At 43.4% G+C, this 72089-nt stretch overlaps 1 protein-coding gene across 1 annotated transcript; it reads right to left on the reverse strand.

The window, feature by feature from the left end:
* Positions 1 to 18224: 18224 nt before the first annotated feature.
* On the reverse strand, positions 18225 to 55321 carry LOC121834025 (SEC14-like protein 2). Its single transcript, XM_042287756.1, has 12 exons — positions 55126 to 55321; positions 47640 to 47709; positions 47300 to 47343; positions 44373 to 44435; positions 43409 to 43502; positions 42192 to 42286; positions 36234 to 36312; positions 36084 to 36164; positions 32017 to 32103; positions 30950 to 31056; positions 21600 to 21903; positions 18225 to 18861 (listed from the first exon to the last, which is right to left on the reverse strand). Exons 1-12 carry the CDS (start codon positions 55177 to 55179, stop codon positions 18758 to 18760), a joined length of 1182 nt encoding a protein of 393 aa, XP_042143690.1. The 5' UTR covers positions 55180 to 55321; the 3' UTR covers positions 18225 to 18757.
* Positions 55322 to 72089: the final 16768 nt, after the last annotated feature.

Below are 72089 nucleotides of genomic sequence, written 5' to 3' on the forward strand. Positions count from 1 at the left end.
GCTACTCTCAAGGATCGAATATGCTCTAGAGCAGGGATGGCCAGGCTGACCCGGCGTAAGAGCCGCAAACAAACCCACGAAACTTCCAAGAGCCACGGGGGGGGGGAGGGGGGGGGGGGCAAACTATTGTTTAGAGCAATAAATGAAACTCGAACTACTTTAAATCTATCCAAGCCAAAAGCAGTCCAACTGTAGGTAAGGTAGCAGTAGCACAAGACTCAAACCGCAACCTGTCTTTCCATTTAAAACGCGTTCCATTTTTTTTGGGGGGGAAAGGGGGGGTGAGAGGAAGGGCAGAGCCGTAAATGTAGAAAGTTTGGCCATTCGTTGGGAAGTATAGGAGACAAATGAGGAGGCGCCATTGGCCGAAAGCGGGCTGGGCGTGTTCCAGGGTGTCTTCAGAAATTTGAATGTGACCAACCAGAAGCCGGAAATAATACCCTGGCGGTGGTCGCGAGAAACAAACTTGATAACTGCATTGGAGTAACTCTCAATGGCTGAAAATATGGTACACGTGATGTTTCAATCACGCTAATCCAAAATGATGGTGGAAGAGTGCGACTAGCGGAACAATCGACATGATCCATACGCCAAGCGCCCAGGGCCGGGAATCTGCCGTCGGAACGGTCACACTCTGTCCGCGCAAAACAGAGTTGCGCGGCGTATTCGTTTCTTACATCTTTCTGCATGATCATGATCAAAACAACACGTGCACCCTATTTTCAACCACGAAAAGTTACTACACTTCACTCTTAAGCGCTTATTAAAACCATAAACGAACAGAGACTTTTGATCAGAACTGTTTGCCGCTACTACCACTAGGGAATTCTTTTCGGCTTCTGGTTGGTCAAGAGAGCATGTCAAACTCTCTACATATACGGCTCTGGGGAGGGGATGAGGTTGGGGAGGGAACCGCGAGCCGGCACTTTAACATGCAAAGAGCAACATGCGGCTCGCGAGCCGCAGCTTGGCCACCCCTGCTCTAGACCATGCTTTAGTTTTCAGATTGTATTATGTGTAACAGACCTATTTTGTGCACAAATATTAAAGAATTGACGATATCGCAGCTTCCCAGTCCCTATGCATTTGCAATGGTTTAGTTCTAATTCACCTGCAATATCCTCTTAAGAGACTTAGGAGCGGTTGAGAAGTTACGTTGAATAAACCTTAGTCCACCACTATCGTTGTTGAATAATTCATGTGCTTTTTCAGCACTACAAAAAGTGAAAATAGGCACGTAAATGATTTTAATTATATGAATGAGTGACCAAATAACCTGATAGTTTGTATTCTGATAACTCTCGTTTAGGCTTTTGAGCAAGCAGATAAAGGAAAATTTGTTTTAAAAATCTAAACTCATCTTCCTTCTACCACAAAACGGCAATAGAGAGACCAGGTCATGCTGTAGGGAACGAACATCAAAACAATTTGAACGCATCTATCAATTATGCAATCTTCTGTGTATAGGGTTTTATGCTGGGTGATGCGCGTGATGGTGCGCCGTTTATGTAAAAACCGACCCTTGAGGGACGCCTGAAACGGCGTGGAGTCCAGGCACGTAGCCAGGATTTTGGTTCCGGGGGGCCTGCCCATGACAAAATGCTGTATGAGGGGGAGGGGGGAGAGGAGGTTCCAGCAAAATGAAAGATTTCGGGGAGGGGGGGGGGGGGAGCCCGGGCCTCATGGGTCTCCCCCCTGGCTACGTGCCTGGTTTGGCATAACTATAGCTAAACCTTTCATAACAATACAGTTATTTTCTATTAGACAACTAATCCCTCAGCCAACCAACAACATTACTTAGTAACTCCAAAGACTTTTTTTTATAAAAAGAAAGGACAAGTGGTACCGTGTGGAAGGCTTTGGGGACATCTAAAACCGATAATCGACTTGTAGACTTTTGTGGTATAACGGTTACAATTTAGTAAGGAAAGTTATTCAACTGTACAGAATAAACCATCTCTAAAGCCCTTTTGGTGCGCATGATTCGGGTGCTTGAGAAAGAAGGGTGTTTTGACAGACAATACCAGCTAAGTGGTCGAGCAGATCATTAGCCCAACCCGTTGCGTGCCCAACAATTGACAATCTACGATATCAGCGACTAAAAACAATGAAGCCTTATCTTGCACAAACAAGATCTCCCTGAAGTAACACTGATGATTATGCATAGGGTGGGTATAAATCTTGCGTGTGAATTTCTAAGATAACTGTGTTGAAGCCGAAGCGAGTTTACCTGAGCATCTCAACGTTGATTGGCGTACCGCATTCAGCTTGCTGAGCGGTGTCTACTATGAATTAACCGAAGGTTTCGGAACGATCCCTCAAATAGTGTCAAGTAGAGCCCAGGGGAAGACTCCCGCAGACCATATCAAATGAGTATAGCTGAAGAGAGAAGCCGTCTATGAGGAATTCTGCTGCATCGGATAGGATCTAGTGAGAAATTTCTGAACGTAAGAAACTCTAGCTGGTTGCTTCTTGTCAATACAATTAAGCTTCTAAAAAGTGGACAAATGTGAAAAACTTCAAGATCGAGAGCCCTTCTTCACTCTGAGCTCTTTAGTCAAACCTTTTATTTCTTAAAAGTCACGATTTTATTGAAAAATATTTGATACTTTCGAAGCGCGGAATGCTCTTACTGCAATAAATAAATATTATCTCCATACAAAACTCAGAAATAAAGAAAGCTAGAAACACCCCGTCAGTTTCTTTTAGCCTGAAAGCATATGTATAGAGTGTTTAAATTGAACGTGTTAGAAATGGCGAGGCAAGGTTTTCAGTTTTTCTGCGTTTTGTTTTTCATTAGATTAGCTTTGCACGGCACATTTTACCCAAACAAGGTATCAGGCCATTTTCAGTCTTTATTCCTTCAGGTTGGCCATCTAGCATAAGATTTCATGGCTAAGAGTACAGCCCCACCATATATATTCAGCTAGCCTAACAGTTAATTTTGATAAGGGGATTGCCTCACAGATCTGTATTCCTGCACGTGTTCATAAAAAGAAATTCAGTTTGAATTTTTATCAAATAAAAGAGATAGTATCTAGAATACGCCTAAATGTGTCCTATCTGGACTGAATTTGTAAGTTTATTCTATGCATCGTCTTTGTCGAAAATAACCCCAATTTTTTCGGCATTTCACTAAACAAGTTAATAATAAATAAATCAGTCAATTATTCAATCAACCAATGAATCAATCAATGAAACAACCAATCAGTCCATCAATGAAGTTAATCTCGCCCTTATCTCCAATATTGTGATGTAAAATGTTTTGGCATCCTGACTGTCTTCTAGTGATTCCATTCAAATTGTTAGGTAAAATTCCATCTAAATCTTCAGCATGTGATGCGAGTGCATTCCTTGACTTGTTTATATAGTTAAAAAATAAAAAAAAAAACATTACTCACTTGTAAGGTCCGGATGGGTCTAAATCACCGTATATTACCTCCCGAGTTGCATTGACGGTTTTGCAACATACAGTGCTGTAAACCTGGCATGGAGTAAACAGATGAACAAAGATTCATTCTTTTAATGTGTTTGTACAGTCAAAGCTATTAAGCATCCGTGCTCCTGTGGGGACGGCAAATAAAGTTAGCACGTGAGTTTTTTTACGACAAAATTTTATATAATTGAATGAGTGATTACATGGACACTTTTATAGCAGCAGCATGACCACACCCCCTCAAAGATGATTTTGAATTATCTTCTTATTGTAAATATTTTCAGGCGCCATTTGTAATCTTAACCAGGAACTACTCACTACTTATGATTCTGGTACGAATACTAAACTAGTAAACTAGTTAACTTCGGAACGCTTTAGAACCTTTTAATGATCGTCACAGCTGGCTGACAGTTTTTATAACCTTAGTTGTTGTCTTATTTAACATCCAGTAAAACTGTGAGGACTACTATTTTTATATATGATGCAAACATGATGCTATTGTGAGTACAAGAAGGTTAGATTTACAAACGTGACGTTATTGTGAGTACAAGTTAGCCCATTCGTTTATTCTATGTCAAAGCAAAAAACTCCAAAACTTTGTTTCAGTGAAAAGAGTAACAAATTTAGCCACACCTTAATTTCGTTCAGCAAACTAGAGTCTAGCGTACAAAATACTTTAGAGTGTCTCTAGAACATTAGGTAAAGTGTCATCAATACGTAAAAACAAAATTATTGACAAGAACTGTAAAATTCTTGATAAACACGTCGCATTTCTTTTTTTCAAAACCCTTCTGGTGATATTTTCTTACGTCTATTTGTTTACAGATGAACATGTGAAACAGCGCTGCAACCCATGAAGGTGACCGGGATACGGCACTTCGGATGAAGATTTTTATTGATAGACATAAAAGCCCTTAATTGACGTATTTTCCGAAATTTAGTAACAATTCAATATTACCTCGAATAACAAGTAACACTGCTAGTATCACAGTATCTTAACCAGGTAATGTGTTCATAAAATATGTTTACTTGTTAAAACATAACATTTATTTCGTTCCCGTTATGAAGCATCACTGCATGCACCGTATATATAAGGGCTTAGTATATCGCATTTGTAATCTTATATTCATGTATGCTGCCATCTATACATGGGACTCCACCCCACAATGATTGTACAATTAAGTTTGTTTTGGCCTTGATATTATTTGGGAGATGAAAAATCTACCACAGGTTTGTCTTGAGATTATTTTCTGGATTCCTTATTTTTCGGACTTTTTTTACAGGTGGTAACCAAATGTTATGGACATATCCTTTTTATATGAGAGACTCTGTGGAATAAAGTGGTTAGTTTTACCAAACATGTAACGTGCGTATTTCAGCATACTATTTCCACCAAACCTGTGCCTAGGATATAAGGAGGATATAACAAGCTACCCCGCGATTTGAAGGCTTCCGTAAAAAACGAGCAAACAGTATACCACCTCAGTAGAAGCAGTCATGCATATTAAAAGGAAACTAAGAGATTACAGAAGTTTAAGATATATAACAGTTTACACGTTGAAGACTTTAAGCGTAAGATCTCTTCCCACAAGGTATTGCTAATTATAGTTACAAAAGTGAAGTAACTTACGAAGCATAGGCTCTGTAAGAAAGAATAACAACACGTAAACACACATTGATATATAAGCATTCATACAACGATGTAGACTTAGAAAGTTACCAAATCAAAACATGTATAGTAAGGGGTAAATATCTCATTCACTTGAAGTGGGCCACCCAGCGGCAAATTCTTGAGTCGAAGTAGGTAGCATTTCACTGTCATTTTACAAAGAGAGGTATTGACTAGGTGCTTGACAGAATCATCTAGGACAACCGGCTGACTCATCACTTCGTTATCTTAAGTCACGGCCTAGTTATCTTAAATGAGCTGAACTTGGACTGAAAAAACAACGAAATGTATTTAGAATGCTCACCGCAAGCACTGAAAAAAATAGCAGAGTCATTGTTGTTGCTGAAGTGTTAGCGGTGTTTGGAGGAGCTATTGATATCAACACTGCTCTGACGCTATTGTGCAGAGTCAAGTGACGTTAGGTCCCGAAACCGTCACACATTATGAAATTGGATCTCACACACCTGCCAGCATTTGCAACTTCGTTGAGTTTTATTCTTTTATTTGTTTGGGAGGGGTTTTATTGTATTTTATTTATCTAGACATACTCCTGGCTCTCTGCTGAGAGCAGTAGCAGGTGCGGGCGCTACAAAATGGAACAGAAAAAAAAGTAAAAGGCGACTTTCTGGACATGGGCTGCTATTTAGTCGCACAATTGCTTCGCAAGTTCAGTAACCCCGTACGAGGCGTCGATTTATGATGCTATTTGGGACTTATCTGTTGCATTCATATCCGACTTCCTAATGCAAAGCAATAAAATTGTGGCAACCGTTTTATGTATAACGTGTTGGCTCCGTTTAAGAAAATAACCGGCAATTACTTAATATCACTATTTTCTGTCTTGCATCTTGCAAACAAGGGATATCTGACTTGCAGTTTTGGCGCAATCAGATATACGTTGTCTCACCCTACGACGTACCGCGACGGAAGCTACGAGCTGCCCAGCCCAGTCCATAGCTGCGAGCTGATCACTTGACTTCGCGCTCCCAACGTCGCTCTGCCCAACCGGGAGAACACGTGACACCCTCTGAGCTATGGATTGACTCTGGTGGCTCTTAGCGTCCATTGCGGTTCATCGTTAGGTGAGACGGTGTTCTTGTGTCACCTAGACAAACACCGACTCACTGAGACGGTGTTGGTTGAGAGGCGTCACCACGGACCCCGAGCACATGTGGGTTGCATCCACCCACGTCTGGGTGAGCGTGGCGTGACCATGTAAGGGGAAAAGGGTATCCTGGCAGTTTAGCTGAGCCCGGGGTAGTTTGTGACCCTTCGGGGGCCCCCGGGTGAGGCCACGCCATATTGGCCCACGCTTCTCGCAGACGGGTGTCCTGGCTAGAGTTAGTCACCCTTCTTCCACTTCCTTTAACTTTTCTCTCGTTCTCTTTTCCCTTCTTCATTCACCTACTTTGGGAAACGATTAACCCTGGGTGGCTACGGACCCCTTTGTGGACCAAAACTCGGTTATAGTTTCCTGGTAGCACTGGTAGGGAAAGTGCGTCAGCCAATTTATTCTTAATATGACACATGACCTATCCCCTTGTCGGGCTCGGTAGTGGGCGCCGTACCACAGATTCCGAAGTTTCTTGCCCTCCTATGGCGCCCCTCTCTAAACAACCCAAAAAGGAGCGGTCCCTCAAAAACAACCGCCCCAATCCACGCACTTTAGTAAAAGCACAAGACCAGGCTAGTTTTTCACTATTTCTTGTGCTTACTTTGCAAGATGAATCAAAGTCATTTTCATCCCTGTCACCTTTCTTTGTAGGTAAATATCTGGAATCCCAAATCGGGGCTAAATTGAAAGCCAAAAAATATACGGAGATCTACTCGGTGAGGTTGATGTCCAGAACCAAAGGATAACACTTTGAAAAATTACAACCTTAGGAGAGTACCAGGTAACTGTCACCCCTCACCGAACGCATAACACGTTTTGAGGAGCAATCCAGAAGGACGACCTCCTTGGTTCCACTGAGGAGGAGATCCTTGAAGGCCCCCCGCAAACATTTCGTAATTGCAGTGAAACGCATTGTGCTCCATCGCAATGGTCACGAACAACCGACCATGAACTGCCTGCCCTCCCACTTACTGTCAAATTAGGGTACCTAAACTGCCACGCCCGGCGATTTGTAAACAACCCGCAACGCTGCTTCCGCTGCCAACGCTTTGGTCACGGTTCTCGCAACTGTCCTGGTCGTGAGATCTGCTCCAAATGTGGGAACAGAGGTCACGTGGTGGACACTTGTGAAAACATGCTTCACTGCCCAAAATGCAGTAAAAACCATGCTGTGTTTGCCCGGTCACGCGTAGCCTGGAAAGAACAAGTAGAAATGCTAACTCACAAAGAAAAAAATAACCTTAATTACTAGAATGCTAAAGCACAGTTGGCCATCTCGAAGCGCACTTTTGCCAAGGCCGTGCGAAGAGGCCCTGCACGGACACTGACTTCGGCGGAAACACAGACGTCTTCGAATGATCTGCGTCCTCCTACCCGATCCCCGCCCAACTCAACTAGGACGTTGCTTTAAGCGTCGCCCGCAGCCGTGAGGGAGAATGCTGGCCCGTCCACATCCTCCCAAGGGCTGAGAGCGGCATCTCCCACCCCTCCTGCCCCTCGTACACCCCTGGGCGGGACGTGGGTGGGCCCAGATCCGATCAGCAAGGACCACTCCCGGGATCTGGGTTCTCACTCCCCGCCCTCAGCGACACCTTTGAGGTACAAAAATACCCGGGACGGAAACAAACGCCCATCGCAAAAAAATACAATTTAAAATGTAATGCCCGGTGTGTTCACCCGCAAATGTCGTTTACCGTTTATTTTTTTATTTGTCAATGTGAATGTTTTTTTTTATGACAGAACAGTTCAGCTTTACGCAATGAAACTTCAGAGGGCTCTTTCGTAACTTAGATGATGGGAGGTTCCTTTTGCAGAAGCATGAGCCATTGGCATTTTGTCTGCAAGAAACATGTCTAAACACTTCTAATACTAGATTTCTTATATCCTATCAGGTCTTTAGGAAGGACAACCTTACATTCTATAGTACTACAAGATGAGTTGCTATCCTGGTAGACCGTAGTGTACCTGCCTGCGAAGTTTTTCTGGACACTACCCTTGAGATTGTCGCAGTATAGTTGTTTTTAGATCGGCTAGTTACTGTTTGCTTTATTTAAATACCCCCCTCATCTTTCTTAGAACGTTTCCATCTTGAAAATGGCCGATCAACTGCCACATCAGTTCAGTTTGATGGGAGATCTTGATGCGCATAATCAACTCTGGAGCAGTGAGGGCACCAATGGTCGCGGTACTGTGATGGATCCTTTTTCTATCAGTCAGAACGACAATCGTTCTCAACACGAATGAACCTACATACTTTAGTGCACCCAATCGCTCCTTTTTTTGCCTCGACCTTTATGTTTGCTCTTTGTTTTTTTTTTACGCGTTTTACCTGGTTTGTTGTAGATAACTCCTTTCAAAGCGTTCACTTGCCTGTGTGCCTAGATACGCTAAAACTCCTCCCTATGCTTCCCTGTTGCCCTCCACTATAAAAGCTCTCTGCCGCAGATTGTGAACTTTTCCAGGCCACTCCACCCCCCCCCCCCCCCCATTTAGACATTTCTAGAGCAGCCTCGATTGACAAAGCAAGCAGGCTCTACAGCAATAATTGAGTCAGCCGAATGCTCCATTCCACAGACATCTGCAAATCTAATTCTCAAGCGTCCGAAACCATGGTGGGATCTGGAGCGTCGAAAATCGCTCATCCGCCACAACTGTCTGTGGAGTAAATTCCGCAGACATCTTACTCCCAGCTACCTTTTTTCATTTACGCGTTTGAGTGCAAAAACTTGCTACATCCGAAAATAAGCACAAAAATATCAGTTTGTTCATATGCCTCATTTATTAATAGCTATACGCCATCCAAGGTGTTATGGGACAGGATAGGACGAATAAATGGGGACTACCAACCATTTCTATAACCTTTTTTTATGTGCTTGAGGATGAAAAAGCCTTCTGCTTGATGCAAGATCAAGCCAACATTCTGGCTAGATGCTTTACCCATGTATCTAGCTCAAAAGACTGTAGTCCAATTTTTGTAAACTTTTAAGTTCAAGGTCGAACACTTCCCAATCTCTAGATCAGAAGATCGTGGTGAAGAGTATAATCACCTCTGCTCCCTAACTGAGCTCCGTCGCGCTTTATCTGTAGCAAAAACCACCTCCCCTGGGGCTGATAGCATACATATGCAGTGCTTTCATATCTGTCTGGGACAGGTTTTATTTTTATGTTTTCAATTTTTAACAGGACATGGGAGGAAAAAAGGATGCGTAGCTTTTGGAAAATAGCTGTTGTCATTCTTAATTTAAAATATGGAAATAAAAAATGAAAAGTGTCAAACTATGTGTTTGACACTTAGTGTTTGACACAGTGTTTGACACACTATCAAAAAAGTGTCAAACCCATTTTCCCGATTAGCTCCCTGGGGAAGACGTTCGAAAGGACGGTTAATAACAGTTTGGGAGGCGTTTATTCGGGAGGCGTTTGTGAACAGACAATTTTTTCCTCCGGTTTCTTCGACTATGAAAAAGCCTGCGTACAGCCTGGCTGTGTGACATCCTTAAGGACCTTGCCAACATGCGCAGAAGATGGGAAAATGTTTAACTTGTCACCGATTTTTGGTGGAATCGCACCTTCCTAGTTCGGTTAGGAACCCGCCTCTGGCAAACTTTCCTACAGAAAAATGGTGTCCCACAGGAATGTGTCTTGAGTGAAGACTGCAGCAGTCTTCATTATAAAAGTCAACTCCATATCCCATGTGATACCACCCTCAATCTGCTACTCACTTTGCGTTGCTGACATCCAGGTCTCTGTCGAATCTTGTAATCTAGCTAGCTGTGAGCGCCAGGTTCAGCTGACCATCAACGAGATCAATCGCTGGGCTGACTAGAGCGATTGTGGCTATTTATTTTTCTCGGAAAATGGGAATGTTTCCGGACCCATTGCTGCACGAGTCCCTATTAGAAAAATTACACAAATGTCAAGACCTGATGTTCGACTGGAAACTTACTTTTGGAGCGAATATAAGCCCACTAAAACAAAAATCCTCCGTTCGAGATGAACATCTTGAACGTTTTCTCGCATCTGTTCTGGTGTTTTATTTCGGGTTTCTATCTACGGGCATGTGCACGAACCCCATTGGACTATAGCTGTAATGTGTATGGTTCTGCAAAACCGTCTACCCCGAAGAGACTAGATCCGGGGCACCAGCAGGGTATCCGACTGGAGAGAGCTACATTCGGATACCACCTGTGCCTAGTATACATGCCGAGTTCAACAAATGGCTTTGTGATAAGCGCAAATTTTTTTTCTTAGCACACAGTACCTCTTAAGAATCCGTTTCCTTAGCACACGACTTTCTCTATGATTCAAAACATTAGATAGGATCACACTTTTCAAAGTAAGTCGTCCCTGACAGCTCCTTTTGCTTTTCGGTTGAAGGCTGCCGCACAAGGTTACGGCTTTGATGTTTCCTCTCCAGTCCTTGAAAATCCCCCCCAAATTGCTTCTTGGAAGAATGTAGCAATAGCTAGCAATCGTCACTTTGACAAAATTCATCAAAAATATGTTTATGCCAGAATTATAAAACAGTAATTTATAAAGCTCTCGAGAATTTTTGATAACTGCAGACTGTATTTTCACAGATGGAATGAAAGTAACCGGTTAAGTAGGCTGTTTGCTGTAGGGCAGCCCTCCTTCTCTGTAAGGCGAATCAATCCAAACGCATGCGTTTGTACAGCTGAGCTAGTTGGGTCGATCATGGCTGGGAACCCTATATTCAAACGTAAATAAATAAAATCAGTTTTTTTTTTCAAACTCATTTAGTTCACTTATTGCACTGAATTCCTTGACTTCAAAGAAACCCTTTTGAAAAGGCATATGTATGAGACATTTCTTGTGTCCAATAAAAACATATGAAATATACAAGATATATAATAACTTTTAAGAAGCAGATAAAAACTATATAAGATATATAAGAACGTATAAGTACGATATAAGAAATTTATAAGACACTTCTCACAAGTTTGTTATATGGTTCTTATATGTCCTTATATAGATCTTATATAGTTCCTTATATGGTTCTAATATGTTCTTATAGAACTTGTACGATTCATATGTGTTTATCGGAAACATATATTTCCCATACAAATGTTTCAATAGGGAACAAGCGCCCTTTGGTTGGCCAACTACGTGAGCAAGTAATTAATACGTCAAGAAGTAAACTCATGGTTGAGCTCTTTTGGGTTCCTAGCCACACTGAAAAAAGTGCAATAAAGATTCAGACCGAGCCGCAAGTATCTGCATAAACAGGGTGATCGATGTCAACAGCATTCCGGTCACTGACCACAGAGAAAGTAAAAAAAAAGAAGATAATATTCTCATGGCAGCTGGAATGGGACTTTGATCCCCGCAAAAGCCTCATTTTGTTAAACCAATTTTGAGCGATTGGCGCAGCGCCAGACACCGAGAATAGTTCTACTAATTAGTCTTGCGCCGTCTACGAGTTGGCCACACGCATCTCACCCTCGGCTATCTTTTAAGAAGAGATGAACAGCCATTTGGTCTTCACTGCTCCTAGGTCACATTCTACTTTTTGTACACAGTTTCAAGAGGAACTTCGCACGTATTTAAAAAAAAAAAAAAGCTGAAAGTATATCAATATTGTGATTTTTTTCACACAAAGAGGCTAACACACAAATTAATGGGACGTTAAATATTTTTTTAGAAATGCCTTCTCAGAGATTGCATAGAATGCTTCGTGAAAGGCGGGCATGCTTCAGCACCAGTAACAGATTACATGACAGCGACTTAACAGAAGTCTAGTGTGCGATGGCCATGGGAATCACGCCTTTCATATTAGCGAGAGCACCGTCGTATGGTCCCCTTCCAGTATATAAAAGCTCGCGTGTGGAAATACGAAGCGATTGCAAGTTTTCGAGCACTGGTCACGACAGACTAGCTGCCATTCATATGATACAAGATCAAAAATTATCAAGAAACATCATACAGCCGCTTGTCACCACGCCTAATATACGCATGGGTATCATTGCTCCCAAAAGAACTGAGATTTTTTAGGTATATTTACCGGTGTTTGTTTGCAAACAACTTGCTACCGCCTGCACACGTCGGATCCCTGTGCGCTTCCGGTTTTTCTCTTAATTTCCTTTTGTTTCGCATCTTTTTGTGTTTTTTACTGCTTTCTTCAGTGCACACAGTTTCTCATGAATGTATTACAAATACGTATCAGACGCAAAATATTCTTGAACGATCGCTGTGCATTGCTAAAGGAACAATAAATAGACTATCGGAAATCTACTGGGGCACCCTCATCGTATAAACTCCCGCCAAATGTGGTTAATAGTTGCAGCTGTTCTTTTGCAGAGTTCAGTTAATTTTTATTCCGCTTACTTGAAATTTTTACTTTTTTATCGTGAAATTACCCGATTAAATTTCAGTGCTAATTGGGTTGACGACAGTGTTTAAAAGTAAAATGTCGCGTTGTTTATATCAGCTGGAGACCTAGTTTAGTGTCAATGCACTCTCTCAAAAAATATCATCACCAAAAATAATCCTCCCAGTGCGTTCAATGACTCCGAGGGTGTTGTTATCCGCTTGTCTTTTTAGTCGAGTGTCTTTTTATTCATATTTTTGTTTAGCTTAGGAATCCAGTAAAGGAACTACCATGTCTCGCATACAAGCGTTCTTAGCTGTTGAATAAGTGCGGAATCGTTCACAAAAAAAAAACAAAAAACATTTCCATCTAGAAAAAAAGACCTGCGGGATATTTACAAAATATACAGGGAAGGCCTGCTCAATGGTGTCCTGGTATCTTCCTCGGGATCTTTCTTTTTCTGGTTCCACATCTTCTTTCTTCCTCTCGCCACACGCATTGCAATCCCAAAAGCACCGAAAATCCACAACACGCTCCCCCCGAAATGAGCGGGTTCATAAACGCCCATTCAATTTACGAGTTTTATGGGGTATAAACGTCTCACAAGTGGCTTGGACAATTGTCCATTCGGTAAATGCACTAAGCATGATCTTACAATTTTATTCCTGTCGTAAAAGAGTTCTTCAACACGTCCGGTTTGTCACATGTGTAGCAGCGTCTTGCATATTTCAACAAGCACCAGGTCTCCTCCTCGTAGTGTGCTCAAGTGGCGGCTTGGATAGACTTGTGCAGAATGCAGCTGGAGGAGGTATTCGCTGCACCACCTTCTTTAAAAGTGATCAAGATGCATTTGATGATGGTTCCACAGGCACGTCAAATCCTTTTTGCTACGGACCTGTGAACTCGATTTGTGTTACGTATGAAGTGAAGCGAGGCTGCTTCCTGTCAGAAAGAGTGTATGAGTGAGCACGTCTTCCTCACCTGGTGAAGTATGTAGAAATGTGAGCGATCTTGAATGTATCATGTGCGCCAGCTTGGTTTAAAAAGCTAGACTCTCTCATAGCAAACAGAGGTGCCACCAAGTTCTTTTTAAAAAAAACTCGAGAGCCTGGGCCACCGCCTCGGAGTACCAAAACAATGACGGATGGCGCACCGTCGGTGGTAGGAGCAGATGTGGTTTTCTAACCGACCTGATCTCCTTGCTTCGCTTGTGTGGGTGGATCTCTACACCAACAAAATGCAGCTCGGGCTCGTTGGAACAGAACATTAGGCGTTCCGGCGACTTCCAGACGAGCGGCTATAGGACGGGATTTGTGAAGGGCTAGCCGTGAAGACCTGGGTCAGTCTGGAGCTCTGCCAGCGTGTCCGCGCCCTGTTCCGCGATCGCATCTTTTTGAAGACATTCCTTGTACGATATCTTCACTGTGATCAGCTCCGGTTATCTTTCTTCTGATTTTATGACAGCGAGCAGCCCTTCTTTCAGGTAGCCTTGCTGTGTAGTCGCCGGGCGGACCGGTAGCTTGAGATGCTTGCCGACAAACTCGTAGAAACCGCTGCACGCGTGATGGAAGTAGTTCCGTGCGAGAATATTTAGAAACTTTAGCCCTCTGGTCACGCAACGCGCGCCCCTGCATCTCGTTGGTGTAGCATGCCGAACGCTGAAATCTTCCTTCATAGCCTTCAGGTTGGAAAAGTTGAAGACAAGATGATGGTCCCGTCCTAACCCTTGTATCCTTCGACTGCTCAGGGCGACGACAAGCGTACGTGAGACGACGGAAAATACCACCACTACGGAGTAAGCGAAGAGCTCTTTGTAGGCCATTCTTCGGTTTGTTCCATTTAGTTTAAGCAACTTCTTCGTCGACGCCTGATTGCAATACACCATGTCCGACTGCAAAATGCGCTCGTCGTTGTTCTCTTTCGCAGACACTCGCCATCTCGAAATAATTGTGAGCGTACGACACAATCATATTCGGACCCTGCCACGCATCGGATACTCCTGACATCCTTGATTTCAAGCGGCTCTCAGGAGTGTCATCCAGTCGGATTTGAACCTCGGGCACGACACTGTCAATTTCGTTTAAAAATTCCAGACTCTGGCCCTCATTCATGACTTCAGGGCGTGTTCACGAAGACAGCTGATGCTGCCGGTAGTTCCTCTGAGTGGTTAATTTCGAGGAGCGCTGAGGACGCGGCGAATGACTGAATTTGGGTCTCCCGCCTATGTCCTGTAAGTGCACTTTCCGACGCAAGTGATGTCTTCTTGAATTCGTTCTTCGTAGTCGTTGTCGTTCTCTTGCCACTCAGGTTTACGAAAATCAAGGGTCCAACGGAATGTTCATGCTTCGTCTTGGCGGTGATATTCTCAGCGTCGTCGTCGTTTTTGTTAGAGCCCCCATTGGTTGTACTGCAGGTCAAGGGAATCTCAAGTGATGTAGGACCTTGAAAAGTCCACCCATAAGTTGTTTTGTGTGCTATAATTCTTTTGTGGCTGGGGAATTCTTGTACCTGTTCTTTTGTGATCTTCCAAAGTTTGTCAGACCCGACAAGCGTACGTATGCCAGGAACTGAGGGAAGACCTGGGAACCATAGCTCGTTTGCGACATGCCTTCCCTTTTCCTTGACGCTAATTGGAAATTCGCTGTCGGTTTGTACCTGCACAATATCCTTGCAAATAAAGGAAAATTCTACGGCTTCAAGTGAACACTCTGTGCTATCAAACTGACTGCAAAGGTGCAAGTGGATGAGTCGCAGTTGAGGAGGTTCGGCGTTTGCGTTCCCGAACGTGTTCACACGGAGGCTGATCTTTTCCAGACCTTCGAGGTTAAGTAGGCGGGTCTAATCCGTGCTAGTCCGCTGTCCCCTGTCTCCCTCCGTCAATGATCGCTCGGAAGTAGCAGCTTTGGTCCTCTAAGACAGCCCAGGCCTGGAACGTTTCGAGGAGAAACTCGTTATGAACGCTACATCATTCCACTTTTTAGTGCATAGAAAACACCGCATGTCACCCGACAGTCGCTTTCTCTTTTCCTCATGAGGTACATCAGTAGAGCAGGTCTCAGTTGAGTGCCTACTCGATTTGCACAAAAAGCAACCAAGTTCCGTCTTTGTCTGTAACACTGCAGCTGCAGAGCTCGCCGATAGTCGTGTGTGGCATATCTGATTTTTTGTAGCTCCTGTGCTCGTAGTTTCAGCTATCTCAGCTCGTTCTCTACTTTAAACTTTGTTGCAATGGAAGCTCAAGATATTTAAGAGCTCTCCTCCGACTAGCTCAGTTGTCAATGGGTTGTTGACTAGGACAGCCGAGCCGCTGCTTCAAGCGCCTTCGTTTTCGGGTCTTTCTTGTGTGGCTTCGGATTACGTCGTTGGGTTTGTGGAGCTAGCTATCGGTAGTGGTACAGGAGCAGATCTTTTGGTAACGCCTTTAGTAGGATGTCGCACATCATTGTTGAGTATGGCTTTGATCCAATTCCAATAACCTTTAGACCTCAGATGTCTAGTTGAAGAGGATCCTGCATCCGGCGTAGACCTCTGGTGTCGTTGTCTGAGATAACGTGAGGCATCGTTCGCAATTTGCCCGATGATCTTGCTCAGTGCGTCACCTGTCTGCGAATCTAGAAGAAAGAATGTCGATCGCGCATTTGTAGCAGGCGTCCGTGGCTTGTAGCCCTGGGTTGGCTGCAGCTGCTGAATTGGTGAGAAGGGTCCGCAGATAGTGAAATTTCTGCTGACATGGGACGCTCTCGTTCTCATCCACTGCGCTGAAGAATTGCTCCCAGAAGCTCTGCCATTCACCGATGTCGCCGTTAAACGTCTGGGGCTGTAACTTTGGAAGCTTGATGCCAGTGCGGTTGTTCTGGGTTCTTTCTGGGTCCGGTGTTGTTGACTGCGACGACACCGGTGGCGGCAGCGGTTGGACTTCGCTTTGCCGGAGGGATGACGCTTTGAGACCTTTTTGGTAGCCAAGTCGTCGTACTCGACTACGGTGCTGTATTCCGCAATGAGCTCCCCATCGGTCATACAGTCTTCCATCTCGGAGTTTATTTGAGGTAGCTCGCTCTTGCTTGTCGTCAGCCGTTCCAGCGGCGAGGTTAGCGTGGCCGAATCTGCAGTTTCAAGAGCTGCAGTAAATTTTCCGAATTTTGCAGAACTGCTTTTTAACACCTCAGTTAAATTTCCGCCGAGTTGTGTTTTATGTATTTTAAGTGCATGGGGGGGGGGGGGGGGGGGGCAACTCGGTGTGAACGAGCTCGAGTGCGTAGTATTGGCTAATGCTTAATCGCCATTTTAACACATAATTCACGCACTGAATGCGCGAGCGCGTCACGCGCTGGTCCACCTAATACAACAAAGCATGTCATCACCCTGGAACAAACAGACATGCAGGCACCGTAATTTAATGAACACAAAGTGTACTCGTACTAGTAGGATCGCTCTGCGATAAACATGCTTTTCATCGCAAATTTTATGTGGCTTTGAGGTCAATTTTTTTGCGTATATAAATGACATTTTGAATGAAATTGATCCATCTGTTGAAGTCCGCCTTTTTGCAAACGATTGTCTAATGTACATAAAAGTTAATTCAAAAAGGCACCGAATGCTATTAAATGACTTGTTAATCACTGTGCACGAGTGGTGTCACAAATGAAGTATGAAAATACTTTTTTAAAAAGACAACTTCTGTAACAATCACAAAAAAAAAAGTCGCCTAGCATATTCCTGTATTCCTCTAATGGTACGCTTTTGCAGCAGTCTGAAACATTTAAATACTTAAAGGTCACAATTTCTAACGATCTAAACTGGAAGGTACGTATAGAGAATGTCTGTGGTGCGGCTTGGTGAAAACTTGGGTTTTTAAGACGGGCACTCAAAAATACAATGTCTGAAGTTAAATTATCCGCGTATAAGACTGCTTCGATCATCTCTTGAATACGCGTACGTGATCTGCGATCCATATGTCAAGTATCAGATAAAACAAATTGAGCGTATCCAGCGGCGTGCAGTAAGATTCGTTTATTCAGAGTATCGCTGCTCGGTATCGGTAACAGAACTATTAAAAAAAGCGGGGCAGCCAGCCTCGGGTCATCGGAGGAAAACGGGAAAGTTGAAATTTTTCTGTCAACTCTACATTATAACATCAGTTCGAGTGACTATATTCAGCTTCCTGGAGGAAGGTCACCCAGAGTTAATAACCAGTTTGGAGTCAAGGCGCATTTCCTAAATCTCAATGTTATTAATTATTTTTTTTTTTTATATTTGAGGAGTGGAATAGTTTAGATTGACAATGCCGAAGACGCACTAGTATTCTTTCGTGGTGATCAGATTCGGAGGTGTCGTTTGACCGAAAGTATGCTCATATGATTGTATTGTGGTGATCGTTCTCGACCTTCGGTTCTTTGATTCTGATGTTTTATTGCTGTATACTCCTGAAACAGCTCGAAAGGGCTTTCAGTATTGTAAGTAAAAAAAATATATTACATAAATGGATACCGAGCGACCATCTGCTGACAGAGCATATGCTATACCACAAGCTACTTCCTTCAATTGGAGTCCCCTCCCTACTAACGAGGTATCCAGAGGAAACTTGTGCCGGTAATCTCCAAGGTCACGCGCCGAGCATGATTTCCGAGATTCTTGGCGTGGTTGGTGAAGCAGGGTCAACGATGAAGGTTAAAAAAGAAATGTTTGTCATAGGTTTATTTTGAAAAACTCCACAGATCATAACATTTCAATGTAATATGCACGGCAAAACACTTCTGACCGGTACCGTTCTTTTACAGAGTTATTATGTCGGTTTATGTTTTCTCTATTCCAACATCCAGGAGCGCGCACCGTGCGGGCACGCTCCTGGATGTGAAGTTGGCACGATCTCATTAGATATATAAATTTTATCGCCTTCATTTTTTAGCTCGAGCGGAGCTTTTGGCTCGAGTGAGAAAACACATGGAATAGCAAGCCTACCAAAGTTACCTTTCGCTCGCACTTCTACTCCCACTGACACCGATAGTGTTATAGTCGAAACGCCATGGGGGTAGCTGTATTCACAGCATGTCTCTAGTTGTCTTGTTATGAAAGTAACCAATATTAGGAATACCCTGACTGAAAAGTCATTTAGTTACGTTAGTACAAACTTAAAATACACAAAAAAGTCTTCATGATGTTTAAGTCTGATCTGAGATAGTGATTTGGCAAAAGGAAAAAAGATAACAATCATCAGCTTCCTGGGGCCAGGACTTCGTCAGAGCTTTTGACTTGGAAAACGTAGGAAAGCTGCTTCTTGGAAAACCAGCTATAGCTGTTGTCAAACCTGAAAATGTCTGAAAAAAAAAAAAAAAACAGGTTGTTTGAAATTGCTATATTTTTAGCACAGCTAAATACCATATATCATCTTCATCTTACGACAAAGATGGCTTTGCCCGTCCCATTTATCTCGTCATTAGTGGGCAGTCAATCAGGCACCACTGACCTGCAGGTTATCCAACGACTTTTTGAATAGAATAAATTCACTGCATTGTCACAGAAAAGCAAGCTGAATCAAAGTTATGAGACAATAAAAATTCCACTCAGTTGTATTCCTTCCTCCAGAATATAATATAGAGTCGGTATTCATTAATCGAACTTTGTCGTACCAGTATCAAAACCGAAAAACAAAGCATTGGAGTCTGCTAATAAAAACGTACATGCCTTAGCACACAACTAGAAAAACCGAGCAAGACCCTTCATGCAATCAGACCAGGACCAGTTAACCACGTGGTGTTCTTCGTGGCTAATGCCCCTCAACCACAACAAAACAAACATATGTCGTTTACCGAACGCTCCTCTCAGACTCCAACTTCTTACCTTCTGAAGACAATACTGTCGAAATCACTTCTACGAATAAGTACCTGGGTGTCCACTTTCAGTCTGATTTGTTCTGGCACTACCACATTGATCTCACCCTTGCTTCCGCTAACCATTCCCTTAGATTCATAAAGCACAATCTTAAACAAGCACCCGTGAACTTACGAAAACTTGCTTATATCACTCCAATCCGCCCCAAAATTGAATATGCTTCTGCCATATGGAATCCTGAGCAATCCTACATTATAAGTAACCTCGAGTCCCTGCAGAACCATGCTGCGCGTTTCATTTGCTCTGACTACTCTCCATTTTCCAGTGTCGCCGCAATAAAAAATCAAGTTGAGTTGAATGACCTAACACGCCGCCATAAACATGGCCGTCTGTCATTATTTCACAAGCTCAAACTCCATGCATCGCTTACCGACGAATTTTTTTAAATCCCTCCCCCATTATTTTTATCCGTCGCGATCATTCATTCAAAGAAACGCCCATCACATGTCACTCATCAAGTTACGCCCGATCATTCATACCACGGACCATAATCGAGTGAATCAAACTACCGGTTCACATTGCAACTGAACTAGGTATGTCTAACTTTCAAGAGCTAGTGCGAAGTTATGCTAATACTTTAGGTACTTTTTTGTTCCTTGTTCTCACATTGTCTTTGTATAATTTTTGTGTCTTATCTGTGAACTACAATATGTAAAGCCTCATACCTTTAGGAATATTTTGATTAAGTAAATAAATAAATAAATATGCGTCTATCTTGCAGGAAACAGGACTAAGGAATCCGGAGCGGAACTACGTCTGCTACTTGCACAGCGAATTGCATCGACGTCAGAACGCGCCGAGCTCTGATTGGCTCTAATGGGCAGACCTCATTGCTTTGAGAAGCGCAAGTTCGCCTGCTTCTTTTGCAGGGGTTATGGTGATGTCAGAACGCCGAGCTCTCGGACTCTGACTTGAAGGATGGTGGGTAGACCTCAAGGTAGCTTGCTTTAAGGTCTACCCGTTATCTTTGAATTAGAGCCAATCAGAGCTCGGCGTTCTGACGTCACCATAACCCAGCAAAAGAAGCAGACGAACTTGCGCTTCGAATAGATGCCTTGAGGTCCTCCATCTTTTTAATTGGAGCCAATCACATCTCGGCATTGTTCTGACGTCCCCACAACCCCTGCAAAAGAAACAGACGAACTTGCGGTCCGTGTAGGGTTTCTCAACCTCCACGGAACATGCGCTTGACTCGAATACATTGAGATTATAACCGGTGCCTATAAGAAAAGCAGATGTGAAAAAAGAGTAGTTCCCGAAGAGAAGGAAACAGCTCCGAGGACCGTTCAGCAAAGACCACCCACAAGTTAAAGCCTCCTCCCTCCACCCTCCTCCTCCTCCTTCCTCCTCTCCCCCCCCCCCCCCCCCCAGAAGCGTCGTCAATAATGGAACCACGCATCGCCGCCTATACCGTGTGACGGTATCGTCGACAGCGCGTCTTGTTATGTGCACAACGAGCTCGACGTTAGGATGACGCGACGCCAAGACAGACGCATATCTCGGTTACGGTGACTCTCGTTCACCGTGCTTCGCCGCTTGCAGCGGTTCGGGGACTCACTAAAAACGGCGTCATGCGCAGGCCCTGTATTCCAGGTGGTAGTGGTTCAGTGCGGGTTGTGTTCCCTGTGAACACAAAATAAAGTAATAGTTGAAGCTGTCTCCTTGTGAAACATTTTTTTCTTGCTCAAGTACAGCTTTAATACGGGCCTTTTCAATTCCCCCTCATAAAAAAGAAAAAAAAAAAACCAAAAGAAATCGGCTCGGGGATTTAATTTAAGGAACAGTCAGTATTTATCCCCCCCCCCCCCCAAAAAAAAAAAAAACGCTGAACATTATCAACAATTTTACCTCGTGTTTTTTTTTTTTTTTGTATCTACTTTACCAGTTTTGTTTTTAGACTGCCAGGCGCCATGAATATCTGACTCGACCGAGAAAGCTACACCGGGCGAACCTGTCGTGACAGCTTTTTGAAATATACGCTATATATAAAATATATATTGATATATATATGCAGAAGAACTGAAGTGTGTGCGTGCAGAGCTTGGGTCGACGCTAAAGGTGCTCGATCAACCCAGCACCCATAGCACTGGCTGCATGGCCACAGAAAGCTGCCCCTGAGTAGGGTCATAAGGTGCGCAAGCAATATTGACAATAGCAGCCTCACATGTCCCTGGCTCAGCGGAGAGTCGCCCATTTTCAGCAACCTGATCGCACTTGACCTTGCTGACTCCCAAGACCTCCTTCGGCTCGGCGTGTTCTCCCGAAATGTGCAGGACACCGAAGCCAACGTCGTGGCCGGGACTCGTTTGGAACTTCCACGACAGGGTTAATCCTTCGCTGTCTACCTTCACGGGTACATCCATTTTCTGTCCACGTTCCAGGAAACAGGTGGTGGCACTGGGGTCCTCGGAAACGCGAGGGTCGCTCTTGAGGTAGAAGTTTACGGGCACCTCGCCTCCAGCTGGAACCTGCGGTCATTCTCGTGTTAATACAAGAGGTGCTTTCCAGCGAAGCCCCTTTAATCCCAGAAATTCGTTCGCTCATCTGTCCGTCCCCTCCGTGCATTTTCCTGCTTAACATAACAGAAAAATATTGTGCGTGACCATACTCCACGCAACTTAAACACCACTAGTTTTCTCGCTAACTTTGAAATTGACGTAATGTTTGGAGGTGGGCTAGTCGGTGGTGCATTGTAAACATAGAAATAATACAGCGCAAGCGAACACAAGGACAAGTAGAAGAAGGGACACAGACACAGCGCTGACTCACGACTTGCTTTCTTTGTCATCTTTTTAAAACATATCAACATAAGAAAACAAGACAGGAAAAATAAAAGAAGAAGAATCCAGCATGTAAGACATCCTCTCTGTCATATGCCATCTGAGGAATTTTTCACAGAAACTATACATTATATACCATTACAAAAAAGAACAAATTAAAAAAAAGAAGGAAGTAAATAGTAGGAAAAGAAATAACTATACATCATTCCACCTCAGGTCTGAGCAAAGCCAAAAACCACAGCGCGAGCCCTAATGCTCTGTGCGTACCTGTCTTGCACGCGGCCTCTTGGTATGTCGGCACCCTTTTCTGGCTACCTGTAGGCACGCGCCTGTGGTTATAGGATCACTCCCTTGGAAGCAGAAAGAACGTATTAAACAAACGTGCCCAAACTCCGAAGAAACTCGAACTCTTCACTGTATAACGTCACTGACTCTGAACTGCCGCATAGATCGGGACCGTGTTGTCGAATGTAAAACGCTTCATGAATTTCCCTTGCCATTTTTTGTGAATGTTTAGCCAAAATTTCAATGTCACATGACCGAGGGGAACAACCACACCTATCACAATGAATGGCTAGGTGACCCGAAGGTGAAGACCCCAAAGACAGATAACGCTCCCGAGCTCGAACATTAATACATCTGCCCGTCTGCCCAATATACACTTTACCACATGAAAATGGTATTTTATAAACGACCCCCACAGCACAAGCTACATATTTGATGCGATGGTTTATTCCACACCCTACACGCTGAAGTCCTGCTCTCTCAATGGACGCACACAAACGAGATAACTTGGAAGGTGCTGAAAAGACTATGGGAACTTCGTATTTAACAGCCACTTTTTTGATTCTGTGGGAAAAACTGTGCAAATATGGTATTACCACCGGTCGAGAGGCAGGCTTTTGTCTAACATTGTCAAGTATGTTAAGGGGATTCCTGAATAATTTTAAAAGTGACTCCGCTACCCCCACTATGACAAGTTTCGGGAAATCCGCTTTTGTTAACCTATCGACTTGAGACAGAAAGCTGTTGAAACTTCTGTGAACACATGGTTGCAATAAAGAAGCTCTCAAACATGATTTTGCAATAGCTCTTTTTACAACTTTTGAGTGCGTAGATTCATAGCTAAGGAGGGACTTTTTTGTTCTAGGCTCATAAGCCCAGCACAGGTGACTTGTTTCAAGACGAATGTTGAGGTCCAAAAATTGCAAAGCTTTTTTAGTTGGAACCTCATTCGTAAACCGCAGACCTCCAAAGCACTCCCGAAAGGTGTCTAATACCTCTGAGACCAAGTCAGCACTTCGTGAGCCCTGCTTAGGTTTAAACACCACCAGGTAATCGTCAACATACCTGAAGACTTTCAAAAAAACGATCATCTAACCTTTCTGCAATAGCACAATCACAACCTGCTAGGTAGATGTCACTCAATATGGGAGCAACACTAGACCCAATGCAGATCCCGGATTTTCGCAGAAACGTGTTGCCCTCAAAAGAAATAAAAGTATAACTAAAAGTATAACTTAAGTAAAAGCGGAGAAGATCAAAAAACTTTTCCACAGCAATACCAGTCGAATTCTGGAAGGCAACAGAACCGTTTAAGTCAATGCAAAGTTGAACCGCTTCAATGAGACCTCCATGAGGAATAAAGTAGAAAAGGTCTTCCACGTCAATCGAAACCAGATCACAAGTTCCAGGGTTGTCATTGCTTAGATAATCTACCAATTCTTGAGAGTTTCGAATTAAAAAAGGATCAGTTAACTTCAAAGAAGATAGGTGATGCTGGAGATACTTCGAGACATGCGGCTACCATGACTCTCTCTGTGTAACGATCGCCCTGAACGACATATTGTCCTTATGGGTCTTCACAGAGAAGAAAACCTCCAGATTGAGACCACGAGCCGCCAGGACAGACTTCCAGAGCCTTTCTAAACCAAACTGCTTACAAAGTTGCTCAGCACGCGTCTTCACCTTGCCCAGGACCACATCTGGAACAGGTTTGAAATTTTTCGACGCGGCTTGTGTAGACTTTTCCTTAAATATATGTTCTGGCACAACTACAAATCCTCCCTCCTTATCTGAAACCAGCAGCTTTAACCCAAAGTATGCTACTGAGCGCCTAGTGAAGCCCCCGGAAATGCTCTCCCTTGTGAGACGGATAGCTGAGAAGACTGTTGCTGAGAAAAAAGACATGTGTATCCTAGACTGTGTAGAAAGCTTACGTAGGAACACCAGGAAATCTGTACATCGATTTCATTTAGGCCCTATTGTTTCTTTTTTCAAAGACTGTAGGTTAAAGCTGCTAGTTTCAGATATGGAGGGAGGATTTGTAGTTGTGTCAGAACATATATTTAAGGAAACTCTACACAAGCCGTGTCGAAAAATTTCAAACCTGTTCCAGATGTGGTCCTGGGCAAGGTGGAGACGCGTGCTGAGCAACTTTGTAAGCAGCTTGGTTTAGAAAGGCTCTGGAAGTCTGCCCAGGCGGCTCGTCGTCTCAATCTGGAGGTTTTCTGCTCTGTGAAGACCCATAAGGACACTATGCAGTTCAGGGCGATGGTTACACAGAGAGAGTCATGGCAGCTGCATGTCTCGAAGTATCTCCAGCATCACCTATCTTCTTTGAAGTTAACTGATCCTTTTTTAATTCGAAACTCTCAAGAATTGGTAGATTATCTAAGCAATGAAAACCCTGGAACTTGTGATCTGGTTTCGATTGACGTGGAAGACCTTTTCTACTCTATTCCTTATGGAGGTCTCATTGAAGCGGTTCAACTTTGCATTAACTTAAACGGTTCTGTTGCCTTCCAGAACTCGGCTGGTATTGCTGTGGAAACGTTTTTGGATCTTCTCCGCTTTTACTTAAATTCTACTTTTATTTTATTTTTGGGCAACACGTTTCTGCAAAACTCCGGGATCTGCATTGGGTCTAGTGTTGCTCCCACATTGAGTGACATCTACCTAGCAGGTTGTGATTGTGCTATTGCAGAAAGGTTAGATGACCGTTTTTTGAAAGTCTTCAGGTATGTTGACGATTACCTGGTGGTGTTTAAACCTAAGCAGGGCTCACGAAGTGCTGACTTTGTCTCAGAGTTATTAGACACCTTTTGGGAGTGCTCTGGAGGTCTGCGGTTTACGAATGAGTTTCCAACTAAAAAAGCTTTGCAATTTTTGCACCTCAACATTCGTCTTGAAACAAGTCACCTGTGCTGGGCTTATGAGCCTAGAACAAAAAATTCCCTTCTTAGCTATGAATCTACGCACTCAAAAGTTGTAAAAAGAGCTATTGCAAAATTATGTTTGAGAGCTTCTTTATTGAAACCCTGTGTTCACAGAAGTTTCAACAGCTTTCTGGCTCAAGTCGATAGGTTAACAAAAGCGGGTTTCCCGAAACTTGTCATAGTGGGGGTAGCGGAGTCACTTTTAAGATTATTCAGGAATCCCCTTAACATACTTGACAACGCTAGACAAAAGCCTGCCTCTTGACCGGTGGTAATACCATATTTGCACAGTTTTTCCCAAACGATCAAAAAAGTGGCTGTTAAATACGAAGATCCCATAGTCTTTTCAGCACCTTCCAAGTTATCTCGTTTCTGTGCCTCCATTGAGAGAGCAGGACTTCAGCGTGTAGGGTGTGGAATAAACCATTGCATCAAATATGTAGCTTGTGCTGTGGGGGTCGTTTATAAAATACCCTTTTCATGTGGTAAAGTGTATATTGGGCAGACGGGCAGATGTATTAATGTTCAAGCTCGGGAGCATTATCTGTCTTTGAGGTCTTCACCTTCGGGTCACCTAGCCATTCATTGTGATAGGTGTGGTTGTTCCCCTCGGTCATGTGACATTGAAATTTTGACTAAACATTCACAAAAAATGGCAAGGGAAATTCATGAAGCGTTTTACATTCGACAACACGGTCCCGATCTATGCGGCAGTTCAGAGTCAATGACGTTATACAGTGAAGAGTTCGAGTTTCTTCGGAGTTTGGGCACGTGTGTTTAATACTTTCTTTCTGCTTTCATGGGAGTGATCCTATAACCACAGGCGCGTGCCTACATGCAGCCAGAAAAGGGTGCCGACATACCAAGAGGCCACGTGCAAGACAGGTACGCACAGAGCATTAGGGCTCGCGCTGTGGTTTTTGGCGTTGCTGAGACCTGAGTTGGAATGATGTATAGTTATATGTATTCCTACTATTTACTTCCTTCTTTTGTAATTTGTTTTTTCTTTTGTAATGGTATATCATGTATAGTTTCTGTAAAAGATTCCTCATATGGCATATGACAGAGAGGATGTCCTACATGCTGGATTCTTCTTCTTTTATCTTTCATTTCTTGTTTTCTTATGTTGATATGTTCTAAAAAGATGAGAAAGAAAGTAAGTCGTGAGTCAGCGATGTGTCTGTGTCCCTTCTTCTACTTGTCCTTGTGTTCGTTTGCGCTGTTTTATTTCTGTTTGAAATTGACGTCATATGAGTTTAACACCGATACATTTTCCCCGCTAGATTTAGAGCGGTAATCGATGTCGCATGACCTATACACCAATTTCATTTCCTCTCAAAATATGGCGGGCATACTGACGTCACGTGACCAATATACATAATCACTTTTCTCGGTAAATACATTGAAGAGGTTGGCGTCAGCTAATACATACACCAATTTAATTTCCTCGCTAAATTTAGCCAGAAAATTTGCCAAGTGACCTATATACAAATTTTTTGGTTCGCAGGGCCTTCGTCCCGCAAAATATTGTAATGAAGGCGTTCTACTCAACTGTGCTTTTTCTAAAAAAGCAAAACAAGATTCATGTCATTGACTAGTATGTAAGTGATCCTTGGTTATGCTAAAGACATTCATGTCAGCTCGGAGTAAAATTTCTTCTATATATTTACTGATATGGGATCAAAGGTTAGTCAGTCACTCGTTACGAAAAAATGTAATCAATCTCACTTCTCTATTGAAACAGTCAGTGTTTCATTAATTAGTATGTTGCGTGATTTTGAAAGCGCTTCAAATTATTCGACTTAATTCTATTGTTACTCGTGCAATTACAATGTGCTATTTGATTCTTGGGGCGTGATACCTTAATTTAGATGTATTTGTACTTAAAATGCAACATCTCAAACACAAGGGCATATTTGCTGAGCTGTGCAATTGCGCTGACTGAGCAGCACTGAGGAATTTTCGTTCGACACAATGGGAGAAAACGCGTGATAAGGGGCAACATATTAAACCTACTTTTTAACATCCGTATAAAAAATTCAACGGGATCTCATCCAGACTCACCTATTACCCATATTTTACAATAGACGCTCGGCCTTTTCGCATAAGAAAAAACACGTACATGAAAAACAAGTATGATAGGAAGACATTCATGCAGCGGCAGATGTTATAATGAGCCGTTAAAACGAAGAGATCGCCACATGGTTGAAACTCCACGTAGGGCATCTTGAAAGAATATGCGGAATGGAGTGTATTTTTTATCAAAACTCAAAAAAGACGGTGGCAGTTTCTAAATGCAGATTGTTCACACCTGGGATTTTACCATATGCAATAAGTCGTCACCACATCAACGAGTGTCTAATTAACAAAATGTAAGGGCGCAAACCAGCTGGTGTACGTTGCACATGGTTGAAAAAAACCCGAGTTGTTAGTGTTGTGCCGTTTACCCCGCAGTCTCGGTTTCTTTTTTAACCATGTCTAATTCTCACTTGGTAACCCAAGAACGAAGGAAAGGCGGACGGACTACACAAAGCTCCAAACACAACTCAGCGCTCCTGTGGTGACATGTCAGTATTGAACCAGCTGACTTGCACACTTGCTTTAGTTTTCCCAATTCGCAGCTAAAATTACTACTAAAAGTTGTTTTACAAATTCGTTTTTTTAATTATTGCATCGTAAACCCTTTCGTATCAATGGCCTTCATTCGACATAAAAAGTAGACACGTCCAGAGACTCAACTTCAAGTTTTTTCAACTTTCAACTTAAATTTTTCTCTCCTGGGGAGAAGGGGAGGGAGGAATAAAACAGACTGTTGTCGCTTGATTGAGTTTATCCTCCTATAAATTAGGAACATTTTTACAGGTCGAAGGCCCCATTAAAATAGGCACAGATAAAGCTTGACAAACACAGTATGAATATCATTTCTGCTCAAACTCATCAAATACGTGCCAAATATATGTGAGACTCTACGAGAACTGCAGCTTCTGGAAGCTGTAGCGCGTTCTCGAGCTAGGCGCTGACCGCCTGTCAACACAACGGCTTGCATATGCTGGCACCCCTCGCTTCATATTGGGGATCGATAAAAAAAAACAGGTTGATTTTGAATTAGAGACGTTTAAAATGTTAGAAGAAATTTATAATGGTAATGCTCTGTAATTGCAACTATGTGAAGGTTTTTGAAGAGTTAAATTGAGTGAGCATTGAACGCCGCATTTCCCATAATTCGGATGATTCTCTCCCGGAACGCAGGCAAGTGATTCATATTTGTATTCGTTGTGCTACCCCAAACAAGGAAGCAGTAATTATAAGAAGAGTAAAAGGCGGAGTTATAAAAAAGGACTAAGACCGAAAGGGGTAATATATGTCGGCATTTATGAGTAATGCCAAAAACTTTTGAAAATCTGCCAGCTATAGATTGTACTTCGGTGTCCGGGCTCAGGTACTCATTAACTATCACACCAAGAACCTTCACATCTCGTACAAAATCAATTATTTGTCTTTGAAGAGAGGGACCTTCACTAGATGAAAACAGTTATTTTTGGATCGAAAATGATTGTTCTCGTCTAATCTGTATTAATTACTAAGAGTTCAAGACTGTCCAGCCATTTATCTTCGGCAGAACGCTATTTACCGCGCATAAAACCTGGTGGACAACTTCACCTGAAAAAATAAAGTTGTGTCGTCTGCGTAAATTATAAACTCTGTACTGATTTCTATATTTACTAGATCATTTATGTATAAGTTAAACAGAAGGGAGTTCAAGGACGCTCCCTTGCGGCACATCTGACGTCACTTCCCTCAAAATAGATCGGCGACTATCTATCACAACACACTAAAGTCAATACTTAAAAAAAAATGCTTTGACTATTGTTGAGATTACTTCTTCCATCCCGTACGCATATCATTTTAGAAGCAGAGTTTTATGGTTTAGACGATCGAAAGCCTTTTAGAAAGCAACGAAGGTGTTCAAAGTAATCAATGTTTTTTTCGGTAGTGTTTAAAATTAGTTATTTTTTGTTTTAATAGCGCGAGTTTCGTTTAATTCTCCTTCAAAAGAGCAAACTGGCAGGATGTTAGAAGAGAGTATTTTCCACACAAGCTGGGTATAATCTGGCGTGTATTATTTTCTCTAGCACCTTTTGAAACACTAAGATCACAAAAACGGGTCAATGATTTCCTAGGTTGTTTTTAGTCTCAGACTTCAAAATAACCGCAATCTTAGCGACTTCCACTGTTTTAGGAAAATGGCTATTTTGAAGTAGCAAATTAAAAATATATATTAAAAGAGGAGAAATTCATTTAGTTAGACGTTTCAGTGGTTTTAATTAAGCATCATAAATGTCAGTACATTTATTGATTCTAAGATTCCTGAAAACTGCTGCCATTTTCTTTGCGTCAGGGGGGGGGGGGGGGGGGGGGGGGCAAAACAATAGTGTGCCAGAGACGCCGTTTACAAATTGAAATTCATCGGCACCGTTATCATTCCTTACAATGTTTACAAAATAGTTATTAACTACTTAACCTTACGCAAACCGCATATAGTCCTCCCCCCCCCCCCCCCCCCCCCCCCCCCGTCCCAATGCTAAGCTTGGTGGCTGGAGATTCGAGGAGGCCACGTCTCAGGAATCGAGTTAGGGTTTTTTATAGAATATCTATTTGTCGCTCATTTTCAGACGCAGCATAAAATAATGCAGGATTAGCCTGACGTGAAGCGCTTGTCACAGCATTTTTCTGCTTTTCAAATAATGCCATCACATCTGGTTTTCTGCATTTTTTTAACTTTTTGTACATAGTGTCTTCTTTACTCATCTATTTTAATATATCCTTGGTCACCCAGGGCTTCCAAGCTTTCCTGGCAGTTTTTTTGTGTCCTTTACGGGAAGCACTCTTCAAATATATATATATGTTTAAAATCCCATTAAAGTACTTATATACCTCATCAGCTGAAACACTAGACAACACCCTGCTCCAACCAGTACGGCAAATATCAGCTTCAAAGCATCTATATTTTTTCACTGATATTTTGATTATAAGCTGGGCAGTCGCCTCCGTCTTTTTGTATCCCGACTATCGAGTTGACAAATATGTAATTGGGTAGGTGCTTACTTATCGTTCTTCCAATGACACCTCCCGACACGTGAGATTCGTCGGCATTGGTTAGAAACAAAACAAGTTATGTTTCTTTCAAATGAGGGTTTCGCGTGGGTTTAGAGATTGGGTTAAAGTATTCTTACTACTGATATAAGAAAAACAAATGCAGGAGCCTCGGCGATTAGGAGAAAATTTTAAGGTTTAAATCTTCACCCAAGAACAAAATGGACCATTTTCACCAATAAACGCGAACAAATTGTCAATTATTTTAGAAACGCTGAAGTGGGTACGGAGAGCCAGTTTGTTTTCGAACGTTATGGTCCTTCTGCTTCGGCGAACTCATAGTTCTACCGACTGTACGAATATAAATCAAACAAAATATTTTCCCTCAATTTTGTAAGTCGTGATACACTAATACTTTTTACCAAGTGGGTGCACTCTCTGTCGCCGTCAGGTCCCACCAGGTCTCCTCCCCAATGAGCAGGTAGCTGGGAGGGGTCCACGCACTTCAACAGAACCGGCTGCCACCCTTCTACAGGAGCGAGAAGTATTTTATGGATTTGGCAAAAAAAGAGCCAGAGTAGACGCCGAAACTACCATAAAAAAAATAAGCTTTGTCAGACAGGGGTTTTATTTGAAAAACACACTGTGGAATTATCGTTAGGCTTAGTGATGTAAAAGAGGGAGTCGTTCAACCCAATTACGAATTGTCCCTGGAAAATGCTGTCCTCACAATTTTTGTCAAGCGAGGCTTCACGAAAACAAGTACCGTCCAAACCGAACAATCTGGAGTTGTAGGCTAAACTGGGCTTGTATTTTAGGGAATATATTCGTTTTGAGCGCAGTTTGTATTATTTAATTTGTTGTAATCTCAACATCACATCCTCATTTGTAACACAGGGAAAATTATAATGCCAAAATCTGTCTAATCAGAGAGAAGTGTGTGAGTGTCGACAAATGGGAACTTTAATTACTTCATTTGTGATGCAACTGGCAATCACGCACACACAAAAGCTCTAAGGTAATAATTGGAGACCGTGAAAGCACACGTGCAACCAAGACTTCATCAACAGAAGCACACCAAAATATTAGTTCGAAAAGTCGTGAATCTCAGGAAACCACAACCTTCCTTTACATTCGGTCTAAAAATCTCTCCGCCATATCATGGCTCAACCGCAGCTCCGCAGCCCCCCGCGTCTCGTTATTTTTCCCTTTCTCATCACCTCTGCTACTCGTGCAACATAAGATAACATGATTCATGCAGCATTTAGCCTTCACCGGCTGCGTTCACATTGACGCAGTTCACATTGCCCATGCCTATACACCGGAAAGGTACGCCAGGACACTTCATCATTTCTGTACCTGTTGAGGGTACATCTAAAATAGATAGAAGTCCTCGTTTATGCATAAACAATTATAAGTCTTCTCTGCACGAAAACGGCTTACACGAAACTTCTAAAGACAAAGAAATTATATGCGCTTAGCTTCTTACCGCGTGAAAATATTTGAATCTTTCCAGCTGTTCTTTCAGTCAAGAAGGGTCTGATGAACTTCCAGAAGATCTTAAAGAAGCTTGGAACTGCCGAGAGTGTTGCAAACGAAAGAAAAAACAAACGTTAGTCGTTTCTTAACTTCGAACTGTTCGGAGGTATGCGCTAAAAGTGCTGTTGTTTTTTTTTTCTGCGGAGATATGTTTGCCATATAATGTCTGCCGTGTCTTTCCTGCATTTTATTTTACAACAAATGCGAGCGAAGAAAAAAGCTAAAAAAGCGAGGACAATGCTCCGAGCAAGCCTGCTATGAACGCTCGCTTGTGAACTGAAAGGGGGGGGGGGGGGGGGGGGGGAATCGGAGGCCAAGTGAGCTAGCGGACACCAGCTCGGAGAACGTGGAGCGAAAGCTCGCGCTGCAGAGCCCAGAGATCCTGGGTTCAATCAACACCCCTGCCCGTTTCAATCTGCCTGTCTATGCTGGAAAAAGCGGTGGAGAAACTGAATCGTGACGTCGCCGGTGGGAGGAGCCTAATCTCCATCGCCAACAAACTACATCGGAAGAGAACTGCACCGTGAAGTGTCCGGTGACGTCGCCGAACAGTGGCGATTGAGTTGAAACTACATCGTTCTTTTTTTCCCTACAGGGAATTTCGGAGAATCGCCGAGTAGGCTCGCGCACACCAGCTCGGAGCACGTGGAGCGAAAGCTCGCGCTGCAGAACCCCGGGATCGTGGGTTCAATCCCCGCTCCTGCCCGTTTCGATCTGTTGGATGAGCATCTTACCGGCGTGCGGTCGTGTACTGCGTGATGCATGTTAAAGACCCCGGGCTGGCAGTCGTACTGCACTGGCTAAGTTGCTTATCTACAGTGGGTAACAATGTCGCCATGTTCAGGCAGACTAACCTCCTGCTGTATAAACAACTAACGACAAATTTTACTTGTTGGCTATGTTTGAGTGCGTTAGTGCAACTTCTCTCGTGCTGCACGAGAAAGAAAAAATGTTCCTTCGGGGGTTAAATTTTCGGTGAAGTAGTAAGCAAAAAAGAAGAAAAGAGAATATTTCTCTCAATTTGGGTTCGTAGTAGAAGAGGGGGAAGAAGAAAATCAGTTGTTAGTCCCACGGTGTGTATGGTCTTTTCTTTATGTGTATGTTTATTCTAGTTCAGCTGGCCTGACCTGAAGTAGTTGCTTTAAAATAAAGCATATATCTCTCTCTATCCACCTGAAGTATGAACGAACTAGCTCAACTTAAGCCTGTTGCCGTTGCTTGCTTGGCATTTCGCTCAGCCAAATCACTTATATGGGGTGCACTCAAATGAAAACACAATCGTGTTATATCGTGTAAGAGTATTTAGAACATTTATCGATGACGCCGCTGAACTTGCATCGCTCGAAGGACTTCCTTTTTGTGAGCGCCTTCTCTGCTTGAGTTTGTTGGAAACACAGCCACTTCGATCCGACGCAATCGATGATAGCGTTGGTGACATCAACAAGTACGCGACTCACAGAGCACTAGAGAACACCAATGTTTTCGTTGCTCCCGACGGTTCCCTGGAAGCCACCAGCGGCGTAAAAGCGTAGAGCTGCGAGGACTTGTTGTTCGACCGTCAGCACACGGGGCCCTTCAAGACAACGCTGGAGCTTTCCGCGAAGCTGGTCACGCAGCCAGCGAGTCACCCCTTTGGTCAGCCGGTATTTGCCCACAAATCTCACATCGCTCGCCTCGAAAGCATCCCGGTGATCTCTAAAATCTCGATCCGCTGGCGAACCCAACAGTAGAGATGCATATGTTAAAGTCGCCATTTTTTTACGATGCAGATTGATCTTTGGCTTCGCGTCGACCACTCAGTTAACTGCATCGTCAAAGTGCATCGTGACGACATTTTGACGTCACCACCAACTGCATCGTTTTACGAGCATAGCTCGAACTGCATAGGGAAAAACTACATTTCAACGTCATGTCACGTGACCCGAGAGAAGAGCCAATCAGTGCCCGATGCAGTTATCTACATCATTCAGTTTGCGTTCCAGCATAGATAGACTGGTTAAGAATCGTACCGGCGTGCGATCGTGTATGACTACTGCGTGATGCACGTGAAAGATCCCAGGCTAGCGGTTGTACTGCACTGGCTAAATGTCTCATCGACAGCTGAGGGACAAGTTGTCCGTTGAGGCAGACTAAGCTCTAGGCAGTATAATCTTACCCACACCGCAATATTTTTGTCAACTTAAAGCGTCAGTCCAAACCCCGTGCCCGGGTTTGTAGTATCGGCATTCAAAAGTCTATAAAACAACGCTGGCGGCAATAACATTTCTGTAATCACTACCTACGCAAAGCGTAGGATTGGTTCCGAGTTCACGCCGAACGCTGATCCAACACTCATGTCTAATAATGCTCAAAGTGGATGCCCAATAAATAGCTAGCATATATAATCGACGCAGCTGCTACTAAGACAACATTCTTTCAAAAAGAACCTATTGTGAGCCTGCCAAAGTTAATTGCAAGCGTACGTCGCACTTACATTCTAGTATGGGGCACCGTAATGACGTATTCTCTGGTAATAGGCAAGTCACTGGTTGTTTATTCATGCATGCTCATCAAATCGAGATGAACAACTATGTTGGGATACAAAAAAATTAAGAAGAAACTTTGGTGCATGGGATGGATCCCACCTCTACTTGAATACATGTTAACACAACAACTAACGACATAGCTTGTCATTCAAGCATAGCACCAGGCTGTGAAAGCAGATCAGCGTTTATGAACACCCCACGCACTTATCTTCTCGTATAATACGGTTATTTCTAACCGCCGTACTCGACGAAATAACTTTAAAACGTTTTCAGGCAGATACAGTTCTAACAACAAAATACTTTGAGTGCAGTCACGCTTGTATTTTAGAAACCAACGAGTACAGGACTTCGCCATTCGCGAGGCTCAGTCTAATAGAACCTCTCTTTATAAGCCACCTGTAATTCACTTGAGGTGTACGGTACGTTCACGTGCAACTATGAGGCGCCTCTGAGCGATAGCGCATAAATCACAGAATGGTTGCTTATTCAATTGTTTCTACCCTTCCGACGATGGGATGCGATCGGTGTCATTTTCCACAAAGTTTTTGGGACATAGCGCGGATTGCAGCGTAAAAGTAAGAACAAGCAGGTTTGCTCTCTGGAGCCATCCCATTGGGTCATGCTCTTACTACACCATGAATGTATAAATAGATGGAGCCGTAATAAACCAAAATGTTTTGAAAATGTAAGTTCAGTTAACTTACGAAATGGCGCTGAAATGATGTGATAAAAAAGTGGTTAAGTTAAAACATGCACAAATTATTATTTGCAATGACGTATAAGTTATTAAACATTCATGACACCAAAATACAGACGGCTACTATAAAAAGCCCCCATATCTACGTCCATACAGTGCGTGCGATGAGTCCGTAATCCTAATTCATGAAAGTCACATAGCTTAAAATAATAGTGTGAGAAACGTTGTAACCAGACGTTGCAACTTGTGCTGGGACAGAGCGTGCGTGAAACATTTGGTTCAAAACCCAGATTAAATCACATTTGAGGATAGAACAGTATACGAGGCTGATAATTTATAAATCAAACAAGAGAAATCGCAGGGAAACGACATCGTCTAGATTTGCAAGAGAGTTTGCACTGGCGTACACTTAGACGCCTCGCTGGCAGTAAGAATTTGGTTACTGCTGAAAAGGAGCAATTTATTATAATATTATTGCCTGTTTTTTCCGAGGGGAGAATTTGATCACTGTTTTGGGCAACGAAACCCCAGACCGTAGCGAACAACTTTTTTAGGCGTGCCAACTTCATACTATTTCAACCTTATATTAACGCGCGGAGGACGTACTGCATTGACAATATTTTGCAACACTGCCACCATCTTAATTCAAACCGGAGTGATTAAACCGAGTGTCAAGGTTCTAACGACTAACAAAAGTATTCCTAAGAGCAAGCCTGAAAACACCAGCGTCATGTAATTATATGGAAGTTTATAGTCAAAAACAGGAGACTTTCACTAGCATGATGCTTAACTCACCGTTAATGACGAAACATTGTTCAAGCATCTCAGGGTAGTAACTTTCGTAGAGTACCATGATGAGATAAACGAACTCGACCACTGAAAAGAAAAGAGACTGTCATGAACGTCAAAATGCATTCCATAGCCGGTAACATTTTAAGTATTTACCTTGGTGACTGTACACTTGTCGGATGCCAAAGTTGTCGAAGTCAAAAACGACGGTAATGGTATCCACGAGCTTCCCCAGCTGTAACAAAATATTGGCAGCAAAGACGCTGAGTTCAGGATATACCAACTCACCACATATCAGTGTCCTGCGGTGCAAAGCGAAAAGAGTGCTCTTTCAAAAGCGATATAAATGTCCAAGCGTCAAAAGAAACTCTATTTTAAATATTCACTAATATACAAAACTGACGAAAAACAAGGTATATTTAGCGGAAACAAATTAGGACGGCAATCGGTGGCATCAAGATACCTGCGATCTCAATAAGCTGTTCTTATGCCCTTTGCGATAAGTGTGGAAACAAATAAGTTTGTCTCTTTGGCAGCCATCTCTTCCCAAGAATTCTTGAAAACAACACACTTTTGCACTGAACCCTTACTTTAGTTTCGTCACTCTTATCCAGCTCGCTTGCACCTTTCCATTTTATTGGATTATAATAATAACCTTAAATTGCAAGCTTCACCCTCGTTGGTGTAGACTGGTGGCGGCTGATAAAACCCGTTTGCTCTACTGACGTCTAACTCCTGGTTAGCTCAGTTGGTAGAGCGTTCCACCTGTAATGGAGAGGTCCCGGGTTCGATACCCGAACTAGGCGGATTTTTTCGGTCGCGCACCAGTCGCCTAGCTGTGTTTGGAGATTTGTGTTGTCCTTTGTCCCTCTTGTTCCCCTTCTCCAGGGATTATTTTCGTCACTCTTATCCAGCTCGCTTGCACCTTTGCATTTTATTGGATTATAATAATAACCTTAAATTGCAAGCTTCACCCTCGTTGGTGTAGACTGGTGGCGGCTGATAAAACCCGTTTGCTCTACTGACGGCTAACCCCTGGTTAGCTCAGTTGATAGACCGCTCCACCTGTAATGGAGAGGTCCCGGGATCGATACCCGGACCAGGCGGATTTTTTCGGTCGCGCACTAGTCACCTAGCTGTCTTGGGAGATTTGTGTTTGTCCTTTGTCCCTTTTGTTCCCCTTCTTCAGGGATTATTTTCGTCATGCTTATCCAGTTCGCTTGCACCTTTGCATTTAATTGCATTATAATAATCTTCATTGACTTCTCCAAAGCATTCGACAAGGTCCCTCATCAAGGTTTTTTAATGAAACTAAGAGATATTAATTTTGACCCCTCTGTAGTCAATTGGATTTCTGAATTCCTCACTAATCGCACTCAGTACAGTTATATTAACAATGTAAAATTTACCAAAACCACAGTAACGTCCCTCAGACAACCATTCTTGGCCCTCTTCTTTTTCTAATCTACATTAATGATCACCATGGCATCACTTCGGAAGTACGTTTGTTCGCCGATGACTGTGTCATCTATAGACCGATTCATTCACGCCACGATCAACTTAGCTTGCAGAACGATCTCCGACTTATAATTCAGTGGTGTCATAAATGGCAGATTGCTTTAAACTATAATAAATGTAAATCGCCAGTTTCTCCCGCAGATCACATGTTCTATCCTCCTCTTACCACCTTTTTAGCATCCCACAACTGCTTGTTCATCGTATAAATATCTAGTAATTAATTTGACATCTGACCTGTCATGGACCCCTCACATAATATCTGTCATCGCCGATGCTAACGGCACTCTCGGATTTTTTCGCCGTAACCTCAGACAAGCTACATCCCCAGTAAAACAACTACCTTGGTCAGAACTAAGCTAGAATTCACTTCTTCCATATGGTCACCGTGGCAGACATATTTAACTAACAACCTGGAATCCGTTCAAAGCAGAGCCCTCCGTATTAGTTATTCCGACTATTCGCCTTACGCAAGCGTATCAGGATTTCGCCAATCCGCTACCCTACTGAAAAAAACAAAAAAAAACATTTATTTATTATTTATTTATTCCATAGAGGGGGGTGTCGTGTAAACGTTTACATAATCATACAATATTTCACAAGAAAAAAATAGAAGACATCGTGTCACGCTAAACAGAACCATGAGGGGAAGACATTACATAACAAAAAAAGCCAGACACGCACTCACATCATTGGAGGTAGTCGACCTGCTAGAAAAAAAGAAATAGACCCAGCGAGCGAGTAACAAACATACAGGGCAATATATGATTCATTCACACTAAAGATTCACGCAATAACAACATAAATGTATCATGATCAGTGTCCGTCGCAATTTCGCTTGCCAACTCATTCCATTCGGTCGCCGCTTGTACGAACGGGGAGTATTTAAACAGATTAGTTCCTGCAAATGGAATATGAACTTTGTAACAATGATCATGACGAGGGGAAATGCGAGCCAGTGGGAGAATGTTGTTTTGACGGAAATCTGAGGTACTATGATAGAGTTTATGAAAATAGGATAACCTTGCGAGGTATCTTCGCTGGTGGAGAGTCAATAAACCAAGTGACCTCTTAAGTTGACTGACGCTTATAGGTGCATACGTTTTTAGTATAAACCTGGTGGCCCTGCTTTGTAATGATTCTAAATTATTAATTAAATATTTGTGATGCGGGTTCCAAATTATAGCTGCATATTCCAAATTTGGCCTAATGAGGGTAGAGTATGCAAGTAGTTTTGTTTCTGCTGTTGCCATATATAAACGCCTTCTTAAAAAACCAAGTGACTGGTTAGCCCTCCTAAGGATATAATCTAGATGAGTGTTCCAGGAGAGGTTGGAAGTTAAGTGGACTCCTAAATATTTATATGTGGATACTTTATCTAATTTTGAATCTATAACTTTGTAGTCGTAATGAAAAGATGAGCGACGATTGGTAAATCTCATTATTTTTGTTTTATCTATATGTATCTGCGTTTCCCACGTGTCACACCATGAAAGTATGATATCCAAATCACTTTCAAGAGTTAGGCAGTCGCTTTGACTAGCTATTTGACGGTATACCACACAGTCGTCTGCAAATAGGCGAATCTTTGAAGAACTGTTGTTGGCCCCTATATGAAAGTAAACGGGTTCATACCGGTAACAGTTTAGCCATACCGGTCACCACTTTGCCAAAGGGGTCGCCCGTGTGGCTCAAAGGGGTCCCCCGTATGAACGATAACGGTCACCTATTTGGCCAAACAAGTCACTCCTTTGGCAAACAGGTCGCTTGTCTGGGGAAATGGACGACTCGTTTGGGCAAAGTTGTCGTACGTTTTCTCAAACCGGTGACCATGTTACACAGACGGGTGACCGGTGACCGGCAAACCGTACCGTTTTAATTAAACGGCAAACTGTACCGGTTAATTCAAACTGTACCGGTTTATTCAAACTTTGTTTGAAGCATCCTTTTTTCCTAGAACTACCGCTGAGTGGAATGAGCTTCCTGAAAGCGTTGTAAATTTGAGATCATTAGATACTTTTAGTGAAGCACTACTCTCGCACTTTGTTGAGTAGTGGCTCTGTCTGTTTGTTCGCACTGCTTCCGCTTGTTTTTGAATATTGTTTTTGTACACCTCCTGCCTGGGCGTTCTACAGAATGCTGGCAGTATCACCAAATAAATAAATAAGTTAACTATTGACAACTAAAACTCACTGCCTGACGTAATTGTTTCCTTATCTTACACTCAGAAATTTTCTGCACCCATTAGCTTATTTTTTTCTAACTCATAACTAGATTACAGCGTGTTTTTGTTGATAAATAGTGTTATTTGTTGGTTTTTTGAAGTGCTGACTCCCTCGCACAATTCCCCCTGGGCCTTCAAGCACTAATAAATGATGATGATGATGATGATATGCCGCCGAATGGCGCAACAAAATTAGATTGTTACCCACACACCACATTAAAAATCGTTTTCTTATAAACTAGATAGACAATACTCAGAAATAGTCAATCCCAATCTAGAGAAATGGCTAGGAAAGCACACTGCCTCACTGGAATACACAATTCGACATAATTGCTCACCATGAAAAATACAGAAAACCTCAGAAAATGTTTTTTTCTTTCAAAGAAGTTGCAACTTTAAGCGTTATGTGCCCTTTCTTATGACGTGTTCTTGTACCGCGGTATGAAGTAAAATACACATGTCAGGTTTAAATATTAATTTTATATACAGCTGTTTATGTCGGCGAGATTCAATATAACCCAGCAAGGAGGCATCGAAACGTTTTCAATCGCGTTATAAATAAATAAAAAAATTCTGGGTGAATATGGACACATCTTCTTAGCGGCTCGAAATTGCAATTATTTTATACAAACAACAAATAACGTCACAAAAGGGCTAGAAACTTGGTCTACCTCAAAAAATATTTTAATAATAAGTGAGAATAATACAAAAATCATATGCTTTTTAGTCCCAAAACATAAGATTGTTAATCTTTCTAGCGGCATCATCTTGCACTGTTCCCCCATTGAAATACTAAGTTCTACATTAACTATATTAGTAAGTACATTCCATGAACTAAGCACATAGACGGCATCATTTAAATAATTGCTGGTATCATTGGTTTCCTACATAAACGTTGTTTCCTGCTCCGTTAAGTGTCAAATGACTATTTTACAACACGTTTGTTCTTTTTAATTTCATTTTATTTATAATTGCCTGGTTTGGCATATTACAATAAAACAAATATACATAGAACATTCTTATTGCAAACGAGTGCACTCAGGCTCGTGTAACGTGCCGTACAATTTCCACAGGTGATACACTTTTATTATTTAAATTATTTTTAAAAAAAGCTAACACGACGGATAAGGGCTTAGCGCGAAGTATAGGCAAGGTTATTTTGAAAATAATATGTATTTTTTCTAAATTTGGTATTATTCAGAAAACAAAATTCACAAAAACAGTACACTCGTCAACGGACTTCGGAATGGTAGAAACATCCCCCACAGATTACGACATTCAAATTAATAAAAGGATCTGACCAACAAATACTTTCATCAATTTAAAAATATTAATATAATAAATTATAGCCTATGTAAACTTTGCCAATTATATATTTAAATATATACATTAGCTGTTTTGTTGTTGCCCAGTTTTCCTCTAGGCGAAGCGGAATAAGTTCGCAGTGTAGACATTTCTTCAAAGCATTTTGCAACTATTGTATAAAGCTGAAAGCCTACAATGCTCATAAATTTTAACCTTTTTTCACTTTATTTGTGTTGACATTTATTTTGTTTTGTTGTGCTTTTGTTAAGGGATCTTTTTATTAGAAATAACTTTAGTTTTCTTCACCTCTGTGTACCTGTGACGGGGCAGCGGACCAGTCGAGCTGCTTGGACAGCTTTTTTGCCGTGCCCTACCATATGTATGTACAATACATGGATATGTATTGTGAATAAATTATTACTTATACCTCTTCCTGCTTCTTTTTGCGCCTCTTCGCTGGGCCTAGACCATAGGTCTCACCGTAACTTGGCAAACGGTGAAGGCTACGGTCTCAAGGAGCCAATAAACGCGTCGGAGGGAGACAATAGACTTTTACTCTATCTCACGAGTCGCGCGCAGTGATGGCACAGCCAGGAGCAGGAGACAGAGAAAGCCCTCTTTTGTACAAATTTTGAGCCGCAGCTTAATCCCTTCGGGGGACGAAAGGGACGTCTGAAACACACAAAGAGGATCCGGGTTAAGAGGGGTGTTTCTCTGTTCCTATTCTCTAACTGCTTGGGTTACGGTGTCGCCCTTGTACCCTTGTTTTAAACTATCAAGTGCTTGCCACAATTGCTCTGATTGGCTCTAAGCTGCCGTAGCTTTGCTATTTACCAAGTTACAGGGGAACGAAATCTAGTAAGAAAAGCAGTTTAGATTTTTACTGAACCTCGCCACACTTTTAATTTTTCAAACGTTCCTTAGTTCAATTCGATTACTACAGCTTTACTTGTGGAAGCGTCTTTCCTATATGCTGGAACACTGCCTATCTGTGAACCGGTTTAAAAATATGACTGTCAGGTTATATCTTTAGATGACGTCACCGATGTCAAAATCGTCTTTGGGTTCACCTTTTTGCTTTGCGCCTTCATGTCTGCGATGATCTTTTCAACGATGTATGTGACATGCTTGACCAACGCCTCCTTTGATACGCACTGCAACATTCCTGTGTGAATAAATATCGTTCCTAATGATTTTTGCTTTACAGCTTAACAGGATTTTATTTATTCCTAAATGAGATTGTTAAAAATCCAACGTACACTGTCAAATGAAAAACGGTATTTTCTAACAACAAATATACTGATTCCCGCACTGCCACTTCTCCACCACCAACCATAAGCACCTTGCAATATATTGACATAAGGTGGCGGCTTCTAGATAACGTTTTCGATTAACTTGGACACCACTTTCTTTCCGATAAGCAGCTGAGCCAGCCTGTCTATTTTAGTTTTTCATAAGGTGGACCACGGTGGGGGCTTCGAGCGTACCATTTGATATTGCTATCATTCTCAGTGATATGGGGAAGGAAAAATAACGTGACACGCTCCTGCAGCTTTATTAGCATCTGAGAAATTCTGGCCTGTCAAGGTTTCAATAGGAACTCTCTGGCTCTTCGCTGAGAAGCGTGAAAAGGGAAGATCGTCCGTTGTGATCACTGCTTACGAGAACTCGTCCATTGGCATCATGCTCGGAACTCAGGTAGTCGGTAAAATTGTTTGAATTTAATACAATTAAGGACGTTTTAGAGGTTTTAGGGCCACAAATACAATAGAAAAGTGAGAACGTTCCCAAGACAAAGCAGAGAAGCCATGATGGACTGCCGTAAAGTAATTAGGCCTGTAAAAGCCGGCAATCTTTTACACATGCCTGATAGAATCTTAAGTGTATACGTAGCATGTCAAGCCTGCAGGGCAGTGCATGTTATGGTGACTGGTGGCACATCGAAACCTTCAAACACTAAATAGTTTTATGTTCTGAACAAACAAAAATAAACAAGCACTCAGAGAAATGTATTATTCCACACAAGGAACGTTTTTGGAACTAAAAATATTTGCACCCCTCCCTCTTTCTTACTGTCGAAAGTAACACTTCCTACAGCAGAACAGAGGTGCTTGTACGTCGATTTCGTTGGTCCGCACCACTATACGGTTCACGGGTTCACTGCAACTTGAAATACCTTTGACGAACCTAGCATTGTACGTCTGCGTTAATGTACAGCCAAGAGTAATGTCTTAGTGCTTCCAACAGCGTCTGACTGTTACAGTGCTGCTGAAGTCTTCAATGTTACCTTTGAAGTCCGCGTTGCCGAAACGGATGAGCCAAAAGGGTCGGCCTTCGCGATCACGGTTGCACTGACCGCCAGGAAAGTAGAGCCTCAGCACCTAAAATATCATTTTCGTTTTTACTTAGCTTCAAAGCGTAATCGGATGACCGGCAAATCTGGTGAGCTGTACACAATGTAAAATGTCGCATCCAAATTTCTGTCATCAAGATCAATCGAAATGCTAACCTGATGCAGAAACGGAAAAAAAGACATTGACATATATTTCGGCAAAAGGGAGAGCGCTGACATTAACCAAATTTTGCAGGTGGTCGACTGGAACACTTTATGTTACCTTCGAGCTGGAAAAACACGTATATAAAATTAAGGGAACATCGCAAGAATGAGTTCCTATTATGTAAATACGTGTTGAAATTAGTCTCTTCACTAAAATTTTTGACTAAATTATTGTTTGGATTAAATTTGCATTTGAACTTAAATTTGCATTTGAAAGTCAGAAGTTACGGAATATAAAACAAAGAAAGGAAGATAAATAAACATTGAATATAAGGCTGCGTTTCTTTAATCTCGCAGTTCTTCTATGTCCTATGGAAAAATTTATATATAAAGAACCACCAGCTATTCGTAAAAACGTACTAAGCGCACACGGTTTCGTTTTTTTTTGTCCGCCATAAAATTTTTTTTTTTTTTTGTGAAATGTTCACTGTTCTACTTCTAGCACTCGAAGGAATCTGTTTCCATGTAGTACATAAAAGACGCTCCAGCATGCAGCACATGTTTAATTAATGTACTGCATGCTTGAGCGTTTATCATGTATACATTAAGAAGCATTAATGATCAATGCAAAGTTTGGGAGAAGGCGCCTCAAGCACTAGTGCGAAGTTTCGGACAAATTGCATGTCTCAACTGAAGATGGGGTCTATACATACCACTAATTATTAAAATTAATTCGAAAGAGACACACGCTCACCTCTGGATTTTCGTAAGTCTCGATAATCGAGTCGATATTCTCCCGTTGCCGCCAAAGAATGTTCTAGAATAAAAACAAAAGAAGAACTCAGCTTGGATGTATGCATCAACGAAAACACAAGAAACACATTGAACTAATTCATCTCAAGTTTGCGCCACGGCCTTTACGGGTACTAGTGCAACTTCCATTGGCATGTTTATATACATAGATATTTGTCGCTGCTCTCGAGCCCTCTTTGATTTCTTAAAAGTCACGTGCATCCCGGTTCTTGTTCTTAATATCAAACCTATTGGTTTTTAGGAAAAATGTCCTGATCACTTTATTTTTGAACTGTAATTTTCTACAAAGGTAGTTCTGGGACCAAATGGTAGGCGTTCGATGACGAACTCTCACACAAGAATTGCAGCACCAGTAGAGTAGTAGTTAACCTGATTAGCTACGTGAGAAACAATACGAAATACAAATGACTTCAGCAGAGGGAGCTTTTTGTTCATATTTTATACGGTTTTCGTCGCTAACTTCGTTGCACACATTCAACCGCTACGTTTTAAGCTGAGCTGTCAATATCATGCCCATCCAATTTAAGGTTATTTATCTTGCAAAGAAACAGAAAACGTGAGCGCTAAAAAAATAGCGGTTTACTGTCCAGTGCTTTTTGAAAGTTTACACTAAATTTTATGTGTTTGAAGTAAATATTTCATGGCCATAAATCACCATATTGTTTCGGGAACTACCAAAAGCAATGAGGGTCACAGGTCTGAAGCGGCCGGTAGCAGCCTATGAATTCATCACGTGGTGTCCGTATGTCATGTTTTAGGGATTCTTTCGCTTTACATAAAAGATAAGAGTATACATTTTAGCAAGAAACTTCTTTAATTAGCCGAAGTTTACGCGAAAATTGTCATCAAAATTTGTCACGAAGAATTGCAATGAAGGTATGTCATGTAGGACAGTCCCTTCAAATCCATCGCTAAATACGTACATAGGAGAAATATTGTCACGTGGTGTCCGCGTGCCCTCTAAATTTAGAGGAAAAAACAAAAGTTACGTGAAGAACACGTAACCTCTTGTCACTCGTGTTTTGTTCACTAAATCTAGCAAGAACATTGACGTCACCCTACCACGTCATGTGACCTCAACTCACGTGACGCCACTTTCTGCAAGGTGGTCCTGCGAGGTGGTAGTTTGCGCTCAACACATTCTGCTTATTGGCCTTTGTCGACATGATCGAGCTTCTGTGTTTTTGTATTGACTCCAATATTATCGCAGGTTGAATGCTTATTGTGATTTCTGTGGCGCAGAATACACCATCTACGTGGTAGGTAGGCGTTTGTTTTTTTGATGATAAAGGACATCAACCATTTTTTTTGTTTCAAGGGGCATCTACATTAAGCAATAAGCCAACCAGGCAAGATAGTAACAAAGTAAGCGTTACTTAAATCGAGAGTTCAAAGAAATAGCACATCATTAATCTCATATGGTCGATCTGAGCGTTCATATATCCGTCTTCGTTATCTGTGAGATTACAGCGTGCTACGCACAATGTATGTCTTCTTCGCTGGGTATCTTTTTATAAAGTCTTTCTTGCGTGTCATACTTTTTGTCTTCTTCTTTTGCTGAAAACTTGTCTCTTCTTTTTTAATTGTGCCGAAATAAAGAATTACTGTGTGGGATCATTGTCGCAGGAGCTGTAGAAAGCAGTGTGAATATGACTCGAACGCATTTTGCTTTTTGGGGGCTGCAGAACTCGCAGTTTGAAGAACCCGCCGGGGGCCGAACTCCATCAGTCATCAGTTAATTTGGCCCTCCGTATTAGCCCATTGGAGCTTTGTGTGATGCGGTACACATATTTGAAGAGGAACTGGGTTAATATTATTTTGTGTGATGACTTTATTCACACTAAAATTTTTCCAATAGCAGTTCTCCCGTCCTGATATATTTGAAGTGAACTAAAAACAAAATATTTAAATATTCACTTCCTATCTTTCTCAAGATATTATGCGTTAAATATCTCCCACTGTAAAATAAATATATACGTTTTCCAATAAATAAAAGCATCAAAATGAATTCTGTCAGGTGTTTGAGAGCTGTGGGAGTTGAAACATATTCGTAGATAATATATTGGTATCCTGAAGCTAATATACCCTCACACTCACGTTGCGGTTTTCATCATACGTTGTACAATTTAAAATGAATCTGTATACACCAAAGCGAATTTGGTAAAACTCTTCTATAAACCCAACTATTATTTCGGCACATTTTTAACTTCCGTTAACCCACTCTCTACAATGCTAAATTCGGTGACTTAGCTTTGCTCAACGAGACAACACAACTTAAAAGTGCAGGAAAACATATACAAGGCTGGTGCGTGACTTTAGTCTGCCCTTCTTTCTATTGGCAAGAAGCGTCCCTTTAACTCAGCGGAAGCTACCTTCTCACGCAGCCCTTTCCCCCGTTATGTCTGATCAAGTAACGTCAATGCAACGACTGGTGTGCGTCTGTTTCTTATTCCTTGATTGTTTGGCTGGTCACCCTCTGTCAATTGAAAGGCTGCAGAGGCCTTGTAGTGTCAAAGATTTTAACTTTGTGCCCCCGGAGTTTACATAGTGTCTTAATATGCCATATTTGTAGCAAAATCATGATTGATCGATTGGATTATTGATTGGTTAATTGATTGATTGATTTATATCTTGATTGTATGCACGATTCCGAAGACACTTTGTTTTAGTTCCTTGCGTTCGTATTAGGAGTTGGTTACGGTCCCGAGGTAATATTCATTTATAAAAATAAAAAAATATCTGAGACTTGCCATAGCCTGATGGAAGACACCAACCGAACGCCTGCTGCTAAGTTTCTGATTAGAAGTCATCAAAATTTCGCGAATGATGGTCAAGAGTCTAACGTTGCGGAAGAGCCAAAATACTTACATCTCTCAGCAGTTTCTCCGACTTGTTTACGTCGAAGTCGCGAGCTGCGTAAGGAAAGTTATAATTTAGAGTAAATAAAATTAACCCAATGCGAGAAGTCGTGCTGTACATTGTTTACACTGTAAAGGCAGTGAGTCATAACCGGAGCATCACCAAGAACAGTTTGATGTGTCTACTATTTTTTATTCAAAGAAAATATATATACTGCTTTAGAATACACTATAATATCTTTGGATTTCTTAGCATCAAATACCCTTCGTTAGTTCATTTTGAAGTTGACATGGGTGCCCACGTTCGGCGTTTGGTAATTTTGCTTTGTCTTGATTAGGTTGAAACGTACCTCTCAACCAACGCAGCAGAAACGGATCCGTGAATTCTTCGTTCCAGATATCACGGAGATGATACTTGAGCTGTTGAAGCAAAGAAATAAAACCCCGTTCAGCAAAACAAAATATATTAGAAAGCATGCTCTCTCTAAGGCACTACCGGAGTTTTGCCATAAATTGCAGCGCTGTGGTAGTTCAAACACCAAGTGCTACTTCAACTATATTCCTCCGCAACGAAGGTCGAAGTAAGAAGTCATGTTTAACACCGGTGATTAGACGGAAAATCCTTCGTGTGATTCGCAAGACTCTTGTTTTTGCGTTGCTATATTTTACAAAAAGGTATGTCTAGTCAGATAGGTGTAAACAACAAAAAAGCCGCTTTTCTGACGTGGATGTCAGATGTTTTTTATGCGAATTTAACGTTGCCCTTAAAGAACCTTGCTAATCTGTAAGAAGCAATTAACAAGAAGGTGTGTGGTTATTGAGTAACCACATTTACGATGAGGGATAAATTACTCATATAGAACTCTAAGGTCAACCATTAAATGTGCTAATTTCGCAATTTTTCATAGTTGCAATGCCTCCCGGAGTTATTCATGCGAGCAAAGCATCTAACTACAATCGCAAATGCGTGGAGTGTTCGCTTTTCATAATTGTCAGCCCTCACATATTCAAGTACCTTATTACAGAAGCCCTTTTTGGATGCAAATCCGAGGTTTCCGCATCAAATCATATCAAATAAAAGCTTCATTTTCCAGGACAACTAGAAAAAGTTTCAGAGAAAGAGGTGTTAGAAATGGCTTGACTGGGTCTGGGACTCCTGTTGCATTGGGGCTGCGAAGAGAAGCTCACCGGAGACAAGCTTACTGCAAAACTGTCACAACTCACCGGTCTTTTTACGGATGCAAAAAAAAGCTCACCCACGAATCCAAGAATCGAGCCTTCACTCAACTGAAGTATGCTGGGATACCTAATGTGCACGCGGTAAATCTGCACTTCACTAGCCGAATTTTTTTTTTAACATGAAAAAGTTTTGTAACACGTCAGGCGTCGTTCGACGAAAATAAAATAAATAATTCCGATCGGCGCAAAAAAAAAAACAGTGTAGAGAGCTGCAACTTGAGTAATTCCGGGATATTTATTTAGGAAATTACCTTAGTATACCGACGCCGCATTGCAAATGTTCAAGAAGAGGTGGTTTCAAATCGTAGCTTATTCGAATGGAAAATAAAAAAGGTCGTATTTCCTTTGTCTCGGCTACGTCAGAAATAAATATTGTAACACCCACACGAAATTGGTTGACACAATGGCGGAACGAGGGCTGCAGCAAGGGTGGAGAATAAAAATCAAGCTGACTAAAATGGCGATATAAAGCAGACCGCTTTTACTGGGATGATTGAAATCAAACCTTTCCTGCAAATATAGTCACAAACGGCATTTCTTTATTAATCGTACGTTCATGATTTCATGTTTTCAATGTACGCATTAGAGTCGATGAATGTAGGGCGCATATGTTCTGTATTTAGATCAAAGAGTCATCACATAAGAAAGATTTATATAGGATTGAACACGAGCAAAAAAGCAGTGGTTTTGAAAGAAAATTTATGCGTTGAACTTCGTTTATACCTCCAACTTCGTTCGTCAGTTACGCACATTTTTTTTTTAAATCTATTTGGAACGCAAATGATAGAAACGAAAACTTTGAAAGTTATGCTATGCAGCAGAATGCAATCGCGAAAAAGAAAAGCCAAAACAGCTTTTCCGCTAACAAAACGCTAAGCTGTTCTTGTTCTAGTATGGCGGGGTTTTCATGAACAAAAAGTGGTTAAAATTGCAGTAATTCTTTTTCCGTACTGTTCTCTCTGATCGGAAGAATTGATCAAACCGTCTGCGGTGTTTAAAAATGCATATAGTCATAAAATATCAATATTTCCTAGCTGCGTTGATATTACTCTGATTTAAATTAAACAGATATTTTTTTATTTTTTCATCCGTTTAGTTTACTGTTATTATATTTGTAAATTTTGCCCACTTCAGAGATGCAGAGCTTCTTAATGTGAAATGTGTACACTCCGTTACATTGTCTACATAAACGAACGGTGGGCTTTGTTTTACATTTTTTTTTTGTGGTTGGCATTAAAACTACTAGTACGGCATAAATTGCTCATTCAAGGAACAAACTTATGCGATAAACGTTAGACGCTGATCAACTCCTTCTTTAAGTAAAGTGCGAAAACTCGTTTCGCGCTAACTTTGCTTCACAGCGTACCGCCTGCGTGAGAGGCGCTTAAACCTATGGACCTGCTGTAAATGATAACCGACAACTTTACATCTTAATTTATTTCGTGGTGAACTTTTCTCCGGGTCTATGAAAAAACTGGTGGGCGTTTCTTCTCCGGATCGGCACAAAAGTGGGTAAGTTTTTCTCCGATGAGCTTTCCTCCGGGATTCGTTGCATTGGCAGCAGCTTTGGTACAATACACTCTATTACTATGGACAATAATGTAATAAATTTAAAAAAATGTGATAGGATACACTGAGTTACGAAGCAACGAGGATATACGATCGCAAGTCTTGGTTGCTGATCGTATACACGTTTATGTTGTTTGTAAGGCATTCATTTAAAACAAAGAATGCATTGCAATGTAAGGATCGTAAATGGTAGTTTGTACGGGAAAGAGGGAAGACCCATGCGTATCCGCGGCGTAAGCTGACGTAACTCTCATGCTTTGTGATTTCAGAACCAGCGTAAAAGAAGTCTGTGAAAGATGCAAACGATAAATGAAAAGAACAAAGTAAACGGTACTCATGCATGCGTTCAACAGGAATTATTTCATATTTTGAAAATAAAGGCACTCTGTGGTCTGTATAAGGAACAATGGCCATAAATCGTAAGATTTTAATATTCGTTTGTGTTGTAGTAACCCATACAAGGTAATAATAATAATAATAATATTGTAAATTAATCAAATGGCATCAATTTCATTGGGGTTGAAAATACATACCAGAGTTTAGTTGTAATGTTGAGGGGCCAAATATTGCATCACCTAGAGACAACACCAATCACCCGAGAGAGTTTAGTTATCAAAAAATTCACATGAAAGTCCCAGGTCACTTACTCGGAAAAAATGTGCTTAATGTTTTATGTTCTTGGACTAGTTAGATTGATGATGTATCCAGTGAAAGTGTACGATATATGAAAATTCGTTTATTCTTTTACTTTAACAAGATTGCTATGAACTTCATTGTGTTTATCTCAAGACCGTTATTCTCAGACCACAATGCAAAATTTGTTGGAGAGGAATTTGCTTTACCCAACAGTATATCAGCATCGGCCACATAGAGAACCATTCTCGTATCATCCGCATGTGTAACCAGCTGCGCTCTCTTGATTGAACAAAGAGTAAATGGGTCTTAAGCAAAGAATAGGATTGTGCAAAACGAGTATTGGAGAATACGATCAGAATTACGTCCGTAGGAAATTGTATCAGTCAGCAGTCGATAATACTAGATAGAGCAACCCAAAAGCTTTGGCTGTTGCAATTTTTTTTATTTTTGTTGTTGATGAGTTGTGTTCCTCATCAGGCGGGTGTGCGGTGCCTGTGAACGGATGCACGAGGGAGCACTTGGTTAGGTCTTTGGGGAGGATGCTTTGTTTTGAATTGTTGCCTGTGCCATTGTTGTTTACAAGACGATGTCTGTACCGTGGTTGAACGTCACAATGACGTGTGCGATCTCCGGGAGATGTCTGTGTTGTATTGTGTACGAGAAGAGGTCGTTGCTTTGAATTGAGGTGATGACAAGATGTACCGTGGTGGAACGCCGCAAAGACGTGTGCAATTTCTGGGAGACCAGTGTGTGAGAGACGATATATAAACGGTTGTGTCAATAAACAATAAACTTTAGTAGCTGCGTGTGAGACGTTCAATGTTTGTCCCCTTCTTCTTCTGTCGTCTCCAGATTTTTTTTTTTTTTAAAGAATGTTTGCACTTGGTTTTTGATCATAACTAGATAATTAATTAGACATTAAATAAAAAGGGGCAAAGTGTACTTCCTTGCGGTACACCGGAAAGAAACTTTTCGAAAGAAAAGAAAGGACTGTCAAAAACTAATCATGTCGTATTACACCTGAGACTGCGGTGGAAGAAATCGGAAGAACTTTCAGTAGAAGGAACCGACACAAAGAAAAAAAAATTGAGACGTTCTCTGTGTCTGTTCCTTCTACTGAAAGTTCTTCCGATTTCTTCCACCGCAGTCTCAGGTGTAATACGACATGATTAGCTACCACCAGCTCGCCTGCACTCTCACCGTCTTGTCAAAAACTACACACGGTTTCCCATTTGCTCGATGTGACTGAAGTAAAAGGAGTGGTACGCCGCGTGCACCATATCGACTGAGTTTTATAAGTAGTATTGCGTGATTTAGAACATCAAACGATTTCTATATTTTGAAGTATAATTTATTTTTGAAATAGTAAGGCGGCTTTTGTAGATTAACCTTTGCGAAAGCCGAACTGAGAGTCTGTTAATACCGAAAATTTACAGAAAAAGTGGCCAAAGCGTGTAAGAATAATTTTTCAAGTGCCGTGGAAAAGACTGGTAACACCGATAATGGCCTGTAATTATTTATAATATGGTTATCGCCTCCTTTGTGTATAATGGTGACGTTTGCACACTTCAAGCTGGGGGTAACTTACCAGATGATAATATTAAGTTATATGTATATATATATATATATATATATATATATATATCATAGATGTGAGGCAATTAGATTCATTAAAAATTTAACCGTTTTTAATTGTCGTTTATTAGTACAATACTCTTCTTAATTTTTAGTCCTAAAAATCTTAAGCACCTATATCTTATCGGTTGAATTGAGAAAAAAAAAAAGGTCTTTGATGTGGCTAAAAAAGTAGATGATAAACAATTTAACGACACTTATTTAGGCTCACGACTTCGGAATCGCTCGGGTCACTTGAAACACTTTACCATTTCCTGACAGAAAAAAAAATTGTCTCGCTTTGTATGCTTATACAGCCTCGATGTTGTTACGCCTCAACGGGTGACCGGTCGCTTAGCTATAGATGAGAAATTTAGCCAGTGCAGTACAAACGCTAACCTGGGGTTTGTAACGTGAATCACGCAGTAGTGATCCCACGAACGCGTGACGGTACGAAACTCATCCGGACAGAAACGGGCGGGGTCTGTGTGGATCAAACCCAGGAGGTGCCCAGAACAAGCTTTTGCTCCACGCTCCGAGCTGAGACGCGTTAGCCCACTCGGCAACCGATTCCCGTCCTGACGGAGAGAGACCTCGCAGGACGAGTTTGCCGGGTGGTAGCTAGATAGCTTCATGTGATAACGCATATCGGGTGGAATGATAAAGCTCTCTCGACACTTAGTCTCGCTCACAAAGCTACCATCTGTTGTTGTCCGCTGAGATCTCAAGTGGGCTCAACGAAGGACTTCGATTTTATGTCTACGGGCGAAATTCGTTCATGCTTTTCAGCGGAGCATGGCCATCCAAAGATATTGGACCATAATACAGAGCTTGGCTGTTTCCATTAGAGGTTTACAAAGACAGGAATGAGCAAATGCCGTTTAGAGGATAAAAATATATTGGCGCTTTACTGACTGCAAAATGCTTTAAAACCTCTGTCGAGTGTTTTTGTCGTTTGGGAGGTTGTAATGCGAGGAATTCAAATCTCAAATAAGTATAGAACTGCTGTTTTAGATTTCGAACCTTCCTCTTTAAGTTTATGCGCATCTCGAAGCGATCGAAATAAGATACATCTGTGCAGTGCCTTGAGCCCCTAGAGAGTACAAAAGTATGCTGCAGAATTGTATGTTATTTTGGCAGACTACCATTAAATAAAACTAATAAAGTTTCAATTATGTACTCCTAATATGCACACCATTCTTTAGTTGCGTTATTTAGTTGATTTAACTGACGTATTATTTGTGCAGTGACATGAATTTCCCAGAGAGTTAACCTAGGTTAACATTAAATAAGAGACGAAACAGAATAAAGTCTGTCAAAACTGAATTGACTCGCTCCAAACCGTATTTATCGAGGTAACACACTAAGAAGTTTTCCTTTATTTACTCGGGTATTTATGTACGTAACGGTATCTTATTCATCTATAAAAGCAGTGCAGTAATAACACGAATTGAGATTGTCCCTTAACCAGACAGCAAACCCAAGGCTCGTCTCTTATTGAGGCAAACACGTAGTTTCACTGTATTGTTTCCGAGATGATATGAATAATAAATACTTTACATTAAATGTTAACATTCGGGTCGTCCAAAGCTATATCTAATGGTGAATTCCGCTCGCAGATCTCGAGCGCTCCAAAAGCGCTCCATTTGGAGCGCGCATATTCCGCTCGCAGATCTGGCTCAAGTTGGTCATCTTCCGCTCGTAGATCTCTGGCAGCGCCCGCTCTACGGAGCGCCCCAAACTCCGCCGAACTTGCTCTGCGGGATTTCACAGATCTCTCCGGAAATTGACAGAGCGGCCCACGTGATTTCCGTCTAAATCGGCGGTGCGCATGCGCGGCGAGGTGGAGAGATCGGCGGGCCGGTCGGGCCACGGTCGGGTCGTGGAGTTGGATCTGTTCGGGTGCGTCGGTTGTTTACTCTGGACTGTGACGGCTCGAACGCTTCTACCTCGCGTAGATCAGGGATAAAAAGCCGGGAATGTGGAGCGTGGCAAATCGTAAGCGCTGACATCTGTGATCACCGAGGAAGAACGAAAAAAAGAACGACAGAAAAGCCGGAGGCAGACGCAAGGTTAGGCCTATTCATTCTGCAGCCAGTGATTGTTTACCTTTTTACACTGCATTCCATCGGCGTTTTCCCGTGAAATAAAGCAAGAAGTGATTAGGCAACGACCGAGCAAGTGATGGTTTGTTACCTCTGTGTTTATTAAAGTCGTACTAGCAATCTGAACTCCACCGCTGGCAATCGCTGTCCGTGCCCCGCCGCTTCGAGGCGGCCGAAAGGTATGTGACGGTGCCGAACGCGGACGTCTTCGCTATTTGTGACATGGGCGCCGTGGTACGTATAATTCCGCCCGGCCTGTGTCGCGTGTTACTTCTGCAGCTAAGCAGTGACAGTCGTCACTGGTCGTCGGAAAGATCAGCCGGCTGAGGCGTTGGTGGGCTGGTCAAGTTCGAGCAGCGGCCATTTTGAACGGCGGAAGGAGAAGGGGTGGGGAGGGGTGTGGGGGAGGTCGCTCCAAAAATGCAAGTTTATCTTCCCCTCGTCGATACGGAGCGGGTCCCACGGAGCGGAATTTCGCCTCCCTCGCGGATTTTGGAAAGCGCTCCAGATCTACGAGTGGAATTCACCATAAGACTTCCCTTCTGCCGAGACGCGAATCATATAAAATTATTTGGGCTCACAAAATCATTTAATTTCAATCCGAAAACCCGTTTCCCAATCCCTTCTTTAACAAAAAAACACCAAAAAACCCCACAAAAACACAATTACTTGCCTCGTCGAGAGAATGCTGCTGCTTGTCGCTCAGGTCTCCGGCGTATCCACTCATGGCGACGCTTGTATTAAATCAGCGCGAGACCCGCTCGGAGCCCAGCGCTAGCGCAAATATTCCCAGAATCAATGCGATCCGACGGACGTGATTGAACGCATCACGTGTGATGAACAGCCACTAGCCGACGAAGTGCGCAGGAACGCGGTCATTGCCGAGTGCCGTGTAAACATTGTGCCGCCGTCTATATACGTCCTATCGGCTATCGGCAGCATTCTCGCGACGGGAGAGAACTTGCCAAGTGAGTGTTATTTTGGTCCGAGAGCTTCGACTTCAGAAGGTATTGAAGTGTAAATACCATCAAATTATTCATTCTCTACTCGAACGAATGTAAGCATTTTGAAAGACGGTAGTAAATAAAAAAAGGGCAATAAAGGTTGTGCATTCTTTATTGTTATTAGAATCTTAATAAACATAACAACTCCCAGTTTAGCCAACCATGTCGTTTCCTGGGCTCCGGTCGCTAAGGTCACTGTTAAAAATATATATATATATATGATTTTTCTCCCCACTTACGAAAGCGCTAGAAATAGCGACGGCAGTTTCACGGTTAGAGCAGTGGAATCACACAAAAACCTTAAATTCGTTGACCTTTCAGAAAACATCTTGAGGGTGCTTCGTCTCTGGCACAAGTTTTAGGTGAGATTAAATTTTGTTGTGTTTGTTACGTTTTTATTTTTGAATTTCTAAGGCCAGCAACTCTCAGATCAAGCGTGCATCCTACGAATCGAATGCGTGCCGCGTTACGGCGGCATCCATGGCAATATAGAGGCCGACAATGCTGTAAGAACGGTGATGGAAGTATAGCTCGCGCTTCCAGATAAAGAGCAACAAAAACCAAGTCGAGAAAAGGACTATAATGTCCTCCCATTTGAGCCTGACAAATTTCTACCGGATACGACGAACTGGCAGAAAGTCCTGACAGACCAAATCAGGCAAGACCCGTATGGAAACCTACCTGCCTCATAAAGCGAGAGTGAACTTATCATCCTGCGCAGCATTCGCACAAATACGACACTAAAGGCGACCGGCTTTCCAAGCTAAGCTGGATAACACCGGGTGCATGAGACATCCATGTGACACAAATTCACTTATAATGTGTGACTGTACTCGGTGCGGGACCCCAAACCCAACCAACACAGAACATCTCATCTGGGAATGCAGAGCTACACCGTGAATCCGACGGGGCGTAGTATATACACTCTCCGCTTGGCATCTAACCAGCTATTTCCTGAAATGTATATTAGAGGCTGGAATCGAATACCATGTCTAACATTTTCACTCTTTCTCCCGCGAATGACAAAGGGTCGAAGTGGTGAAAGTATTTATTAAAATATGCTTCAAGTTAAACAGCAACAAAACGACAAGTTTATTCTTTCTCGTCTGCCAGTTGTTCTGCCAGGTCGGAACAACAAAAATGAAGTCATCTTTTGGAGCGTTTCCCCGCAAATGTAGTTAGGAAATCCAATTGGTTTATAATATGACAATGGTACAGATCGCCCCGCTGTATATAGCGGTAAATTACTTGTTTCATTTTCTTGTTGCACTTTTTGGGGGTATTTTTATATGAACCCTTAGCCCTGCACTCATTTTTCGCGGAACATCACTGCACCAATTAATGCGTAAAAGAGCATTTATATGTTGCAATGAATATCACCATCCGCTGCTACAAATTCGAAGTATTCTGAGTTTCTTAGTGTGCACTCTGAGGAGTTGTTTCGGACCTTCCGTCGAAACAACCGTTGTGTAAATAATAGAAAACTTGTTTACCATTATATTTACTTATCTTAATTCCTCAAATTTTCCGTTTAGAACAGGAGTTCAGTCGCTTACCCACTAATCTTGATTGAACCCACCCGTCTCAGCTTGGCCTCAACGTCTTTTTAGAGCACAGCTCTTAGGGGCTCGTTTCCGGCTTGAGCAGCGTCGGCGTTGGCGTCGCCTTAAAGGTACGTTTATACTCCGACGTCGACGAACCTAATGTCCAACGACGTAAACGAAGTTCAACGTCCACTTCGCCACGCCACGCTGTGCTGCGAAAAGAATTGCCAACCGTGTTTATACTCCGGCGTCGTTCAATGCGCTCGAACGAATTGCTTCACACTGCGCATGCGCGTCACCATGGCGACCGCATGGTTTGGTCTCGCTGGTTCCGGATTGCCGCTTCCGTTCTCAACTTGCAGCGCTGTCCGGCTGCCCGGCGGCGGTGATGATCTAAGCAGTTAAATGTGTCAAAAGCTGGGACTCGCGGCAGTTGATATCTTCGCGCTGTACTACTCTCGAAAACAAGGAAATAACGAAGGTAACTCGCATAGAAAGGCATTTATTTCCTGACGAAAGTCATACGTGGTTAGCGAAAAGGAAACTATCAGCCGGGTGTTGTTTTGACCAACTTCAACGAAAAAGCAGCAGATGGTGGTTCGCAGCGACCATGCAGCTTCTAACATATGTCCTGTGCACAAACCTCATGAACTAGCCTTTAGCGTCAAAAACTCACGGATATGACACCGAAATGGGAATCCGATGTCCGTCGAAGAGCTTCAAGCGCGTCCCGGTGTCGTTAGGCCTACACATTTTCACGGCTCCGAGACAGGTCCACGTCGACGCGCCGGCTCACTCCATCGAGCGAACGGAATAAACAGAGCGCCAACACAAGCACATCCAACTGACCAGCGGCTACCCTACACGACACAAGCCCGAAAGGCAAGCAGACGAACAGACAACACAGCCCGACCGATGCCCGACTGGGGCAACGACGGGACCATGGCAAACGCGGGACGGGAGCTGGCGTGAAGGCTTCTGGGTAACGACCGTCGCCAGGCGACGCCGAGATTCGAGCAGGGCCTACCTCGGCGAAAGCTTCGCCGACGGTCGCCGAGACGCGCTACGCTGCGTTACGTTCGACTGTCGTCGGAGTATAGACGCTCCTTTCGCACCAACGTAACGCAACGAGGTCGGGCGCGCGCGCCCGTCGGCGTTACGTTGGAGTATAAACGCACCTTAAGGCCTGACCACAGTAGCGTAAACGGCGCCGCCGCCCGGCGTCCCAACGCGAGGAGTCCACATTGGCCTCCGTTTCGCAGGCGTCACGTGACAGCACTGGTTCCCGCGATCGCGCCTCCCGTCGGATTTCCCGCTCTTTCGTCGTCTGCTCTTCGTTACATTCTTCCGTTCCGCACTCGCTGCCTACATGGTAGGAGTCCATAATGACCTGGTGATCAGCGCGAATGTGATTTTCCTAGCCTGCTCGTTGATTTTGCGACGTCGCCGCGCTCTGAAGGGTAGGAGGAGCAGGTTTTGGGTCCGGCCGAGTTGGTTCTACCGAAACACCGCAGGACAGGACAGGTCTGGCGCGCCGCCGGGGCTTTGCTGCCCCGACGGCGCGCCAGAGATGAAGACTACTTTCGGAAGTGTCACCAAATCAACACGACATCCGTCACAACACAGACGACATGCAACAAGTGTGCTACGAAGAAACTCAGTTGTAATTCCGAATTCCTCTCCTATAATTTCCCAGCAGTTGTTCTTAGCGTCGTTATCTAGGTAGTCTGGCAGCGTCTTGTCATATAAAAAGGAAAACAGTCGCACAGTTTCAAGGAACCGCTCCGTTGGGGAAGGCATCGGGGGAAAATAGGAAGAGCAGACGACGCGAAACACGTCCTTCGGAACCTGAAAGACGCGCCGAGGACCGGCTCGAGCGTTGCCATGGCATCGCGACGTCACTATCTACGCCACCTCCCATTGGCTCTTCTCTACTGCGGCGTGCGGCGCCCGGCTCTGAACCGCGCACAAAGCGGTTGACTCTGCGGCGCCGTACGTCGCGCCGTTGAAGCCGAAAACTGGTTTGGGCCGGCAAACGGCAGCGCCGACCGTCGCGCTGCAGGCCTCCGCGACGCCAATGTGGTCGTGCCTTTACTCGTCGGCGTCGGCGTCGGCGTCGCCGTCGGCGCAACCGCGAGGTCACGTGACCCCCCCCCCGAGGTCACGCGACCCCCTAGGTCACGTGACCCGCCTCAAATCACGTGACTCTCTCAGCCCACGTGACCCCCTTGAGGTCACGTGACCCCCCTCAGGTCACGTGTCCCCCCTCAGGCCACGTGACCCGCCTCAGATCACGTTACCCCCTGAGGCCACGTGACCCCCTGAAGCCACGTGACCCCACTGAGGCCCTGTGACCCCCCCGAGCTCACGTGACCCACCCTGAAGTCATGCGACCCCCGAGGTCACGTGACCCCCTGACGTCACGCGAGCCCCCTTAAGCCACGTGACCTCAAGGAGTCACCTATCCCTCAGTACGCTTCCATGTTCCTCCTCAAGAGCTGCGCTCTAACCGGCGTTACAGGGAATTGTAAACGGCTTTCATTTTTTTTTAGCTCAGTAACAGAGCATGAAAACGGAGTATGCATCGTTGCACACGCAGAGCTCGCCCTAGAGGTTTCTGGCACCACCACATGGTGGACATTTTTACGTCAGCGCTGCAACGTCGAATAGCTGATTGAGTTTAAGGAAGGATATAACAGCAGATCTTCGTTCACGAGTCACGATGTTTATTAATCTAGGTGGTGCCACGGCTGGGGCATGTAAAAAGACGCTTTGAAGTAGTTCAAATCAGTCGATGATGCCCGTTTCCGTTGGTTGAGAAGCGCCTTCATTAGAGGCGTGCTTATCTTTTCTTTCCCTAGGGCATCAGCAGAGACTTGGGGTGGGCAGCTCGCGGACGCCGATGACCAAAGGGACAGGAGCTCTCCCGGCCTACCGTACGGATGTTTGTATGAAATTATAAAAGGTTGGCTATAGTCTGTTGAGGTTACAGCGAAAATAAAACACCGCGCAAAGACACCGGACGAATACGATTTCACTCGCATGGCGGTTGGTCTTGTCTTTTGTGCTTGTGGCGTGTTTGCTTTTTTGCGCCGGCACCTATCTTTTCATAAAATAGGTTCGTGCTCAACTTCTACGCTTGGTGATATGGTTTATAGAAATGGTGTTTCCGCACACTATACTGAGGACAACTTACCATGGAAATTCAACGCTGTGTCTGGCATTTTTTTCTTCTTGCTCACGGATGTGTCCCTTTGCACCCAGTCATTTTGAATACGTTGCGTGCGAACCCTAAACACTTCAAAGTACGAATGACTGCTGAAATTCGCTGTTCAAACGCGTTAAGGTGTATAATTTAATAATATCGGAAAGTTTGATTCTTCTTCTTTTTACGTCACTGCTACAACTCAAAGTCACATTGGACGTTAAATATTATATCACGCTTTTGAGAATGTTAATAGAGTCCATAGACCCGTACTTGTCAGTTTTAGTGACAGCACGGTTTGAAAACTTTTTGCGTCACTTCGTGTGGTAGGCACACCAACAAGGCTGTTTAGTCTTCTCCGTCTTTATACCTATTTACCGCTTCCTAAAAGTCAATGTGCGAATATATCGCTCTAACGGGGGATAATTGAAAAGCCTGCAGTCGATCATTTCGCACTATTTACATTTAATAGCTCGCTCGGAGATGTAAAAAAAAAAAGGTTCCTCGTTTTTTTAGGTCACCAACGCACGACTAAGAACGTAACCTTAACACCTTACTGACTTTTTAGAGCGCAGCTCTTAGGAGCCCGTTTCCAGCTTGAATGGCATCGGCGTCGCCGTCGCCGTCGGCGTAACCGTAACGCCTCGGCGTAACACTTTTTCATTAGGCGTCAGCGTGTCCGTCGGCGTAACCGTAACGCGTCGGCGTAACGCTTTTTGGTGACGCGTCGAGGTAGTGCTTTTTCGTGACGCGTCGGCGTCGCCGTAACGCGTCGGCGTAAAGCTTTTTCGTGACGCCTCGGCGTGGCCGTTACGCGCCGGCGTAACTGCGTGGTGCATTATGGGGAATGTCGACGGGGATTAGTTTTCTGGTATGGAAAATCGATCGGCCTTACAGACCTTGGAAATGGTTCGTTTCACGGGCATAGAATGCGGTGCCCCGCACCTCCACCAAAATGTCACGAGCGACAAATTATGAGGCGACGCATAACTGAAGAAACCGTTTATGGGGGCGAACTTGAGCCAAAAAGAAAATAGAGAAAGGCTTGCATCACAAGCGTCGATGTCGGCGAAACAGCAGGATCGAGCCCCGGGGCGAGACTGACTCCGCTCGCCATGCGGAGTTTCTTTTGTACCGGCGTGGGTTTTTGGAACATTCGGCGTAGACCTTTTGACGCGTAGAACATTCGGAACTCGATCAGACGAGAATGTTCTGAAAGTTACGAGAACGCCAGCTTGAAAGAATAAATTAAAGAACATTCCACTGACTGGAAACAAACCGATAAATCCCAATTGGTTTGATCGTTAAGCGATTTTTATTTCGAAGCTAGGCAGTTTGCGGGTGCCGCGAAACACAGTTCTGAGGTGGCATGGCGTACGCCCGTCGTTCGCCACCATCTTATTGCGTGCTTCGCTCAGCCGTCAAGCCCGTAACTCCAGTGATACGACGCCATGCTAAATGCACAGGGTGCTTCCTGTTCTTTGTGCAACTTTTTTTTAGAGCGCAGCTCTTAGGAGCCCTTTTCCAAGTTGAGTTGCGTCGCTTTCGGCGTAACTGTGTGCGTTGCATTATGGGAATAATGCAACCGGCCATAACCATGCGTTGCACTATCAGAAAATTTTCCCTGTAAATTTAGCTGGAAAACTTCGAATGTGTACAAAATAACACATAATGAATGCAAAATTAATAATCGTATTCAACAGATTTCAACTTTGTTTAAAGTACGGCCTTATTTTCCTAAGAGTCTTAACCTTTAAACATAACCCTGCTGCGTTTCTCTCAAATATTTTCTAACATGTTGTCTGTTTTGTGCAGCTTATAAAAAATAAACTAATTATCAGTACCAAGTTTAAAAGAACGTCGGATTCAAATAAAATGTTTCGTCTAATTACCAAATAGTTCACGCCTAGTGCAATTTAAATATGAATTGCATTCCACATTCCCCTTCCCTAATGAAAAAATTCATTTGAATGAGAAATTTCTTGTGTCCAATAAAAACATATGAATCATACAAGATATACAAGAAAATGTAACAACCATATAAGAACTATATAAGGACTATATAAGGTATATAAGAAAAGAATAAGAAACTTCTCACGAGTTTCTTATATGGTGCTTTTATGTTGTTATATGTCTTATATAGTTCTTATATAGTTCTCCAACGGTTCTTATATGTTCTTATAGATCTTGTATGATCATATGTGTTTGTTAGACACAGAAATTTCTCATATAAAAGAGAATTTTCAATAGGGTTATGATGCTTGTTTTCTACGTTTTTCTTTTACAGCCAGATATTTGTATTAAAAATTGCTAGATTACGGAACTTTTCCCTATAGTTAAAACTTAAATCGTACCTTTTGTTTCGCCAACACAATATCTGAGCACAATACGAATATGCCCTATTCCTCTTCGCGCTAACAGTGTCTCTCAGTGTACATGCCAATGAATAAAGGAGACACAGTTAAGACAATACTTACGTATAGATGGAAGGTAGGGAGCGAGCGATTAAGGGGTAAAACAGTAATATGGTATGAAAGAAACAAATTAACATCTTTATTTCGTTATAATTTTATGTTACCATACTGCCAGCCCTGGTAAGGCAAAAGCAAGACTAAAAAAGTCAAGCGAGACAACTTAAAAAAAAACATAGAAACTAAACACTATAGCCAGTGTAAAGTAATACTGAAAGCTCACCCACTAACCCTAGCTATCAGGGGCGTAAATAGAAATCATGTTCTGACAGCTTTATCTCCCAAGCGAAGTACATAAAGCATAAAGTAGAGAATCGACGGGCTAGTATGTAGTTTACATACATGATAAAAGAGTAGCTCAATGGAGACGGGACACGGAAGAAGTGGACCACAGGACATTCTCAAACTCAAAAATCGAGTGCAGAGCGCCAACTGAACCGGAAAGCTCGTTCCACAGATCTATCGCCGGTGCATAGCAGATCTAAAGTAATATTTTATAGATAACTCGAGCGAATTTCAGATGCATGCAACAATATTTTACTCCATATTGGTGCACGCCTACAACCACGTGGTCCGTAGGAAAACGCCGAAGTTGTTATCACGCAGGTCATATTCAATGGTTTAAAATCACTTTTTATCAATTTTGTACCCCAAATACATCGTACTATATTGTCGGTTTCTCCTCTGGAAGCAAGATGCGTAGAAGGTTCGTGACCGTCAAAGTGTTATGGAAAGTAGACCACAAGGACAGTTTCAGAACTGACTGGACTTTATTGAAAGGAAGCAACATTCAGTGCAGTCTGAAATGAGTAAGGTCATGAAATATTCCATTTGTTGTTTCATAATATATTATTAATTACATAAACACCGAGATTGCAGGCGCTTTTACCTGCAGCCTCGGGGTTTATGTTATGTTTCATCTAAACCAGCTCGTTTGCGCCCTTATATTCGTATACTACACGCCGGGGCAGTTTGATTCATTAAACCCATGTTACGAATAAAAAAAACAGGACGCGGGATGGCCAAAAAACGCGTTTTAGAGCGCAGCTCTTAGGGGCCCGTTCCCGGCTTGAGCGGCGTCGCCGTCGGCGTCGGCGTCGCCGTCGCCGTCGGCGTCGGCGTCGGCGTAACCGCAACCCTCGTAACCCTCGTGAGGGTTACGAGGGTTACGAGGGTTAATCTCATGAGGGTTACCCTCACGAGGATCACGAGGGCCACGAGGGTTACTTACCCTCGTAACCCTCACGAGGGTTACGAGGGTTAGTTACCCTCAAAAGGGTTACCTTCACGAGGGTTACCCTCACGAGGGTTACTTACCCTTGTAACCCTCACGAGGGTTACGAGGGTTAGTAACCCTCGTAAGGGTAACCCTCGTGAAGGTAACCCTTTTGAGGGTTACGAGGGTTAGTAACCCTCGTGAGGGTAACCTTCACGAGGGTTACCCTCACGAGGGTCACGAGGGTTATGAGAGTTACCCTCACGAGGGTTACTCACCCTCGTAACCCTCACGAGGGTTACGAGGGTTAGTTACCCTCACGAGGGTCACGAGGGTTATGAGAGTTACCCTTACGAGGGTCACGAGAGTTACCCTCACGAGGGTCACGAGAGTTGCCCTCACAAGGGTTACTAGGGTTACCCTCACGAGGGTCACGATGGTTACCCAGGTCGTGACCCCCCCTGGGGTCACGTGACCTGGGGATACCCCCCGAGGTCACGTGACCCCCCGTTGACGTCATAGGCACTGATGACGTCGTCAGTGACGTCACTGATGACGTCACCGGCATCCGCATCGTCATCGTCATCATCACTGATGACGTCATTAGTGACGTCACTGATGACGTCACCGGCATCCGCATCGTCATCATCATCACTGATGGCGTCATCAGTGACGCTACTGATGACGTCATCGGTATCGTCACGTGGCCCCAGGTCACGTGACCCCCCGACGTCACGTGACGCCCCAAGGTCACGTGACTCCCACAAGGTCACGTGACCCCCAAGGTCACGTGACCCCCCCGCCCCCCGAGGTCACTTGATCCACCCCCCAGTACCCTTCCCTCCTCCTCCTCAAGAGCTGCGCTCTAATTCGGCGTTACAGGGAGTGGTAAACGGCTTTCATTTTTTCGTTTAAGGCTCGTCAAATTATGAGGCGCTGGAGAAATGCAGCCTTCTGCGTTAAGTCCTTATTTCGAACTCTTTTTTGCCGCCTTCCGCCCGTTGAAATGCATGCGGGAAGAACCTTAGAACGCACCTGGTGTTGCGGAACGCACCTGGTGTTGCGGAAGAACGCTGCGGCGTTGCGGAACAACGCCGCAGCGTTCTTCCGCAACATGAAGTTCGTCTGCTTTCCTCGCCGTCAGCATGGCAATGAACGCCGAATGAATAGAAGCACGCACGTACCGCCGCGTGAAGCCAGCAACAGCTGACGCCATTTTACGAACGCCGTCTGCTAGCCAAAGCCGAACGCGGTTTGTCAGATCAACCGCCTCCGCCGGTGCGCTGCTAGTACCGATATACAGTTAACACTCACTTTACAAGCCAGCAAACCCATGTAGGTTTGAGGCACCCAGAAGAACACCACCAGGAAGTAATCAGCAAAGTTTATTTTCGCAGCAAAAAAAAACATAATGGACAGTTTGTGCCTCGTATATAATTACAAAAACTACAAAACACAAGCACCGTGTATCAAGGATTCACAAACAGTACACCCTACAAAAATATGACAAGCCCATTATATGGCATGCATGAAAATCTTATCAAACGACTGGAATTACAACTTCAATTTGATTGAAAGCCAATTTTATATCCTCAAGCAAGTTCCATGCAAGGCGCACACACACATAGAACATATGCAGCATCAGCAACAAATACTAAAAAAAACTGGCCATGCAGTATCAAAGCTCCTTGATCTAATGCAATTTGTATGTAAATAAAAAGTTCAGCAGAACAATTCTGAGATGCACGATGACCACAATGAGAAAAAAACAGACAAGTAAATGCCTAAACGAGATTTCCACTAGTATAGACCTACTCAGTTTGCGACATAGTGATTAACTAACCCTAACACAGCCTGCACAGCACAATGAAACATACCTTGCTCCTGCTGATTTAAGTAACAATAATGACAAAAAAATATCTGAAAGCCAACCGACGGACTACTACAGGTTTTACGTTCACGTAACACTTAACATGAAACATGCAAGTTTTAACATTACCACTACAATAAAAAGCACACATGAAATGGCTGACAAAAGACTGCTACGAGCAGACTGATGTCCAGTGTACCTGCGACGCACTCATCACAAATGATTCCACCAAGGCTTGGCATGCAATATGCATTGCCTAATTAAGTACATCTTACAGGCTGTCTACCAAATGACTTCTTTCAAAGTTCATGATTTTTCAGGTTTTCCTTGACCATTTCGATAAAATTCCCTGGCTGTTCCTTCCTTGAAAGATGACATTTTGGGCAATCCTATTCAGCAGAGCCGTGGTGACACCTGATAGCCGGGGTTCGTTCCGCACCACCGTGCCACTTTTACTGGTCACTGTCCCTGATTTAGCCAAGTTTTTGACAATTTCCCTGACAATTCCCTGACCTTTCCAGGTGATCCAAAATTAACTGAGAATTTAAGGCTTGCAGGTTGGTAGACACCCTGATCTCAATCTCCTTCACGCTTCACATATGTGTAAAGCAGAAACAATTTCCGAAAGAAAAGGAAGTTGCAATCAAAGAGTATTAACACAGATCAAAATGGGAACTTACACAATTCCCAAAACCATAACAGAAAAAAAAAACACACATGACCATCTAAACAAGCAGTCACTACGATAGACCAGTAGAGGAGTAGAGTGCAATCTACTTGCTGCAAATAATCCCAACTAATGGCTAGTATGCAGTCTGCACGGCCCAATAAAATCTATGTAAAATTAATTTTACCTTACACATATCTTATGAAATGGAATATAAAGGCTGAAACACATCACCAGAATGAAGTTCTGCCCACTAAACTTTTCCAGCTGTACACCAGAGACGCGAGAATGAAAGCGAACTTTATCCTGTTTTCTATATACGAAACGGACATGCCAGCACTATCTAATCCGTCAAAACATTTTTAAAAACCGTGCACGAGGTTCTGGAGTGCAAAAAATAAAATCACCAACAATCTGTCGTCTCGTGGAACACGGAAGAGCTTTGTTTCTGGCTTCTTTCGCGTTCTTCCATTGTTTCCGCACCATTCTACGCAACAATAGCTGCCGTAGTCAAACATCCTGGCGGCATCAGCTGGGAAACGAAAATAGCACAAGTCAATTTGAGATTACGCGAATTTAGTGCCTTCATTTCAGAGCAATTTGGAAACCAAAATTATTGAAGCAACAGTAAAGGGCGGTGATAGAGAAAAGTCTTACTGTATTGTCGCAGCCCATTTCTTTGTATTTTTCTCGTGGGCGCGCTTTCCTTAGGATGCAAAGCGCGCATGAAGGCTACCTGTACCCTGCTTCATACCCGGCGCCAGGTACAACGCTTTCAACACTGTCCAAGCTGCTGGCGCGAAAGCCACGCGCTCACGACACCAATATTGACAGCGATGCACATGGAGTATGAAATTGAGTATGCCTTGAGTGCCTTGACTGGCGTTTTCGATGCACGAGCGCACGAGCGCACGCACGCACGTGCAACTGCCGAGTGCTTCATTCAGAGCAATTAGCTCGCGCTTTTGCCGGTGCGTCCAACTATAACTTCGTCTCATGTTAGTATGGACTATTGTTAGCCGCGCGTGCTAAAAGCGCCAGATAGTTGCTTCGAATGAAGCCTCGGCGGCTGCACGAGCGCTCGTGCAGCGAGTGCTCCATTCAAGACAGTCAAGGCTAGCCGCTCGCGCTAGCACAGCATTCGCGGTTAGTCCACGCTAAGGTGAGACGAAACTAGTATATAGCCAAAAGCAAACAGAATACGGTGTCAGTAAAACGACTCACCTTTCTAACAACAGAAGAATGTCGAGAAGCCTGCACGAACCGCTCAGGCGCAGCCCAACAGTTCAAACGACCTTTCGCTCGACGTGACCGGAAAGCCACCGTCCGCCGAGTCGACAGCCTCAAAGCCATCTACTGCGCCGCAGCCAAAGCCGGAGCTGTTCAAATTGTTTTTAAAAGAATTTGGAGCTGCTATTAATTTTAAAATGTTAGGTTATAGAGTAGAGTTATTTATCGAGGGTGAAAATATGATAAATGTCTAAATTAAATGTGTGACTGCAGTGCCACTGAACAGCCGTCGTAGTCTCTGGCTCCTGGGCCGCGAATCGGCTTGAGTGGCCACTCCCTTCGTTTACTGTGCTACTCTATGGTGTCTCAGCTTCGTCGTCTTATATAGCATTGTCCATTAGTTGTCCGCATTAGAATTCACACATACGTGTGAAGTAATTATAGCTGAATTTGGCATGCGGGAATAGTAGGAAAAACACAACTCGCGGCGAACCAGATGGCGCAGGCTACCGCCCAACACACTACGCCATACTTGAAGTCTATCCATCCGGTATTTTTTTTTTTATTGTGACTCCATTCATTTAGTTGGGGACTACGACGGCCGCTGCCAGCTAAATGGGCCCCTGGGGCCTATGGAAATGTCTGCTCTTTACCTTGTGTAGATTACTGTATGGAGACACATCGACGGTGATCGAGCAAGCAACAACACCGAGGGACTACTGCAATGGTGGCATTTATTCGGATCAAAGGCCGCCTTCGCCGGTGCGCCGCTAGCAAAGACGACAAAGCTGAGGCACGCCGACGGCGAATGCGCGAGCAGCAGCACCGCGGGACGACTGCAATGGCGGCATTTATTGCGATCAAAGGCGCGAAATAAGCAAGAACAATTTTTATTTGAATCATAACACGCAATATCCAAGTTGGGGACCACATCCCTTTGCTGGGTCTTTGCTGTCAACTTTTTACAGAGACATGGGGTGCCGCATTCAAAACACAACTCCGTTTGCAAAATATGGGGACCCTGAAAAGGGCCGTTTAGACCGCTACCAGAACCAATAACTGACGTAACGAGCACTTGACGAGCGGTTGGCGCATAAGTCGTCTTTATGCACGCAGGCGGGTGACGGGCTCAGCGCAGCGGATCCCTCGAAGTCACCGGGCCATCAGAATCCTCGCCCTGGCTGCGTCGGGGCTGCAGATTTTGGCGGCCGCGGCGACGAACGACTGGAATCTATCAGTGTTTCCGCGCGTCTTCTCTCTCCTCGCAAACATGAACTTTGCAAGGTGACCAGTGAAATTGTGGCTCTCGCGCCATCCAGATGGAAGAAAGTTTTTGACGTGGGCCCAGGAGCCCTCCACCGTATTGGTGTGCGCACAAGTGTTCGGGTCGACAAAGTGCAGCTTGTGGTTAACGGTGAGGTGCGTGAAGCGAGCGTCATCTGCAAGCTTGCGAAAGCCAGCCCAGCAATCAGTGAATATACTTGTTCCAGGGCGGACCCACTTGGCTAATTAGCCCTAGCAGGGTATTAGCGTCACGGGTCTCCACGGGGACAAGAAGGCAGCACCCGCTGCCACGCTCCACACCGCCGAAAACTCACTGGCCAGGCCTTAAATACCCGCGATGGTACTTTCGCCGCCCGAACACACTCTCGTTTAGTTCTACAGTCACGCATTCGCCGCCAATCATCTCTCAGTGCGTAAAGACGGCATTTACCACAACCTCCCGACAAAGGCTCGTCCAGTCAGTTATTGTCGCACATGTGACATCAGTCTCCCGCTGAATGACGGCGCACGGTAGGTTCTGGCACCAGAGGTAGATGATCTTCAAGAGTCGGGGAAGCGTCAGGTGCGATAACTCGAAAAAGGAACCGCTCCGTACCGAGACCTCGCACCGGCACTTAAACTTGGCCGGCTTCCTCTTGGGCACCCCACGAGTCATCCACACACCACATCTCCATGAATAGCCATCCGCAGATCTAGCGCGGACTTGCAGCGTCATCGCAGCTTCGCACTCTGGGCACGCACAAGAACCCAGGAGCTGGCCCATGCCCTGAAGCAAATTAATTGCTTCAAGAAGGTCTTTCATGGCGTCATGAAGACGGCACAAGTGAAAAGCCATGGCACTGCGACGCCCGCCTCTGGAAGAATAAAGCGCCGAGGGGGCTAAACGAGCAGAACTGCGCGCTTCTTCGCATTTATTTTTTTATTTGATCCGCTATTTTATACCTCGTGACACCATTCTAACAAACTCATTGGTTAATGGGTCGGACCATGTCATCGCGTGACAAAACAAACGCCAATCTTATGACCAGAACGGTTGCCACGGTCGGCATCGTTACAAAGAAGAAAACAGTCGGACCAAACAACAAAACAAAGTAAAAAAGTGAATAAAAAACAATTAGAAGGGAGCCGTTCTCGGGCGGCGTGTTCTTTGATGAGAGGTGTTGCTCGCAACGTTACTTGTTTGTTTTCTTTCTTGTTTCTTTACCCTACGGGGTGCCACGACCCTTATTTGAAGCTGATTTGTTAATTCAATAACGAAGACGCGTTGCAACGAAAGAGGGAGGGAGTCTTGGCATCATAATTCTCGAAAAGAAAAGTAAGAATGCACAATATATACCGTACTGCCCAAGACAGTTATAGTCCGCACTCGGCGAGGCCTCATGACGCCGGCGACAACCGTCAGGCTATTTATTTTGTTTCTTTTGACTTTTATCGCGACCACTACTCCACCGTGCCTCAGATTTCCCAGCGAAGGTTCGGCAGTTTTTAATTATTATTAGTATTGTCGTTTAAAGGGCATGCACTTTTTCTATGCTGCTTCGTCTTCGTTCCTGACGCCATAAAAATATGGGCGGAAGAAAATAGCCCCACGTATAAAAAAAAAAGTTTAGTTCAAGGTCGGATTGGTTTGTGGATACAATTAGTTTAATAAAATTAGTCCAGTAATTATTTATCCCATTTATTTCGCTTTGTTGTTAGCATCTTTTGTGTGCATGCGTGAAATACAGCACCCAACAAGAAGACATGAGAAGAACGCTGCAAGTGCTGGACCGTGGACCATTTAATGTTACCAAAATCCTGGGCCGGAGAGCACTTGGCGATATCAGTGTATCGTTTTGAAAGCGCTACAAAAACACGTCGGGGACATTGAACTTCTGGACCAACTATGAGTGCGCGACCGTGTGATGTTTGTGTATGCCATTCTTTATTTTTAGATTGCAGTCACGAAAAATCCACATGGACTAGGGACTGAGTAAGTCAGAGTCTAGACCAACATCTGGGTGCTGTTACTCATTCCCTAGTCAGTGTGGACTTTTCGCGCCTGTAATGTAAAAAGAAGGAATATTTTTACGGCGTCATGAACGAAGCAGCATAAAAAGAGTGCCCTTCAAACGACAATACTAATAATTATTAACCTTCGCTGGAAAATCTGAGGCACGGTGGAGTAGTGGTCGCGATAAAAGTCAAAAGAAACAAAATAAATAGCCTAACGGTCGTCGACGGCGTTATGAGGCCTCGCCGAGTACGGAGTATAACGGTCTTGCAGTACGGTATATATTGTGCATTTTTACTTTTCTTTTCAAGAATTCTGACGCCAAAACTCCCTCCCTCTTTCGTTGCAACGCGTCTTTGTTATTGAATTAACAAATCAGCTTCAAATAAGGGTCGTGGCACACTCTAGGGTAAAGATACAAAAAATAAAACAAACAAGTAACATTGCGTGCAACACTTCTCATCCAAGAACACGCCGCCCGAGAACGGCTCCCTTCCTATTTTATTTTTTTTATTCACTTTGTTACTTCGTTGTTGGGTCCGACTGTTCTCTTCTTTGTTACGATGCCGACCGTGGCAACCGTTCGGGTTATACGATCGGCGTTTGTTTAGTCACGCTATGACATGGTCCAACCGATTAACCAATGAGTTTGTTAGAATGGTGTCACGAGGTATAAAGTGGCGGATCAAATAAAAATAATAAATGCAAAGAAGCGCGCAGTTCTGCTCGTTTAGCCCCCCCGGCGCTTTATTCTTCCAGAGGCGAGCGTCGCAGTGCCATGGCGTTTCACTTGTGCCGTCTTCATGACGCCATGAGAGACCCTCTTGAAGCAATTAACTTGCTTCAGGGCATGGGCCTGCTCCTGGGTTCTTGTGCGTGCCCAGAGTGCGAAGCTGCGATGACGCTGCAAGTCCGCTCTAGATCTGCGGATGGCTATTCGTGGAGATGTGGTCTGTGGATGACTCGTGAGGTGCCCAAGAGGAAGCCGGTCAGGGTTCAGTGCCGGGGCGAGGTCTCGGTACGGAGCGGTTCCTTTTTCGAGTGATCGCACCTGACGCTTCCCCAACTCATGAAGATCATCTACCTCAGGTGCCAGAACCTGCCGTGCGCCGTCATTCAGCGGAAGACTGATGTCGCAAGTAAGACAATAACT

This window comes from Ixodes scapularis, unplaced genomic scaffold (assembly GCF_016920785.2).
Source record: "Ixodes scapularis isolate PalLabHiFi unplaced genomic scaffold, ASM1692078v2 ptg000296l_1___fragment_2___debris__unscaffolded, whole genome shotgun sequence".
NCBI classification, from domain to species: domain Eukaryota; kingdom Metazoa; phylum Arthropoda; class Arachnida; order Ixodida; family Ixodidae; genus Ixodes; species Ixodes scapularis.

Coding starts and splice junctions, on each gene's coding strand:
- LOC121834025 (XM_042287756.1), bottom strand. CDS start 55,179: ATGAGTGGATACGCCGGAGACCTGAGCGACAAGCAGCAGCATTCTCTC. Junction 43,503..44,372: donor AGACTTACGAAAATCCAGAG/GTGAGCGTGTGT, acceptor ATGATATTTTAG/GTGCTGAGGCTCTACTTTCC. Junction 31,057..32,016: donor GATTCAAATATTTTCACGCG/GTAAGAAGCTAA, acceptor TCGCTCCTGTAG/AAGGGTGGCAGCCGGTTCTG.